We start from the raw sequence: 72089 nt of genomic DNA, 5'->3' as shown, positions 1-72089 counted from the left end.
TGCTAATTGCAAGCTCGTGGCGTCACTTAAGGGACTTTGAGTGTGGCCTGGCGTGCAGTAAAAAAGCCACATTTAAAACTGCTGTGTGTGACACCAATCTCAAGATCCATCCCCACCCCTCAACCTCCACCCCCCACCCCCCAACTCCAGCCCACTCATGGTTAACACAGTCATATTCTAGAGGTCAGCAGTTCTGTGGAACTTCGTTACAGTGGCAGTACGTCAGAGATTTGATCCTTCTAATTGGAGCTGATGAAGTTGCCAATTTAAAGTGGCCAGTATTTTTAAATATATTTTGTAGCATCAACCAGCAACCTTGCTAAAATGCAAGTGTTTTTCAATGGATGTAATAATTCAATCTTTCCTTGTAGCTCATATTCTCTAGCACAGGCTGATAAATTGGGTGGTGTTAGTCTGTCAGGTTCAAAACTCTCACTTGGAATAGGAGGAGCCTTTTTTTTCATCGTTTTTTTTGGATGTCTGCATAACTAGCAAAGCCAGCTCATCCTTAACTCCCCTTGAAAGTGTTGTATTGCATTGCATTGCTGCTGCATTCCATGTGGTGCAGGCCATAAGAATCATAGAATCCCTACAGTGTGGAAACAGGACTTTCGGCCCAACAAGTTCACAAACTGACTCTCTGAAGAGTAACCCACCCAAACCCATTCCCCTGCCCTATTATCCTATATTTACCTCTAATTAGTGTACCTAACGCACACAACCCTGAACACTGTGGGCCATTTTAGCATGGCCAGTTCACCTAACCTGCACATCTTTGGATTGTGGGAGGAAACCCACGTAGACACAGGGAGAATGTGTAAGCTTCATGCAGATAGTTATGAGGCTGGAATTGAACCCGGGTCCTTGGCGCTTGGGGCAGCAGTGCTAACCACTGAGCCGCTGTGCAGACCCTGGGGGCAACAAGAGTGGGTCATTTGGTCCATCAAACTTAGTGAATGACAAACTAAGATCATGGCTGATCTGACTGAGACCTGAACACCACCACTTTGCTTTCTGCCCCTCCATAATCCTTGACTCCCTTGTAGAAAAATAATCCCTTTTAAATCAGCCTTGAACATATTTGATGATCCAGCCTCCACTGGTCTCTAGGTAAAATAATTACAAACATTAACACCTTCTTGAGCGAAGAAGTTCCTCCTTGTTGCTGTCTTAAATCAGAGATGCTTTCCTTCAAACTCTGTGCCCCTTTGGTCCAGATTTTGCCATGGTAGTGGTGGGGGGGGGGGGCAGCATCCTCTCTCTCCATTTACCCCATCAAGCCCCCTCAATCTTTTTTTCCTTACAGGACCACCTTTCATTCTTCTAAACTCCAATGATTATAGGCTCAAACTTTTATCATGTAAGAATTACTTGATTCTAAAAATCAGCTTGCACCAATATCACTGTCAAGGTTGGAATTACAGAGATCCAGTGCTAGTGAATGATTCCACATCAGGAAGGTTTGTAATTTGGAATGTAATAGATGATAAATAGATCTGAAATCCTCCAAGCCTAAGGTGGAGAGGAAAGAAATCCATATGCAGCTTTCTTTTGACTTGCATGCACTTGTAAATCTGTTTTTCTTTTCATATATTAAGTGCAACAAGCTGGAGTGTACCAGTAAACATGTGCCATATTTCAGTCACATGACTGACTGTTACTAAATAGATTGAAAAACAAGCTACTCACATCATCATGTCAATCAGAGGAAATTAAATTGGCAGAGAACTTAGATCTGTTTCTCATTGGAAAAGAATGGTGGGGAATAGAGTCACAGCAGTAGTTATATATACATTATTTACAATGGATAGGTTAGAAAATCAAATTGACAAGATTCAGAAGATGTTACAATACTTTTACCTGAAAATTAGCATGAACTTTGAAGGAAGTGGTCTTGTGTTGACATTTGGTTGTGAAGTTTGCACGTGGTTGATGCAATCCATGAATTAGCCCAGTAAGACCTTGTGGTGTGAAGCAACTGGAACTGAACTAAAATTAAATCCTTTCTTTGAATGGAGCTTTTTTTTGTGTCTCGGTCTTCAAACAGACATGATGTTGCTTTTAATTATGCCTCTTCAGCTGAGGGCAGTATATTTAAAGCAAGAGCCACTGTATAAAAGTTTGGTCAAAAATACATTATATTAAGAGTTGCATTGCTGTTATTCAAATGCCAATAATAATGAAACAATAATAATGAAAAACAAGACTGAGGCATTTATTGATTCTGATTCAGTTCAGTGTTTACTGATGCTCACAGATGTACATGTATTAGTATACTTGCTAATCATCACTGCATTCTTCTGGGCAGTAGCATGACAAACGTTTCACTGTGTGCTCTCTCATGCAAGTGTTGCAATCAATTCAACTGTGGCTCTTTGCAGACAATCCTGCACCTACTATCAACTGCTAACCATTGATGTGGAACCTGCAGGCAGGGTAGCACGAGAGATCAAGTACATTAGCTGAACAATTGTCACTAGTGCTTCCTTGGACCAAAGTAGTGAAGCCATTAGCAGCATTTTGTCACCATCTGAAAGAAGGTGTGTACAGTGATCAACCTGTTTAAAGGAATAAATTTTTTTCTATTCACTTGCTCTTTGTATCTTTTACTGTGTTGTCTAGGTACCCAGATAAACATAGGAAAGAATCTGTCATCGTCTTAAAATCTTCCTGCTCTTGGTGATGGGTGCTATGTTGTTGAGTAACTTATTGTAGATGTTTGGTTGCATTACTGATATTGCATTAGTCACCTGACCTCTCTGTAAGAGCAGGATTTCATAACGTTGGTAGTTTAAGGTCGTATTGTTTTAAGTAGTCAGTTTATGGCATGAAGGTATTGCATTCTATCTTTTTAAAAATTCATTCATGGGAAATGGGCAATAGACAATATATACTGGCATAGCTTATCTCTTAAGAGAATGGTGCCTTTGGTGCAGTCCATTTGGTGTGGGTAGACATAAGGTACTATTACTGAGAGAGATTCAGGATTTTCACCCAGCAACATTGAAAGAACATTGATGTATTTCCATGTCAGGATGGTGTGATACTGTGTAAGGGCTCTTGCAGGTGGTGATGTTTCAGTGAATGCCCTTGTCATTTAGCTGATCATGGTTATAGGTTTGGAAGGGGCTATCTAATGAGAATAGGTGAATTTCTGCAGTGTATCTTGTAGATAGTATGTACTGTAGCTACTGACCATCAGTGAGGAGAGAATCAATGCTTGTGGATTAATTACCAGTCAAGCAGACTGCTTTATCCTGGATGGTGTCAAGCTTCTTGAGTATTGTTAGAGCTACACCCGCTCAGGTATCAGGGGAGTATACCATCACACTCCTGATTTGTGCCTTGTAGATGGTAGATAGGCTTTGTGGAGTCAGGAGGTGAGTTACTATATGAGGCTCTGGTCAGCCTGAATTTGGACTATTTTGAGCAGCTTTGGACCCAATTTCTAAGGATGGATGTGCTGGTTTTGGAGGGGAACCACAGGAGATTTACTAGAATGTTCCTGGGAATGAAGGGCTTGTTGTATGAGGAGCGGTTGAGGGCTCTGGGTCTGTCCTCATGGAGCTTAGAAGGATGAGGAGGGATCTGATTGAAAGTTACAGGGTACTGACAGGCCTTGATGGAGTGGATGTGGAGGAGATGTTTCCAGTAGTAGGAATGACTAGAGCCCGAGGGCACAGCCTCAGAGTGAGGGGACAACCCTTTAGAACTGAGATGAGGAGGAATCTTTGTCAACTAGAAGGTGGCAAATCGATGGAACTTGCTGCCACAGAGGGCTGTGGAAGCAAAGTCATTGAGAGTGTTTACAATAGGGGATCAAGGGTTACAGGGAGAAGGCAGGAGAAACCTATCAGCCATGATCAGAAGGTGCAGCCTAATTCTCCTATATCTTCTGATCTTACATGCTGCAAGATCCTTAGCCTCAGACCTGTTTTTGCAGCCACAGCATTTATGTGGCCAGTTCAGTTTCAGTACATACTACGTAGCTGGACTAAATCCTATGGAGACAAAGGTAGACAGGCAGGAGACTGGAAGGGTACTGCAAGCCAGGCAGCGTTAGGAGGTGGAGAAGTCAATGTTTCTTCAGGACTGAGACGGAGTGTAGGGGGAGCTGCAGATAAAGAGGGTGGTGGGGGGCAGGGTAGTGACGTAGGGATAGGTAAAGTAGGCAGATGGTATGACCTAGTTGGTCGATGGGAGAAATGAATCCAGTTGGTGGCTAGAAGGAAGGGTCAATGAGGGTAACGGAAAGGAGTCGGGGGGGGGGGGGGGGGGATGGGAAGGGAAGAGAGGTTATTTGAAATTGGAGAGCTCAATGTTGAGTCCTCCAGGCTGTAGGCTGCCCAGGTGGAAGATGAAGTGTCGTTCCTTCAATTTGTGGTTTTGTTTGTTGTGGTAATGGAGAAGGCCAAGGATGGTCATGTCAGAAAGGAAGCAGGAAGGGGAATTAAAATGGGCAGTGACTGGGCGGTCCAGACAGCCCCTGCAGACCCGACTGAGATGCTCAGCAAAATGTTCCCTTAGTTTACATTTGGTCTTCCGATGTAGAGAAGACTACATCAGGAGCACCAGATACAGCAAACTAGGTTGGAGAAATGGCAGGTGAACCTCTCTCTCACCTGGAAGGACTGTTTGGGGCCCTGGATGGAGGTGAGGAGGGTGGTGTGCTGGCAGGTTTTGCATCTTTTCCTGTTGCAGGGGAAGGTACCTGGGGTTCAGGAGGGTTGGTGGGGAGGGTGATGCAAACTAAGGGAACAGTCCTTGCAGAGGCAGAAAGGGATGGGGCCAGGAAGATGTTCTTGGTGGTGGATCTAGTTGGAGTTGGTGGAAGTGTTTAAGGATGATGCGTTGGATACGGAGACTGTGGGGGGTGGTAAGTGAGGACAAGGGGGACCCTATTTTTATTACATTTAGAGGAGGGGGTTAGAGCAGAGGAGAGGGATACAGAGGTGGTGCAGTGGAGGGCTGTCTGGATGACAGAGGGAGGAAGAGCGCATTCTTCAAAATTGGTGGACATCTGGGATGCTTGAGGGTGAAATGTCTCCTCATCAGAACCGATTGTGGTGGAGGCGGAGGAATTGGGAGAACAGGATGGAGTTCCTGCAGGATATTGGGTGGGAGGAGGTGTAATCCAGGTAGTTGAGTCTGTAGGTTTATAGTGAATGTCTGTCTTGAGACGGAGATGACCAAGTCGTGTACTCATTGCCTAAAAGATGGAACAATTCCAATCACTGAAGATGATACTTTGGTAACCCCAGAAATATAGATGTATTCCATCTTCTTAAGAAACCAAAGAGGGTAGTTGGCAAACTGATCTGTCATTTATATATATCTCCATCTTACAGTATTCCAGTATCCACAGTTTTCCCAACTATTTCAGTACACCAACCCACACTGAGCAGAGATACAAGAACTCTCCACAGTTTGATAATATAAAAGAAAATTACCTTTGGCTCAAGAGGTAGCTAGTGTCTCAGTTCTGTCCCCTGTATCACTCCTGTGCAATATCAAGCTAAGGCATGGTATCTTGCTTTGATCTTTCCCAGTAAACCTAACATGATGATGGTACTCCCTATTATATATTGTACTGAGCAGATTGTTTACAAAGGGACTGTTAACCTTGGAGCAGTTACCCAGTCCTCCAATTCATGTGACTATTGTAGTTGCTGTTGAGAAACCTAAAAGTTTGAGTAATCCACAGCAAATAAATTAGGTCGTGTGATTTTGTGTTTAATCATGTTCGTGTGAAACTTTGCATACAAAACACCACACAGTGCCTTCATATCAGTTTGGTATTAATCTCACAACTATATAAAGAAATTTAGGGAATTAGTAGAAGGTGCAGCAGTACAATTTATCTTGCAACGGGATTCAAAGCAAAAGGGGAGGTAATGTCCAAGATGGTTTTATGTTGGAGAAATGTTTACACTCCATTGCAACAGTTTTCTTTATTCTTTCTTGAGATGTGGGATCATTGGCAAGACTGGCATTTGTTGCACATCCCTGGATGGCCTTTAACAAAGTGGCTTTTTAAACTGATTGATTGAATCAGGTTTATTGCTACATGTACTCCCATGAGTACAGTGAAAAGTTTACAAATCACCACTTATGGCGCATTCATTGGTACAAAGGTACCTAGGCACAGAATTTTAATACAAAGCACAGCAATAAGCAAGACAAAGTTTAAAAAGTTAAACATTACAGTCCTTCTTACTAAAAAGTAGAAAAACAAAGAAACATAGTTAACAGTTCAACACCATGCTGGGCTCGAACTCCAAATCATTGGGTAGTTCAGGGTAACTCATGTTGCTATGGATCTGGAGTCTCGTAGAACAGATTAGATAAGGAGGCAATTTTTCACCACCAAAGGAAATCCATGAGCCCCGTGGGTTTTTTAGAACCATCACTATGTGGTCTCCATTAGACTGGCTGTTTAGTCCAGATTTTAGTGAATTCAAATGTCACCATCTGCCATGGTGAGAATTGAACCTGTGTCCCTGGAACATTAGCCTGGGGTTCAGGTTACTAGTCCACAATACCATTTGCATTTGGGAAACTATTGTCCTGTTCATGCATGAGATGTGCCATTGTTTTTTCACTGTTAGTAATTTGGCTTTCAGTAATATATAAGATAGTCTGCCTTCTGATCAGATTCAGACGCCAGTAATAACTACTTACACCGACATCAAACATTTTGTTACATTCAAGACGCTAAGGACCTTCACAGGAATACTCTCAAATGAAATACAACGCTAAGCTACCTGGGAATACATCCATGCAGGTAATCAAAAATGTAATCAAATTGGTAAATGTTAAGTAGCAAATTCAAGAAGGAAAGAGAGAGGTGTAGAAGTTTGGGGAAGGAAGTTTGAGTTGATAAGTTCTCAGCTGCTGAAAACCCAACCACCAGTGATAGTGCAATTATAACCAGAGTTGTGCAAAAGGCAAGAATAGGAAAACTAGCAAATATGTAGGAAGTTATTACAGAGGCTGTTGAGAAAAAGTATGAGAGCGTTGACTTGGGGTGTTGCTTAAGTAGGAATTGGTGGAGGTCAGTGTACACTAGATGATAAGACCATAAGACATAGGAGTGGAAGTAAGGCCATTCGGCCCATCGAGTCCACTCCGCCATTCAATCATAGCAAATATGTAGGAAGTTATTACAGAGGCTGTTGAGAAAAAGTATGAGAGCGTTTGACTTGGGGTGTTGCTTAAGTAGGAATTGGTGGAGGTCAGTGTACACTAGGTGATGGGGGAGGAATGTTGGCCGGATGGGATTTGGTGCCTGTGACAGCGCAGTTTGGATAAGTTCACAAAATGTAAGAGGTGTGACTGACCAGGAGTGAGTTTGAGTAGTCCAGTCCAGCAGTATCAAAGAAATGGATGAGGATTCCAACAGCATAAAAGTGGGAGTGTCACAAGTGTGGAAATAGTTGCTGCAGGTAATTCTCCTATAAACGCCCGTTTATTAAACACAACTTTGGTTGGAACGTGATTTGTGAATTGTGGAGTGTTTTTTTGTATAAAGCGAACTCCCATTTGCTGTTACGTGATTCCATCCCCAGCACTAGCTGAACAGCAAAACCCAGCCTCCGGATCCTCCGTCTGCAAAATACAAATTCGGTGTGTTCAGTTAAAACAGGATTGCAATCAGCTCTACAAGCCTTGAAACTTAGTTTGAAACTGGGAATTGTAGTCTACATTTAGAAGGAACTTTGATTGCTAAACTTAGTGATCTCGGACTAAGCCTCATTCTCTGCAACTGGATCCTCAGTTTCCTGACCCACAGGCCACAATCGGTGAAGATTGTGGACAATATCCACTTCACTAACACTCAACACTGGAGCCCCACAGGGGTGCGTACTCAGCCCCCTACTGTACTCACTGCGTTGCCAAAAACCAGACTAATGCCATTTACAAGTTTGCTGATGCCACCACTGTAGTCAATCACAGATGGCGCCGAAACAGACTATAGACGGGAGGTGGAAGACCTGGAAAAATGGTGCATTGAGAACAACCTAGCTCTCAATGCCAGCAAAACCAAAGAACTCATTATTGACTTTCGGAGGGATGTTACTACTGCCCCCCTGCACATTAACAGCAAGAGGTGGAATGAGTGGAGAGTGTCAAGCTCCTGGGAGTGGTCATCCACAACAAGCTTTCTTGGACTCTTCATGTGGATGCACTGGTTACAGAGGCCCAACAACATCTCTTTTTTCCTCAGGCAGCTGAGGAAATTTGGCATGACGGCGAATACCTTTGCCAACTTTTATAGGTGTGCCATCGAGACCAATCTGTCTGGATGTATCACTACCTGGTACGGCAACTGTACCATTCAAGATTGGAGACAGTTACAGAGAGTGGTGAACTCGGCCCGGACAATCACAAAGGCCAACCTCCCATCTATAGAATCCATCTACCGGGCCCCCTGTCAAGGAAAGGCCGCCAGCATTCTTAAAGGTCCATCCCACCCTGGTAATGTTTTTCTACAACCTCTACGATCAGGGAGAAGGTACAGAAACCTGAACACACGCACCAGATGGTTTTGAAATAATAGTTTCTACCCTACTGTTGTTAGAATACTGAATGGACTCTCAAACTCTTAGCATTCGCCTGTACCTGTGTTTGTTTTTGTTTTTGCCACTGTTTACCTATTATTTACTTATCTATGCTACTGTGCCTCGGTATACGTGACAATCATTTCAATTCAATTCAATTCAATTCAATTCAATTCAATTTAACTCAAACCCGGGGAGAATCTCTAGGAGGACTGGACTCTGCATTTGGCGTCACGTGGTCAGTCTCACCTTGTGTGCTTACTGGTGAAGAGCTTTGTGAAAATTACAGTCCTGTAGTTAGTGATCTTAGTGTTAAAGTGTTACACTTACTGTATTATTTCATTAAAATTATATGATTCAAAGATTGACTTGGACTGTGCTATCATTTGTGTTAAGCTAATTATCATTTTTGTTTCAATTTTTACTAGTATTTTTGGTGGTTTGCCCTAACCCTGTTTGTCCCATAGACCCCATTATATATATTGAGCAATTTTCTATAAGTGTTGCACGGGAACACAATTACTGCATTATAGGAGATCTACCTGTATTTGTGATGAGGTGTGTATGTGGGTTCAAAAGCTGAGGTAGAGCTAGGTATTGTCAGCGACATGAACGGTTTTTCCAGGATGTTGCCGAAAGAAAACATGTAAATGAAAAATAGGACAGGACCAAGTGGTCAGTCGAAGAAGCTTAATGTTTTCTGTTATATTCCATTCTTAACTGAACAAAATTAATTTTTTCTGGTGCTTTTTTTCTTTGGTTTAATACCAAGAAATTTAAAAGGAATTGCTGAAACCCTCAACTTCTAGCAATACATTCTGTAGGTGCTGGATGTTATTGCCTGTGTTTATGTAAATACTGAAAAGCTGCATTCAAAGACAGAATAAGTGACTAAGCAATTTGGTCAGTTGAAATGATTTATTGTGCTGTACGTTTTACTGCTGTTTCATCATGAGATGTGTGTCACCCAGCAAGGGCAGCATTTACTGCCTGTATGTAATTACTCTCAATGGTGACGTGTCTTCTTGAACCCCTGGAGTCCATGGTTTATCCTCCGTGCAGTTGGAAAGGAAGTTCCAGGATTTTCATTCCACAACACTGAAGGAACGGTAATGCAGTTCCAAGTGAGGGAGGCATTGATGAATTGCTGCACTGTGTTTGACCCACAATGGCAGCAGTGTATACCTTGATGAAGGGAACAAATGTTGAAGATAATAAGATTTCATCCTGTGAATTGCTTTGTACTGGATGGTATTGATCCTCTTGAGTGTTGTTGAAGCTGTACTCATTCAGGCAAATTCTATCGCACTCCAGACTTGTGCCTTATAGGTGGTGGGCAGCTTTGAGGAGGCAGGAGGTGAGTTACTCATAGAATTCCTTGCTTTTAACAAGGAGTTTCCAACCCTTGCTATCACAATATGCATATGGCTAGTCCAGTTCAGCTTCTAGTCCGTGGTAACCCGAAGATGTTGTAAGGGATTAGTGATGGTAATGCCTTGCAACATCAAAGGGAGATGTTTTGGATTCTTGCTTGTTAGAGATGGTCATTACTTGGCACCTGTGGTATTATTATTGTTTGCCACTTTTCAGTCTAAGCCTGAATATTGTCCAGTTTTGCTGCATACGGACACGGACTCTTTCGGTGTCTGAGGGGTTGTGAATATTGCTGAATGTTGTGCAATCATCGAACATCTCCAGTTCTGACCTTTATGAGGGAGGGAGCATCATTGCAGCAGTTGAAGATAGTTGGGCCTGGGACAGTACCCTGAGGAACTCCTGAGTAGAATGACCTCCAACAGTCACAACCACCTTTCTTTGTGCCAGCTATGGTCCTAACCAGCTTCAGTCATAATGGAGAGGAATACAGGAGGCAGATCACCTGAATAGTCTTCCCCTCCCCTCCGAGTAACCAGGAGCTTGCTCTTTCCCAATCTATAATCCACTTCTACATTACAGCAGCAGTTTGACTATTCTTTTGAGAAACATGGGGATTCCACATGAGGTTTGACCCTGTAGTGACTGTAGAAGTATTTTAGATGAACATCTTCACCTGATCTGATCTAGTACTGCTCCATATCATTTGAACTTGACATGGCAAATGTACTCTCTCTCCTCTCGGTCATGCATCAGGAAATCCACCAAATGTCAGCAAATGTGGAGCAGTCCACTAATCTACTCCTCCTAGAAAGTGTTTTACACATGGATACTGGTTGAATTTGATGTGCATTATTAAACAATTGTGTTTTACTATCCGGTTGAAGCTGCTAAATTGGTGAGAGATGTGGTATAATGTACTTTTTATCTTTAACTTGTTTTGTGTTACTGTTGATTCAGGCTCTGCCCTTTTGAGTAATTAATGTGTTAATTTGTACGATTGAGAATTCAATGTCTTCTTGGCTTCCACCCAGCTCTTGGCACATGGGTAGACTCCAAATTCCTCATATGATTCTCATGTGCTCCATGTCGATTTTTATTTGCTGACGTTGTATCCCTACATTAGATCATAGCTGGCACCGTTGCTCTGCTGTAAAGCTTTCTGATATTGCATTTAATATTAATGTATAAATATCACATCTAGCGCATATCTTTAATATTTGTCTGTGATGAGTATCATAAAGGAGAAACTGAGGACCGCAGATGTTAGAGAATCAGAGTCAAAAAGTGTGGTGCTGGAAAAGCACAGCAGGTCAGGCAGCATCCGGGGAGCAGAAGAGTCGACCTTTTATGCATTAAGCCTTCATCAGGAGTGTCATTCTGATGAAGGTCTAATGCCCCAAATATCAACTATCCTGCTTCCCGGATGCTTCCTGACCTGTGCTTTTCCAGCTTCACACTTTTTGACCGAGTATCATAAAGCGATGCAGGCACGAGTGATTTTTAAATTTATCCTTCGGACATGGCCGTCATTGATTAATGGCATGGTGGCTCAGTGGTTAACACTGCTGCCTCACAGCACCAGGGACCCAGGTTCAATCCCAGCCTTGTGTGAAGTTTACACTTTCTCACTGCCTGCATGGGTTTCCTCCTGGGTGCTTTGATTTCCTCCCACAATCCAAAGATGTGCAGGTTATCGGCCATGTTAAATTGCCCCATACTATTCAGAGATGTGTAAATTAGGTGCATTAGTCAGGGGTAATTAGAGGGTTGGGGAATGGGTCTGGGTGGGTTACTCTTCGGAGTGTTGGTGTAGACTTGTTGGGCCAAGTGGCCTGTTTCCACACTGTAGGGATTCTATGATTCTATGATTGTCCATTGCCACAACTGGCTACTTGCTTGGTGATTAAGGTCCAGCTACAGTAATGTAGGGTTGGAGTTGCATACAGACCAGATTGAGAACGATTAGCAGCTTGCCTTTCCTGAGAGGCACTAATGAAGGTTGGGTTTTACAAAGATCTGAAAGTTTTGTGATTACTTAGTGATGTGAGCTTTTAATTTCTAATTTAAAATATAATACTTACAAATGGAATTCAAATACCACAGACCAGTTTATACTGTCAGCCCTTCTGGTTTCCTTGTCACTGAATTGATGGGTCTTGACCGTAGAGAGACAGACACCGACATATACACAGGTGAATGCAGGAGCACACACGCATGCACACACACACATCCGTCCATCCCTCCCTCCCTAGAGCAGTATTTATTACCCATCCCTATTTTCCCAGATGGCAGTACAGAAGTAACCATATTGTTGTGGCTTTGGAGTCACACGTAGGCTAGACCAAGTAAGAAGGCATGGAGGGCATTAATGAACCAAATGAATTTTTACAATAATTGACAGACAGTAAGTAATTGCCATCAATCTATCTTCCAGATATTTTAAAAATTGAATTGAATTCCCCAGCTACCTTTGCGGGATTTGAAGTCATCGCCTCAGAATTTTAGCCTGGGGTTCTGGATTGCTAGTGACATTACTGCCTCCCACAGCCAGGAGCTGTGATCCTTTATTGTTTCGTGTGTATGCAGATGTGTCTGCTGATTTGATTTGTAGTTGTAATTTTGTATTTGTTTTGGAATTGACAGTTCCAGGTGACCTGGGGAACCAGCTGGAGGCGAAGCTGAACAAACCTAGTGTAGTGCACTACATGTGCACCAAGAAAACAGATGATTACTTCACCCTGTGGCTGAATCTGGAGCTGCTCCTACCCCTGGTCATTGACTGCTGGATTGACAACATCAGGTATGGTACAAGGTCATGCACCACCTGGTCAGAGAGAAACAAAATTACCTTTTATGGTCATTGACCTTTGGTCAAAATTGGAAACTGTTAGAGATGTAACCAGTTTTAAACAAGTATAGAGGCAGCCAGGGGTGAGGGTTTATGATGGGACACAAGACAGAGTCAGAGTTGGTCACCACGGAAACAGATCCTTCAGTTCAACACGTACATGCCAAACAAACATCCCAATCTGACTGAGTCCCATTCGCCAGCAGCTGGCCCATATCCCTGTCAACCCTTATTCTTCTTATATCCATCCAGGTGCCTTTTTTAAATGTTAGAATTTTACCAACCTCCACCACTTCCTCTGGCAGCTCATTCCATACACGAACCACTCTCTGCGTGAAAAAGTTGCCCCTTAGGTCCTTTTCCCCTCTCACCTTAAAACTTATGCCCTCTAGTTTTGCCTTCCACTCGAGGAAAAAGACCTTGTCTACTCACCGTAGCCACGCCCCTCATGATTTTATAAATTTCTGTAAGGTCACCCCTCAGCATCTGATGCTCCAGGGAAGGAAAGCTCTTGCCTATTCAGCGCCTCACTATAACCCCAACTCTCCAGTCCTGGCAGCATCCTTGCTAATGCCGCCTTCATCCAGAATTATACGCAGTCTTCTAAAAGTAGCCTCAATGATGTCCTGTACAGCCATAACATGACATCTCACCTCTTATGACCAATGAAGGCAAGCATGCCAAATGCTACCTTCACCATCCTGTCTGCCTGCGACTCCACTTTCAAGGAACTATGCAACTGCACCCCTAGGTCTCTTTGTTCGGCAACACTCTCCAGGGCACTGCCATTAACTGTTAAGTCCTGCCCTGGTTTGCGGGTGTGATAAAATGATGGTGTTAGGTAAAAAGAGATGGTAATGGGACAAATAATGATGGATCTCAGAAGCGTAAGTGGAAAATAGCAGAATTGTCAATAACTCCTGTGGTTCGACATTACTAGATCAGAGGTTACACTTTGAAATAGTTGAATTCTGTGTTCATTTTTGAAGGCTGTAAGATGCCCATCGAGATGATAAGGTGCTGGAGCTCCAACTTCATTGGAACAGCGTAGGAGGTGGAGCACAAGGAAGTCAGAGCAGAATCAGGCTGCCGAATTAAAATGACTGATGTGCTGAAACTCAGGCTCATTGCAACTGGACAGAGATGTTTCCTGTGTTCACAGTATATTCATTTCGTGCAAATGTGTGAAAGATCTTTTCTTGATTTGCGAGCTGAGAGAACTGGCTGACGTTTTGGTCTTTTTTTCCTGTCCAGTCGCGTTGCTGAGCATTGCTGGTGAGGTGGCCAAGCATCTGTAGGAAACCACTTTGTGAACAGGACTATTCATAATCATCTCGCTATCTCCTTCTTGGAAGACACAATCTCATGCTTCACCAGGATGTCTTCGTGTTAAAGTTATAAGCTATGCAATTGTACCAACACCACAGTTTCAGATTAAATTTAGTTATTGTTTCTATTTCAAATGGGCAGGTACTCCTACTGCTCTTTCAGCACTGCCATTCTGAGTCTAGAAAACTTAATTTATTTCAGACACCTTCAGTGTCTCCCTGAATCCAACAAAGTGAAGTTGGGCATATTTGGGTGGATTCAGCTGCAGTTTCTTAAATAAGGTCCAGGTGAAACTCTGCTCATGTCAGGTATATGAAATGGATCTCACTGCAGAGCTTTGATCACAAATCTTTGAGGAAGTATGTTAACTTGCTTGGTTCTGTGCCTCCCTTTCCTTGCAAGCTATCTATGGTTTGACCCTGTAAAGTGGTCATTTTCACAAATAGTTTCTGTTAACAGTGACTTCTGAGTTAGTCTAAACTGCAGTCTTTTACTCCAGACTCTACTCACTGTCCCAGCACTCTCTTTTTGCAAAGTTATATCTGTGTGTTTGAGATATTAACCTGAATAATGTAACAATACATTTCTGTCCTGATTTTGTTTTTTGAACATCAATTACAGCTCTGGTTTATGCTTGTTAGTGAGTTAGTTTGTGCCAATCAGATCAAATCCTGTTGGATTTGATTCTGTGTGCTTTTCTCTCGGGAAATGAGCCTTATATTGCTGTAAATTACCCTTTTTATAATCTCTTTTTGCAAAGGAAACATGGCAACCAGTTTGTGCACAGCAATTGTTCACAAGCATCAATCTGATAATTATTAGAACATCTATCTATTCCACTGATGTTGGTTCATGGAATCTCTGCAATGTGGAAGCAGCCAATGGCCCATTGAGTCCACACTGACCCTCAAGAGCATCCCACCCAGACCCCACACCCCTACAGTATCCTTGTGACCCTGCATTTCCCATGGCTAATCCAACTAGCCTGCACATCTTTGCTCTGTGGAAGGAAACCGGAGCATTCAGAGGAAACCTACGCACACATGGGACAAAAGTGCAAACTCCACACAGATAGTTGTCCAAGGGTGGAATCGAGCCCAGGTCCCTGTGAGGCAGCAGTGCTAACCACTGAGCCACTGTGCTGCCCCCAAGGTTGAGAGAGAAATTGTGTCGGACCCTGCAGCACTTGTTGTTCAGTCACCCTGCATTAGAAAGACCAAATTAGCTGAAAGTGCAAAGCTTGTAAGCAACAACTGGAGTCCCTATATCAAACAGACCTCTGCTGTTGTAAATATTTAATAGTAAATGGTGTCAAGTTACTGGGCCAGAGTTCTGGACCTACATTACAGATATGGTTGCAAAGTGTGTCCATGATTCAAATGCAACCTGAAATAAACAGCTAGAGGGACAAATCAGGAATAGTGGGAAATGAACATACCTCGGCTATTGATCTTCATTTTGAAATTTACTACTTGGGTTTGACCAGTGTCCCTCATTGATCAATTCTCGCTTTATCTTTTAGGAAACATAAAAGCAGCTCCAAAGAAAATCACCTGTATTTGTTGAAATATTTTCATTTGGAAACATGCATTGGCAATTTGCCAGTGAATGACACAACCAGCTTTCTGTTCCTCATTGAGCGAAGGTTCATTTCCTCGACGATCACCAGATATTTTGTAGAAAATAGTTCTCGTTGGTCTGTGGGAAAATTCTGCGCCTATAGAAACTAGAATGAAGGATGATTCTGCAACAGAAAAACCTAGATGTGAAAGTGCTCTCTAACGCTATATTTGTTGCTGCAACATTCACGAATGAATTAGATTGAGCAAGGAGTGACCTTAAAACATTCTCTTCTGCTGTAGCTCCTGACTATTTAATGACTAGCTAATGTCTCTAGGGTCTTTAAGCCAAAGTTAGTACTTTAATTACGCACAGGATGAATATAACAACCTTGTAGATTGTGCCAGTATAAAGATATTACAGAAGCAGGTTTATTGATCAACAGAGCTGTCTTTGTAAAACTCATGTGATTGTCATATCACTGGTCTTGTGATTCTGTAACATGCCTCTTCTGGAGAAAAAAATCAAATTTGAACATGTTCATAGAATTAGGTTTTAATGTCACGTGTACTCAATATAGGTATACAAAGTACAGTGAAATGTGTGCAAAGTCACCCTTCCTGGCGCCATCTTGCATACCAAAGTACTAAGGTACAAAATCTTTAAGAAGCCATTGTTTGTACAGTAAATCCAAAGTTCATATCATTTGAAATGATATATAAATATTAATCGAAGAACTTTCCTGTTTGATCAGTTCTGAATCATACATGTAGAAGTTCTTAGGTTGGATCATAAGTTTCTGCCTTTTTTAAAATGTGACCGTGCTAAGCAGCCTGTATGTTCCTGGATCAGTGCAGGTAGGTCAGGAGTCAACATACCCCACTGTTTTTCTAGACACAACAACTTTTAATAAAGCAAACTATGTAATTTGTTTCCCATAGTATTTTTCAGACAGTGAGCAGTTATCTGACAGTTTACTGATTTGTGTTTTATTCAATTCTATTTACAATTGGTCAGATAATGAAACAGCCGGTGTCTACGTATAGCAAGACCAAACAGCATCCAGACTTGAACTGTTAAATGACAAGTAACATGACAGGGTATAATCAACACCCCTTAATATTCACTTGCATTTCTATCATTAGGATGTAGATGCTGCGATATCTAAAGGCCAGTAACAACCAGAAATTGAATTGGACTTAGTCATAGAGTCATCCAGCATGGAAACAGACCCTTCAGTCCAACTAGCCATGCTAACCACATTCCCAAGCTAAACTAGTCTAGCTGCCTGCATTTGACCCATATCCCTCTAAATCTTTCCTATTCATTATCCAAATGTCTTTTTAAATGTAACTGTATCTTCACCTACCACCTCCTGTGCAGTCATGCCACTCACAAAACACTTTTTCTATCTTTTTAAAACAAAAACATTGACTAGGTTGGGTTGAGATACCTGGTCAGCATGGACGAGTTGGACCGAAGGGTCCGTTTCCGTGCTGGACGTCTCTATGACTCTGTCCTTTTTAAATCTTTCTCCTCTTATCTAAAAATATTCCTGTAGTTTTGAACTCCTCCACCTTAAGGAAAGAATCTTTTGCTATTCACCTTATCTATGCCCCTCATGATTTTATAAACCTCTATAAGGTCACCCCTCAACCTCCTATGGTCCAGTGAAACCAGTCCCAGCCTATTTTTATATCTCAAACCCTCCATTCCCAGCAACATCCTGATAAACCTTTTCTTAATCCTCTCCAATTTAATAACAGCCTTCCTTTAACAGGGTGACCAGAACTGCACACAATACTCCAGAAGAGTACAACCTCATCATGATGTCCCAACTTCTATACTCAAAGGTCTGAGCAATGAATGCAAGTGTGCTAAACGCTTTCTTAACCATCCTGTCTACCTGTGAAGCAAATTTCAAAAAATATGTAACTGAACCCCTAGGTATCTCTGTTCTACAACACTAGCCAGGGTTTTGCCATTACTTGTTCAAGTCCTACCCTTGTCTGTTTTACTAAAATGCATTACCTCCCGTTTACCTCCATCTACCACTCCTCAGCCCGTTGACCGAATTGATCAAGATCTCTTTGTAATCTTAAAAAAACCCTTCACTGTCCATTATACCACCAGTTTTGTTGTCATCCACAACCTTACTAACCATGTCTCCTATATTCTCATCCAAATCATTTATATAAATGACAGACGGAAGTGGACAGAGTACTGGTCCTTGTGGAACACAATTGGTCACAGGCCTCCAGTCTGGGGGAAAAAACCCTCCACCACCACCCTCTGTCTCCTACTGTAAAGCCAATTTTGTAATCAATTGGCAAGTTCACCTCGAATTCCATGTGATCTAATTTTACTAATTAGTCTACCATGCGGAACCTTGTCAAAGGCTTTACGAAAGTCCAAATAAACAGCGTCTACAGCTTTGTCCTCTTCAATCTTTTTGGTTACTTCCTCAAAAAACTCATTGAAGTTTGTAAGACATGACTTCCCATGCATAAAACGATGCTGATAATCCCTAGTCAGTCCTTACCTCTCCAAATATACGTAAATCCTATTTTACAAAATCCCCTTCAGCAACTTACTCACCACCAATGTCAGACTTGAGTCTACAGTTCCCAGTCTCCTCCTTACAGCCTTTCTTAAATAAAGGCACATCAACATTAGCCACCCTCCAGTCCTCCAACACCTCACCAGCTTATAGATGATACAAATATTTCTGCTATGGGCTCCGCAATTTCTTCCCTAGCTTCTGTCAACCTCCAGCACTTCCTCTTCTGTAATGTAGAATTGTTTTGAAAATGTCAGTATTTGTTTCCCTGAGTTCTCTAGCCTCCGTATCTGTCTTCATAGTAAAAACTGATTTGCTACACAAATGCAGTGGCTACAAGAGCAGGTCAGAGGCTAGGGATCCTGCGGTGAGTTACTCTCACCTCCTGACTTCCTGAAGCCTGTCCACCATTTAGGTCAGGAGTGTAATGGAATATTCCCCACATGCCTGTGTAGCCTGTGCACCAACACTCCAGTTCAGACCATTCGGGACAAAGGGGCCCATTTGATTCTTGATCTACCCAATCACATTAGGCATTCACTCCCTCGTGCCACTGCTGCACAGTAACAACAGTGTGTGTCATCTACAAGGTGCACAGCAGAAATTCACCAAAGATCTTTAGATAGCGCCTTCCAGCCCATAACCATGTGAAGGTAGAGGCAACAGATGCTTGGGAAGTCCAACTTGGAAATATATCATTGCTGGTCCAAAATCCTGGAACTCCCTCCCTAACAATAGTGTTCACCATTTGAAGAAGTCTGCTCCCCTTCAATACCTTGAGGGAAATTTGGGATGGGTGCTAAATGCTTGTCTTGCCAGAGACACCCATATCCTGTTAGTGAATTAATTAATAAAAATAGACTTTGGGAACGATCAAATATCTGACAGGATAGGGGGGTGCTTGAAATAGAAGTTGACAGGGAGATGGGGGGTTGGGTGAAAGCAATTCCAGAGTGTGGAACATGTGCAGCTCTCGTGAAATGCTGCGAGAGGTTTGGGTGAAATGGTTTAACTGTTTTTGTGAGTGTGTGTGAAGAATAAAGGAACATTTAAGGCAGAGCTGTGGGAAGAGAGCAGTATCAAATTTAGATGGATGCACAAAAAGCTGGGTCACATTTAGACCTAGCTGCAATCTATTATCATCCAAGATTCTGGGATAAGCACAAATTCACTGAATTATTCTGCACCATGTTGTGATGGGTTTATATTGACTTCCAGCAAAATAACAGCTACTGGGTCACGCTGCTGCTACCTTAGTTCCAATGAAGTTAAGACCACCTACAGTGCCAGACTGCACAGAATGCATCGCTGAAAAGCAGTTATATTCAGAAGAATCTAAGAGGGAACTGATGGAAATTTTAATCTACTCATCATGGGCAAGACAGTAACCGTTTCTTGTGATGGAAGAAATGGTTTCTGAGGAAGTCCGATCCTCTGTGCTTAGCACTAAAAAGACACTTTGAGACACTTGGAGGGGAATCCCTTACTTCAGTTTCCCCATTCTGAATCATTTACTGGCTGATTTGCTCCCAGTTAGTTATCTAATCAGAGCAGATGTTTGTGGTGGAGTTTTCTGAGGAAGAGACTGCTAACTCATTTTGTCAACACAGTACCACTTTCCCACTGTTAGGGTCTTTTTACTTCAACATGAGTAATCTCTTACATGATCCATGTTAACAATCGTAGGTCAGATTTTGAAAGTTGATATCCATGAGATCCAAAGACATGACCATCAGGAACTGTTCTCTGTCCACTACAGAGCTGAGAGACTCTTCAGAACCTGCAGAATGTGCCAATCACATGTACTTATATAGCCTGTTAAATTATTTTGTTAGAGGTCAATACAAACTCATCACAATGTGGTGCAGACTAATTTGTGCTCATTCTAGAATCTTTAGTGGGAATAGATTGCAGCCAGGTTTAAATATTTTGGGGGAATTCCCAAGTCTGGCATTCATCGGTATTCCCCAGATAAATCTGTTAAACCAGTGGAAAGGGCCAATGTCAAAACCAAGTGTATACGATACTGGTTCATGGCTGTGGAGAAGATGGATTTGAGTGTCCTAGAGCACAAACATCTGAACGCTCATAACAAAGCAAATGTTGAGTTCGGATGTACTGCAGCATGAACAAATATAAAACAAACCTTGTACAAGTCCCTGACTGAGCTTTAACTAGGAAACAGTGGCCACCTTCTTTGGTCCTTTTGAATTGGTGGCTGATACAGAAGTCTTGGAAACTAATTTTACTACTTTTCCTCTGTGTGGGTGTCAAGGTGGTCTGACTAATTTTTCACAAAGTCTGGAACTTATGCATTAACTTACTGTACTGTTCCAATTTTAACACCAAATCAATTGGATTACAAGTTTCTCCATTGCACAATAAATCAGGAGATCATAACTTCTGTTTCATTTTGTAACTGCATTCATTTAAACCCAACTTAATATCAATTACTTTAAATGGCTGTTTATCAATGGTCCTCTTGCCTATGTCGTCACCTCATCCTGTCTTAGCTTCGGACCTTGAGATCAACAGAGGTTTATTCATAATTAAAAAATACATTCTTTTTCTTTTTGCCCTGGTTTGGTGCACCACTCGTTTCTAGATTAGATCGCTTTTTGAACAACCGTGAAGAGTTGGAGTGTTCTGTAGAAATACAGGTATCCCCCGCTTTTTGAAAGTTCGCTTTCTGCCACTTCGCTTTAACGTACCTGTTTTTGCTTATCGAAAGAAATCTGAAGAAGATTTTCACTTTTTCGAGAGAAGTAATTGCTTCTTCGCTTTACGCCATTTTGGCTTACAAAAGGTTTCATAGGAACGCTCTACTTTCGGATAGTGGGGCAAACCTGTACTTGTATCCTTCTGTGCAAACATTCTCTCCTGTAATGTCATTTACTGAGAGGATGGGATTTTGAATATAACATATCATTACTTAATATAACAACAATTTGTTCTACATCACCAGCATTCCATAACAACCTGGCATTTCAGAGAAGTTTAAACAAGGAATCTTTTGAAGTGAGTTACAGACATAGCTGGAATTTGAACCAGGATCTCCTGTTTACTGCTTTAACCACCTAAGCCATGGTGCTGGGAAGCAGCTGCTTTCTTACTAGTACTATTCTAGAATTACGTTTTTTAAAAAATTACACAACAACAGGTTATGGTCCAACTGATTTATTTGAAAGTATAAGCTTTCGGAACACTGCTCCTCCGTCAGGGAGTTAGTGGGGCAGGATCATAGGACACAGAATTTATAGTAAAAGTTCAAAGTGTCATACAACTGATGCAAAGTATTGAACAAACCTATAAGTCTTTAATCACTTGGAATGGGGATGCAGGGTTTGAATCATTAATATGTAAATCTTAGAACTTCTTTCGAGTCACAGCCCCAAGATGACTTAAGGTTTTATTTTTTAAAAAGTGACCTCTCTGCTCAGACAATGCGTTAAAGGTGTAAAGTTAGAGTCTGTCTGTATCCCAACCTTGAGTTAGACTGTTTCTTTTTCCAAAGTAGGACTTTATAAAATGTCACATGGACTGACTGCCTACAGATTTTGTACTTTTTGAACAAAATAGAACGAATTTGCAAATACAAATCTGCAAATTCATCCCATTGATTTGTGTGTGTGCGAGTATGACGAGATATATGTGTGATGTATGTGTGTGTGTGTGAGAGAGAGGGTCTGTGTGAGTGTGATCGTGAGTATATGTGCTTGTGTGTGAGTATATAGTGTAGTGGGATCACCTGTGGTGTGACATGAACCCAAGGTCCCAGTTGAGGTCCTCCTCATGGGTACCGAACTTGGCTATCAGCCTCTGCTCGGCCATTTTGGATTTCACAAAGTCGGCCTTGGAGGACGGTCATCCAAAGATCCAAGGCCAAATGTCCTTGACTGCTGAAGTGTTCCCCGACTGGGAGGGAACATCCCTGTCTGGCATTTGTTGCACGGTGTCCGTTCATCAGTTGTAGCATCTGCCTGGTCTCACCAATGTACCCTGCCTCTGGGCATTCTTGCCTGTAGCGTATGAGATAGAAAACGTTGGACAAATGCATGAGTACCTGCTCATGTATGTGGTGCGTGGTGTCTCCACGTACATGTCGACATTCTTGACACATTTTGCAGTAGTTGCCATGACAGTGTTGGATAGTATTGTGGTCGATGTTGTCCTGAAGGCTGGGCAGTCTACTGTGAACAATGGTCTGTTTAAGATTTGGCAGTTGTTTGAAGGTGTGGAGTGGAAGCTTAGGGAAGATCTTGGTGAGATGCTCATCCTCATCGATAATGTGTTGCAGGCAGTGAAGAACATGGCATAGTTTCTCCGCTCCCAGGAAGTACTGGACAACGAAGGGTACCCTGTCGGTTGCATCCCATGCCTCTCTCCTGAGGAGGTCATTACGGTTTCTCACTGTGGCATGTTGGAACTGGCAATTGATGAGTTGAGCATCATATCCTGTTCCTCAGCACCTTCATGTGTCTGTCATGTTCCTCCTCATCTGAACAGATCCTGTGTATGTGAAGAGTTTGTCTGTAGAGAATGGCTGTTTTAATATGTTTACAGTGGCAGCTAGAGAAGTGTAGCATTGTGCAGTTATCCATGGGCTTGCTGTAAAGTAAGGTGCTGAGGTGCCATCCTTGATGGAGATGCATATGCCCAGGAATGAGACTGATTCAAAAGAGTAGTCCATGGTAAGTCTGATGGTGGGATGTGACTGTGCAGTTGTTTCAGTGACTCCTCGCCGTGGGTGCAGAGAAAGAAGATGTCATCAATATATTTGGTATATAGTGCTGTTTGGAGAACTTTGTGCATGAAACTGTTAGCATATTGGGATGCAAATTTAGTCCTCAATTCCATTTGTAACTTTTTTTAAATAAAACATTAAGTTATCTTGAGGCTGTGGCTTTGAAAGAAATTCTGGGATTTGCATATTAATCACTTGAAACCTGCATCCCCATTTTAAGTGATTAAAGACTTAACAGCAATGTAAGCTTGTTCAATATTTTGCATCTGTTGTATGACACTTTGATCTTTTATTATAAATTCTGTGTCCTATGATCCTGCCCCACTAGCTACCTGACAAAGGAGCAGCGCTCCGAAAGCCTGTTAGACTATATAACCTGGTGTTGTGTGATTTTTAACTTTATCCACTCCAGTCTCCTCCACATCATATTCTAGAATTCTAATACTGGAATTGTTGTTTTATCACCAGTTGAATAAACAGTCGTCCTCCTCAATAACATGTTATGCAAGATCTTTCTTTCCAGATGTAAGATTTTCATTCATAAAATTACATTTTTTGGATATGGAGTGATTCAGAGCTTTTGTTATAAAGGATGAGCAGGTGCTATGAATCCAGTTGAAGCAAACTCTGCATCAAGTGAGATTGAAGGTGACTTTCAGATGGGGATGACTGACAGAACAGGTGATCTGACTTGTTGTTTGCCATGCACTGTTAACCAAGTGGCTTCAAGTACAATCTTATCTGAAATAAGAGACAAGATGCTCTCATGAAACTTATCAATGTCAGCTGCAATACTGTTGACAGGCTTTCAGTTAGTGCTTTGGGAAAATAGTGAACTTTGCTTTGGCAATCTGATGTGTGCAGGCAATCTGATGTGTGCACAGGACTGAAGGCCTCTGCAAACTTTAGAATTGAGCAGGAGGCAATGGCATGGAATGAGAGAGCAATTGGGAGGACCTGCTAGGGTCTAATAACACTTTTTCTTCATTTTGTTTTTTGCAGCATTTGTTCCCCATTCCTAATTTCCCTTTAATTATCTCAGGCACTTTAGAGGGTAAGTTGAGCACCAACTATGTTGCTGAGTCTAGAGTTACATGTAGGCCAGACCAGGTAACCTTAGGTTTTGATTCGTAAAGGACATTAATGCTTTGGATGGGTTTTCTCAATTATTTACAATAACCATGAAAATAGTTTTATAATTCCAGACTTATTAATTGAGTTTAAACTCCACTGGTTGCAACATTTAAATCCATCTCCCAGCCCAATAGCCTGAGTCTCTGGCTTGTTAGTCCAGTGACCTTACCACAAAACATCCACCTCCCCATACATAGTGGTTATGTTACTGGATTTATAACCCAGAGACAAGAGTTAAAATCCCACTATGAAGGCTGGAGAATTTCAATTCAGCTAATTACATTTCAAATTTAGTGATTTAACAATTACGACTATGAAACTAGGACCTTCAATTTCATTTGATGCAGAGTTCACTTCAATTGGTTTCATGTCATCTGTATATCCTTTATTATAAAAGTAATTGACATAAAACCCCTTCTGATTGACTCGTCCTTTTTTTAAGTTGTCCTTACCTAGCCTGTATGCCCTCTGAACTGGCTTTGCAAGTCACCCAGTTGTATTTGGGAAGATAGTTCATCGCCACCTTCATAAGGACAATTGAAGATGGACAGTAAATGCTGTTTTTACCAGTAATGTTTGCATTTATAGAATGATTTGAACAAGAAATAGCAGGAACTGAATTCAATTATATTCTTGTAATTTCTTCTTTTGTTTTTAAGGTTGATTTACAACACGACAACTAAGACCACACAAACACCACCCGGAGTTGATGTGCGAATCCCTGGATTTGGTAAAACCTACCCCCTGGAATTCCTGGATCCTAGCAAAAGGACTGTTGGTCAGTTTTAACAAGATGAATGTGATATTTCGGGTGTAAATCTTTAAAGACAACCTCTAGTGGTTTAAAGTTATTTATCTGGAGTTGACCGACAAAGTACTTGGTTTGTTGAATTTGGACTGCAATGACGTAAAATACACTGTTGTGATAAGTCTCTTTTCTTGAGCTTCTAGTTTTCTTGGTAGGTCATTAGATCTGATGTCTTGATAATGCATCAGGAAATCTAAAGGACAGTGTCCATCACTGACAATAAAGGTGGCCATTTTTTGGCAGCATATTAATGAAGCTCCCCTGCATATTAAGGTCACATTTTCATTTGCAAGAAGTAAATGTTACCTTGGGTAATTAAACCAGTGTATTTGACATGAACAAAAACAGTGCAAGTGTCAACAAATTCTTAACATGGAGCAAGTCTTTTGTTTTGGAGACTAACCTATAATTTTGAAACTTTCCAATAGCTTTTCAGGTTCTCTTTAACTAGTGCTGCTTTAAAAAGACATGTGTGACACCATTCTTCAGTGTTTGTAGTGTTGGCTACGGTGGACCATGAAATGATTCTGCACAGTTTTAGTTTATTTTAGGGTTTTTTGGGTATAAAATGTAGAACTGGAAGCAAGATTCAGAGCTGGAGTGATAATGACCAGGAAAGTCAAGTGTGAAGCTGAGGGAAAAGAACCAAAGGGCAGGGGAATCCAAAGGACAAGTGTGCGGACTGCAGCTTGCCCAATAAGTAAATACCTTAACATACTGTCACAGAGCCATTGAAACAAGTTACAAATCACACAACACCAGGTTATAGTCCAACAGATTTAACTGGAAGCACTAGCTTTCGGATCACCATTCCTTCATCAAGTGGTTGTGGAGTGCACAATTGACAATTAACTGCATTTGGGATCAGATTGTTGAGGAGAAAGCAAAGTCAAGCATTGTCTTCAGGCTGAGACTTCAAAGTAACTCTATTGTACATTGATCACCATATACAAGAATATTTAATATTATAGATATTACCAGGCTCTTTCTTATAATTACATTAGGAAGGGACTAATCTGTCTTTGTGTGTTCATGTCTATGTTATAGTGTGGTCTGGTGCATAGTACCAGGTATTCCTTCTCATATAGATATTTTTAAATCAAACTGGTATTATGCATGTCTAGAACAGATGGTCTTCTAGCCCAGAAATAGGGCACTCTAACTACATCACAAGAGGTCCTTTTCTTCTAGTGTTTCCTAACTCCATCCACTACGTCTGTTTAGGATCTGTTTGCTGACACCAACATATCACACAGAGGCACACAATGTCAAACAGATTAGAGAACAATAAAAGAAAAACTGCACTTTGTTTCACCCTAAATGTATATCACCACTAAACACCATTATCCTTATTTGTTAAAATTGTACATTTAATTGGCATTTGTGACTGACACACCGCCAGTTATTACCGAGTGAGTATGTTGTTATGCCGATTTTAAAAGTTAAATAAAAGTTGTATTTTATTTTACACTCTGACTGATATACTCTTCATTGAAATAGCATTAAACATGCCAATTAATAGTGATGTGTATTTACATTTGAGACCCATTGCTGCTAATGCATGTGCTCCTTCATGTCAGCAAGTGCAGCTGCCCAGTCATACACAGTGATGTGATATCGCAACGATGCTCCACATTCCTAATGCCTTTTTACACAACACACTAAGCTTTAGTGTTTATCTTTGAAGTCGTCTATGTGGAACTTTTGTGCCCCTCTGAGAGGGCAAATAGAGCCTTTGTTTAAAGTCTTATCTGAAACAAAGCACCTCTGACAGTGTAGCAGCCCCTCAGTACTGAACCAGAGTGGCAGTGAAGATTGTTTTAATATCTAGTGTATCATTTGGACCAAGACCTACTGCCTGAGAGGTAACCGTTGAGCCAAGGCTGTCATCAGAAACAAAGTTGGTAGGATTAGAATCCAGAGCTGAAAATGTGTTGCTGGAAAAGCGCAGCAGGTCAGGCAGCATCCAAGGAGCAGGAGAATCGACGTTTCGGGCATGAGCCCTTCTTCAGGAAAGCCCTTCTGAAGAAGGGTTCATGCCCGAAACGTCGATTCTCCTGCTCCTTGGATGCTGCCTGACCTGCTGCGCTTTTCCAGCAACACATTTTCAGCTCTGATCTCCAGCATCTGTAGTCCTCACTTTCTCCAGGAATAGAATCCAATCAATCAGAACAAAGATGTAAGTATCAGCAAATCAGGATAGAAAGCAGCTGACCCAAATGGAATAGTGGTGACCGACTTGAGAAGAGAATAGCCGAGAGGGACCACATGAAATAATCCACTGAGTTAGTAAGTAGGCACCTATTGAAGGCACAAAGGCAGAAGCTTTGCTGTAATTGTAGAATGCCAGCGTCATTTATGACATTGATTGACCTAGTTATACACAGTTTAAAAAGGCATTCTTGTTTATCCACATCACATGGTCATATTTCATTCAGATTTGTTTTCTGCATATACTTCATGTTTTAAACATGTTTGTCTTAGCCAGTGATGATTATTTCCTAAACAGATTCTGTGTGATTTACTTAGGATATCTTTGCTATTATAGATTCTCCTTCCTTCAGCTGCCCTCGACTCTGGAGATCCTCCCTAAACCTTTCCAGCTCTTTTACCTTTTTGCCCCTCCTTCAAGATAGTTAAGATCCATCTACCTAACCAAGCTATTGATCACCTGTTCTAATATACCCTGTATGTCCATTTGCAAATCAGTCAAGTATTTTTCCAGATCACTCACTGCCCCATTACACAAATTCCTTCTGTGCATGCCTGGTGTGTCACAGCTGTGAAAGCAGTCATGAGGTTGTGACGAACAAAGGTTTTTGTGGCTGAGTCCCAAAGCTCTATCAAGCCACACATTAACATTGGGGAGGCAGCGGGCCCCGGGGGTAATTCCTGTCAAAATGCATTACAGGCTTGGTTTCCAGTGGAATTAGACAGAACAAGAGAAGCTTGAGAAAGTCTTTGTGTGGAATCTCTCTCAGTGCAGGAAGAGGCCAGTCAGTCCATTCTGTTTATTCCAATTGTTTTGAAATAGCTTTTTGTTTGACTAAATTTATTTTAAGTCAAGGATTTGTTTAATTTTTGGAAATGGTTGAATCTGCTTCTATTACCCTTTCAGGAAGGGTCTTCCAGATCCACATCAAGATCTTTTCCCCTCCTTTTTTTCCCTCTTCGCTTTTTTTTGACATTTATTTTAAATCTCTGTCCTCTAGGTCGTCAGTTATCCTGCCACTGAAAATATTTTTTTTGTCATCTGTCCCATCAGAACGCCTCATAGTTTTGAATACAACAAATCTTGCAGACGATGGGGTGGGGTGGGATTAGTGCCAAAATTGAGAGAGTTGTCTCAGACTAGCCAAGCAACAGGCTGACATAATCATATCTTACACTCAATGTCCAAGAATGACCATCACCATTATCATCCCTGGGTATGTCCTGTCCCACCAGAAGTGGCAGCACAGTGGTGTACACTCAGGAGGGAGTTGCTGTGAGAATCCTCAATATTGATTACAGACCACATGAAGTCTTGTGGTTTCAGGTTAAACAGGCAAGGAAACCTCCTGTTTACCACGTACCATCCTCCCTCAGCTAATGAATTGCTGCTCCTCCATGTTTAACAACACAGGGACTGAGGGTGGCAAAAGTGCAGAATGTATTCTGGGTGGTGGATCTTCAATGTCCACCACCCAAGAGTGGCTCGGACCAATACTACTGATCAAGTTGGTCGTGTCCTAAAGGACATACCTGCAGCAGACCCTGTCCAGCAGCTGGTGAGGAAACCAACAAAAGGGGAAAGATATTTGCCCTCGTCTTTACCAACCTGTTGGCTGCTGGTGCATCTGTCCATGACAATATCGCTAAGAGTGACCACCAGTCAATTCTAAAAGACCAAAAGATGTAAGAGCAGAATTAAGTCATTTGGCCCATCAAGTCTATTCCACCATTCAATAGAATCTGATACGTTTCTCAATCCCATTCTCCTGTCTTCTCCCTGTAAGCCTTTATCCCCTTTCTAATCACGAACCTATCTATCTCTGTCTTAAATACACTCAATGACTTGGCCTCCACAGCCCTCTGTGGCAATGACTTCCACAGTTTAACATCCACTATCTGAAGAAATTCCTCCTCCTCTGAGTTCTGAAAGGTCATCCCTTCATTTGAGGCTGTGCCCTCAAGTCCTAGTCTCTCCTATTACTGGAAACATCTTCTCCATGTCCACTCACTATGGGCCTCTCATATTCTGAAAGTTTCAATGAGATCCTCCTCATTTTCTGAAACTCCGAATACAGACCCTTAACCGCTATTCGTGTGACAAGACCTTCATCCCCAGGATCATTCTTTAAACCTCCTCTGAACCCCTTCTAATGCCAGCACATTCTTCTTTAGATAAGTGTCCTAAAACTATTCTCAATATTCCAAACGTGCTCTGACCCAGAGCCTTATGCAGTCTCAGCATTTCATCCCAGCTGTTGTATTCTAGCCCTCTCGAAATGAATGCTAATATTGAATTTGCCTTCCTAACTGAATCTGCATGTTAACCTTAAGAGAATCCTGAACTAGGACTTTTAAGTCCCTTTGTACTTCAGATTATTGAAGCCTTTCCCTGTTTAGAAAATAGTCTGTCTCTTTTTCTTCCTATTGAAGTTCCTAACTTCTCACTTTGCCATTGATTTCCCACTCCCCTAACCTGTCCAAGTCCTTTGGCAGCCTCCCTCTTCCTCAAAACTCCATCCCTCAATCTATCTTTGTGTCATCTGCAAATGTGGCAAAAATACCCTCCATTCCTTTATCCAGATTGTTACCATACCAAATGAATAGCTGTGGTCCCAACACTGACCACTGCAGAACTCCACTGGAGTCATAGAGACGTACAGCACAGAATCAGATCCTTCAGTCCAACTCGTCCATGCCAACCAGATATCCTAAATTAATCTAGTCCCATTTGTCGGCACTTGGTCCATATCCCTCTAAACCCTTCCTATTCATGTACCCATCCAGATACCTTTTAAATATTGTAATTGTACCAGCCTCCTCCACTTTCTGTGGCAGCTCATTCCATACACGGACCATCTTTTGCATGAAAAAGTTGCCCCTTAGGTCCCTTTTAAATCTTTCCCTTCTCAGCCAAAACTTATGACCTCTAGTTCTGGACTCTTTATCCCACCCCCACCCATCCCATAAAAATGCAAACATTTTATGATTGACCCATTAATCAAACTGCACCAAATTACCACCTGAATAACATCAAGGAATTTTTCGATGTATTTATTTATATACAATTCCACACTGTGAGGCTGCCTGCTTATATTAATTATTGGCAGATTAAGTTCAAAGAAATGGAAATTATTTTGAGCAGCAACACACTTAAAATTTGACTGCAAAATGAGTTGCATTTTGCACCCAAGGTGCCATTTTGAGGGACATAGAACCCACAGTGCAGTAACTTCTGCTGTTAAAATTGCATACCAAGCAGCTTTATTCTCCCTATAGATAAGGGAGGGGTAAAGTATAGATGTCACTGATCTCTACTGTTTCATCTTCAATTCTGTCATTAGCAGTGTGTATCTTCAGCAAGGTCTTCACAGTGAAGATACCTTCAACCCACTAACTCCCATGAAATAATCCTGGTCAATTTTCTGCATTCCACAATTGACTTCACATCTTATGTATGTACAAATTAGGAGCAGGAATATGCCCCTCGACCCTTAAACTCCCAATGACCTTTCACCCTCTTGTCAATATCTACCCCTTCCTTAAAAATATTCAAAGATTCTTAGCCCCTTGTGCCAAAATAAATTCCCTTTATCTCTCTCTCAATCTCTGTCATCTCAAGGAGTTTTTGTTTTGTTTTGGTGATGAATCCAATTAAAGGCTGCAGAAATGTACTGGAGTTACTACAGAACTGAGGACAAATGTTGCTTAACTAAACAGTAACTGGCCTCCACCTGGGTCACTGTCTCTTTCTTGTTTTACAGGGATTTACTTCTATACTCTGGTGAAGTCTATGGTGGAATGGGGTTACTTGAGAGACGAAGATGTCCGAGGTGCTCCCTATGATTGGCGCCGGGCACCCAGTAAGTGAAGAAGTGTGCATCTCAGGCTGTAGGGTTTTAGAAGGAGGAGTGCATCCTCCCTCTGGTAAATTCCTGGCTAGTTGGGTGGAGGTAACCAGGCATGTGCTTCAGAACAAAATAGTTTATTATGATTGATTTATTATTTTTTATTGGTGCAAACATTCAAGATAAATCAAACATTTAAAGGGCAGCATGTTGGCTCAGTGGTTAGCACTGCTGCCTCACAGCACCAGAGTCCCAGGTTCGATTTTAGCCTTGGGTGACTGTCTGTCTGTCTGTGGAGTTTGCACATTCTCCCCATGTCTGTGTGGGTTTCCTCTGGGTGCTCCGCTTTTCTCCCACAATCCAAAGATGTGCCAGTCAGGTGAATTGGCCATGCTAAATTGCCCATAGTGTTAGATGCATTAGTCAGAGGGAGATGGGTCTGGGTGGGTTACTGTTCGGAAGGTCGGTGTGGACTGGTTGGGCCGAAGGGCCTGTTTCCACACTGTAGGGAATCTAATCTAATCAAACTGTAAAACCTTTTCCATTGTGTCATAGGTCAAGGGAAGCATTCTGTCCAAACCACCAATGAGATCAGAGAGTTTGGCAATGTTCTTTCTATAGGTGTTTTTAGACATAGGGCAGATTTTTAATCTCTTTTTAGAAAGACCAGGAGATTAATTCTGGACTTCAAACATGGTTTACTGAATTTTCAGAGGGAAAATCAGGTGACATTGAGTACTGCTTCATTTCAGTGGTGCCTGTTTGACCTTTTTTCTGCTTTTCTTTTGCCCTGTCTCTCTCCAGCCTGTGTAGTGACAGCCCTGGCAGTGTATTCACCAGTCTCGGTATCAGGGAGGAATTCCTACGTGCATCTCGCAATTTGAGAAAAATCAAGGGAACCTCCCCAGTCAGCAACACTGTTCTGCCTTTATTTTGAAATCTGTAAAGATATGTAATTGGTACATTAGCAACTGACATATTTCTTAATTCCGCCTCCCCCTCCACCCTAGTCACTGCGACTGAAATCCATTTTGCCATCGATAGATTTTGCTTTGCTCTTGTCTTGCTTGACTCTTCTTTCTCCTTCCATAAATCAGCAATGTTCAAAATTCAGCCATTCATTAAATTCTACATATTGGCAGACAGGTAAAGTCCTCCTCTACAAGGACTTGTGTACATCTAAGCTTGCTGCCTGCACTAAGCCTGGTGTGCTTTGTGGTCTTTCAACACTGATGTTTTCTGCATACCTTCCCAACTTCCCTCCACCATTGTTGAAAGGCACTTCTAAATCTTTTCAAAATGTTTCTCTTGTTGATCAGGTTTGTGATACCTTTCTATCTCCCACATTACCTCAACATCCATTGTTGCTTCTATCAATTTGTTCACTTCTGTCCCTGCACTAAGGTACCAATTGGGTGTATTTTATTAATATTTAAATATTGTTATGCATTTGTCTTGATGTATTTTTATAGATTGGTGGAGCTAACATCGTTTTTTTTTAATGTTTACACATCATTACGATGTTAAAATGAAATAAGACAATTATTTTTGAGAGAATATTTCTGAGGTCAATTTTGTTGGAAGGCCTGAGAAAAAGGTCAGTTTGTTTTCAAACAGCGCAGTACATTCTCCCTTCTGTTTTAATCCCCAGATGAAAATGGCCCATTTTTTAAAGAGCTGCAGAAGATGATTGAATCCATGTATGAACAGTATGGTAGCCCTGTTGTCCTGATTGCACACAGCATGGGAAACCTCTACACACTTTACTTCCTCAACCATCAGCCCCAGGAGTGGAAAGACAAGTATATTAAATGTTATTTTGCACTGGGGGCTCCTTGGGGAGGTGTGTCGAAGACTTTGCGAGTGCTGGCTACAGGTAGGTCATGAGATCAGTCATCCAGAAAAATGAAAGTGTCCTGTGGCGATCCTCATTGTTAGCATTATGAATCAAGTGTGTTAGCAGGAGTCTTAATTTCATTTGTGGTCAGACTAAAATATTATATATTGGGGTGTACGATGGTTACTAAGTGGCAGTGGATGGTTGAGGCAGAGTCAACTGTATCCAGAAAGAAAAGGTAAGCATTTTATTCAGAAGATGGAAGGGTAGTGGGACTGGTTTGAATTATTCTAAGTAATGGCTAACACTCACCAGGGAGAGTGGGGGGATGAATTCTTTGTTGAAAACTTCCTTAGTTTTACTTTTATTTTTAAGGATTTCAATTTTTTTCCTCCATAAGGTGACATTATTTTCAGCACTTTTCTTCAGAGTGTTTCAAATGTGGTCCAGGCAATATTCTGGACAGGTTGAGGCAAATGTCACTAATGGATAGAAGGAGAAAGGAAATAAAGGAGATGGGAGAAGTTCTTTATGGAACCTAATGCTATCATAGGCCATTTGACCCAACTGGTCTTATTTCTGTGCTGTGCTGTGCTGCCTGTGGTGGGTGGCACGGTGGTTAGCACTGATGCCTCACAGCGCCAGAGACCCGGGTTCAATTCCTGCCTCAGGCGACTCTCTGTGTGGAGTTTGCACGTTCTCTCTGTGTCTGCGTGGGTTTCCTCCCACAGTCCAAAAATGTGCAGGTTAGGTGAATTGGCCAAGTTAAATTGCCCGTGGTTTTAGGTGAAGGGGTAAACGTAGGGGAATGGGTCTGGATGGGTTGCGCTTCGACGGGTCGGTGTGGACTTGTTGGGCCGAAGGGCCTGTTTCCACACTGTAAGTAATCTAGTCTAATCTAAATGTCCAAAACCGCTAAAGCACTTTGCTTAACTTCACAGGAGACAATGATCGAATTCCTGTCATCAGCCCACTGAAGATCCGTGAACAGCAACGGACTGCTGTCTCCACAAACTGGCTACTTCCTTACAACAATACCTGGTCGGTGGACACAATTTTTGTCACCACACCAACACACAATTATACAATGAAGGACTATCAGAAATTCTACCAGGACATCAACTTTAAAGATGGCTGGCTCATGCGGCAAAACACTGAATCACTGGTGTACAACTTGACTGCCCCAGGGGTAACAATATACTGCTTGTATGGAACTGGAATACAAACACCTGAGTCCTTTCATTACGATGTTTTCCCTGACCAGGAGCCCAAAGTGCACTACGGTGATGGTGATGGCACAGTCAACCTAGTGAGTGCTCTTCGGTGCCAAAACTGGAAAGGGAAACAGAAAGGCAAAGTCCATATGAAGGAATTGCGTTCAAATGAACATATTGATATGCTGTCCAACCTCACTACAATATCCTACATCAAAAAAATGCTATTTAATCTGCCTCTGTTTTGAATTCTGGATGAGAGAAAGCTCCCTTTTTATTTTTATAGTTGCGCCATGTTTTCCTGGTGATCTGAGGCACAGCATCGTCTATGAATACTGTCTAATGTATCTGTTTCAAACAATGTTTGATATCTGGCTTTATTAGAGCATAAGCTGTGTAAAAATAAGACTAAATTTCCTCCTGTAAGGGGCTATAGGAGTAGTGAAACTAACTCTCACGTCACTCCAGAACAGTGCATGTATAAATCAGATAGTTGCAAAGTGAGCTGTTTTCCACATTTCTGAGGTTAATGGTGTTCATTTTGGGACCTTTTCCAGTTTTGACAGTGTTAGCTGGGAAAGTAGGAGTTGAAAGTAGGCCCTTGACCTGTTCCGCCATATATGTTGGACTGTATTTTAACTGAAGTCGGGTAGTCAACATATGAAGTAATAAGGGGGCTCTTGTGGCAGACACTAATGTCTCTACCTATGGGCCTAGGTCACTCCCTAAGTCCCACCTATCATGGAGGTATGCCATACCTTGGAGGCACGTTATTAACAATAGATTGTTTTAAATGTAAAGTAACAAGTCCCAATTGACCCCTTTGAACCAAAGGTTGTGTACCACGACAGAGCCTCTGTGGATTGTCTTGTGGCAGTGTAGTTTGAGAAGTGAAACAGGAGCAGAGGCTGTTTATTCTTTCCAAACATTTAGGGATTAGATCAGACCATGCCCATTACTTCCTGGGAAATGGATTTAGCCACAGCCCTAATAGACAGGTGCTTTTGCTGAACCCTTTAACCAAATGGGATGCCTGAAGATAAACCTCACCCTTGACTGCTTCTGAAAGGACAGTGGTTCTTGAATTGTTTTCATTGTAAGTCTCATTTTCAAATGACGGACCCCCCCCCACACACACACACACACAATGTGTTGTATATAAGGAGGGTTTATAGAAAGGCTAGTTTTTGTATCTTTTATCAGCAAGATGGATGTGCATGCTTCTGACCACCAAGCCCATCTATCATAGTGCTTGGGATCTTTACACACTTCCTGAGCCATTTTAGTATCCATCTCATATGAACTAATAAGCAAAGTGTGATTAATTGAAGAATTACATTAGTGTGCTTTTCTGAAGGTAGAATTAAGGTGCATTAACAAGAAGTGTAAAGGATCTGTACTGATGAGGGTTATCATTGGAATGACCGTGGACAATATGCTGATTTAAGTACAAAAGCATGGATGTGACAGACATTCAGTCCACTAAGGTACATTCCTCGAGTATGCAAAGCTCTTCTCTTTTTAACATCCAAATGGTGTTTTAAATATCCTACCCCCATTAGCTTATTTGACACATTGTTATTGACTAGCCTGGTACTGACTGTCTTCCTAATTTTGAATCTGCTTTTTACTACTTTTGAATGCTCCTTTTCTGGACCTGTTTTTGAGTTGACACTTCAAATGGAGCGGAAAATGATGTCTTTTCCTACAGCTGAAGTCTCTCTTTTTTTGTTGTGGATAGCTGCACTAAATGATTCTGATATAATTATTTGACCTTTTTCGAGCCTCTGGTTAGAATTGTTTAACTTCTGACTTCCAGTGAAGAATATTAAGAGTACTGTTGTGCAATATTTTGATAATTTAATTGTGTCTGTCTCTGTGCCTTATCTCACTTGTGGGTTTTGTCAGAGCTGGTGAGGCCTAACACTTCAATTTACTCTTCCTCCTCCCAACAAAAGCCATTTCTCTTTGCCCCAATTTTGAATGCCCTACCTTTTATGAAGTTTTTCTCCTAAACCATTTTGTAACCTTTCCAAGCTTATTGAATTAAGAAGTTGTCCTTCTTCCCTTTTCCTTATTCCATTCCCATGAAACTGCTGATAACTTGACTCCTTCTGGTTCAGGAATCTGTTTAAAGTTGTAAATGATGTAACACAATTTTCTTATGCCAACAGTCTAAATAATTAAAGCTCCTTGGGTTTATCCTCCAGATTACAGAGACGGGACTTTAGGAAGAAAGGGACACATTTTACAATCTAACATCAGAAAAATGGTGCATAGATTTAGAAAAATAACTTGATTAACTTATCTGTAAACAGAACCTAAAATAAGACAAATGTTATATTTGTGGAACAGTGTGAAAGAATCAGTTGCTGTGTTTGTATTTGGCCAGGATGGATAGTTAGTATCAACCAAAGCTTTCTTTCCCTTGCCCCCACCATCTCGCCTAGATTTGAGAAGAGAGTTACCACCTATTGTCCAACAGGTGGGGATCTAGGCTTCAATTTTGATAGCTGCTTTGCTCCTTTTTTAAAAAGAGTAGTCATTTAGGCGCAAATAAGCTATGTGCCTGGATTGTAAGAGCTGAAGGCAGGATGGGGTTAGGGGATATGGTTGCTTTTATAATAAAATAAGCCTTTAGTGTCCTGTTTACATTTTCAAAGATTTTTGGACATTTCTGATTTTGATTGTTTGTTTTAAATGTTGGGCGTTGACAATTTCCTTGGTCTAAGTATAACATTCAAATGGTATATTTTAATATATAGTACTATTGTAAATGTGGCATATTCCAAATATTGGGTCAGTGAGTTTGACCAATTATTATTTATGGATATGAATATTTTCTTAATTGTTATATTTTTGATAAGTGGCACATTCCTCGTGGTGCCAAGTCTGGCTGCAGCCATTAATAAAGCTGCTACAGATATTTTTTTAAAAATTCCATAATTACTTGCAATTGGTCCCTTGTGATGAAATTCCTGAAGTCTTCAAGATTGCACCACAATAATCCTGCTAATCAAAGGAAAATCTCAACTGTAACCTTCAGCGACCTGTTTATCAGGGATAGTGCTTCTATGGCAGAACAGCCCCAGCAGCACTCAATTCCTCCTCCTAGCTGCTCCCAATGGAGGCTACTTGGGAAATGCCTGAGACACATCAATCAGTATAATCTTTTGAGTGCCTCATGAATGAGCAGAGACTTATGGCAAATGGCTAGCTTGCCCCACCCTCTTCCAATCCCACCTCAACAAATGGTGTATAGTTTGAGGGGGTGAGGTGGAAATATCAAATATTCATTACTTTGAGAGACAGAGGCCATGGTGAGCTTAATGTCTCAGTCTGAGTGGTTGGTAACTATTGTGTATTAAGGGTGTTGCCCACACCTCTACAGTTTGATACCCAGTTGCTGCCAATGTGCTTGTTAAACTTAATGTCTCACTGATAAATGCCAAGATTGCTTACTAAACCACTGTCTGTTTCTACTAAGAGTGTTATATTTTTCACTGGATAATAAACTTGATTTCAACACCGAGAACTGTGTCCATGTACGTGTGTCTGAGTTTCATCTTCTGACAGTCTCCAACTACATTGGGATGTTACTATCTGTCGATGACTGTGGCAGCAAGACATAGTACCTGGTTCCTGAAGGTGCCCATGTACACAATACCAAGTGGACACTGGCAATGGTAATCATGGCTAGAGCTCATCTACTGCAGAAATTTTTATCCATGCTTTTATGAACACCAATCTTAACTATTTGAACGCTGAGGCTGTCCATTTATTCTGTACCCTCCAAAAACTTGCTCATCTAAAGCTTTGCTGCTTGGTGTCTGACTCATAGCAAGGTCTGCTTCTTCTGTGCTTGCTGACCCACATAGGCATTCACTTCCAAAACACCTCTTTATTAAATGCTCATTCTCATGTTAAAATTCATCTGTGGCCTTGTCCCAATCTCTAAACTCCTTCAGCAGCTCTAAAATCCTCCAAACTACTTTCCAACTCACTATTGGTGGTTATGCAACAGCTTTTGAGATTTTAATCTTGGATATTTATTTTCTAAGCTTTACTCTCTGTTCCTTTACAAATTCTCTTTGAATGGAATTCTGTGGCCTTGTTACAGTCGTCCATTTCAATATTCAAAAATCATCTTTGATTCAATATTAACTTGTTTGATTACAGAACTGTTGTATTTTTGGATTTTATATATCTTTATCAGTTAAAAATGACAATTCATTGGAAAGGTAGAAAGGTCTATTGTACATGATGCTATTTATGAATAATCTCACTGAAATCCAGGAAATTGTGGTTTTTCATTATTCCAGTATATCATATACAGTTTTTCTTACTAATCTCCCTACAATTTCACTTCTGCTTTTTTGTTCCTCTTCATCAAAGTGCACAATGCTCAATACCATTTGTAACTGCTTCAGTATCTGAGGAGTCAATGTTCAAAGCAACATTTAGGCAGTATTCAGGCTTGGACTAACTCGTGGCAAGTAACATTTGCAACACACAAATGCCAGGCAATGACTATCTCCAAAAGAGACTGTCTAACTACTGCCATTAACGTTCAATGGTGTTATCATCACTGAATCCCCTAATATCAACAACCTTCAGGTACCAGTGACCAGAAACTCAACCGGGCTCACCAAGTAAAACAGAGAGGCTACAAGAGGTCAGAGGCTAGGAATATCATGGTGAGTAACTCAGCTTGTCCACCATCTACAGGGCACAAGTCAGGAGTGTGATTGAATACTCCCACATACCTGGATAAGTGCAGCTTCAACAATACTCAAGAAACTACACAATCCAGCACAAAGCAGCCCGCTTGCTCAGCAACACAAAACATCCACTCTCTCCATCACTAACGCTCAGTAGCAGCAGTGTTTACTATTCACAAGATACACTGCAGAAACTCAAAATACTCTTGGACAGCACCTTCCAGACAGATGACCTATCTTGAAGAACAAGGGCAGCAGATACATGGGAAACACCATGCAAGTTCCTCTCCAAGCCACTCACCATCCTGACTTGGAAATTATATTGCCATTCCTCAATTGTTGCTGGGTCAAAATCCTAGAATTCCCTCACTATCCAAATCATGGTCAACCTACAGCATGTGAACTGCAGCAGCTCAATGGCAACAAAGGAAGGATAATAAATGCTGGTCAGCCAACAACATCCATGTCCCACAAGTGAATTAAAAAATATGTAAAATTTCATCAAGATATTCCACTAATATTAACAGCGGAGATAAATTTGTTTTATGTTCATCACTATGTAACATTAATACTGTACATGTAATTACCTAGATTTGCTGTGCTCATGTTTGAAGATGACACAATGCTAACAATCTGAGCATTCACACTCACTTCCCCATAATGTCCTAACTGTTGCTTGCAAAAGCTGAAAACAACATCCTTCCTTCCCATCTGTTTTAAAGAGAGATATTAAGAATTATTTCTGCTCTTTGAATTAAGCTGGTCTAATCATCTCAGTATAAAATGCCCCAAAAGTTTCCAGAAACCTAAGAAAGTGGCATTGTAAATTGACAACACAATGAAAAATAAATAACTAAGTTTTCTTTGAGATTTTTACTTTTTTAGCCAATATTTTAATTAAAATAAAATTCTCAAACTCTGAATCTATGCATTTTGAGTTCTCCCTGCAATATTTAATTTAATGGCCTCAATCGTACTCCTCTCTCCTTCTCGATGTCCTGTTCCATTACCGACAGGAAGTCAAAAATGCACTCTGTTTTATTTGAAATCTTATCATTCTGGGTACAACAGATTGGTATTCATGGCCCAGAAATTCTAAATGACCAGATAAACATTGGAGCAGTGGACATGGAGTTATGGAATCCTAGACACAACAAACTCTGTAGGAATTCCCCAGGAATTTGAAGATTCTGATGGCCAAACTCCCACCTGGAATTCTCCAAAAACCCTAAAATGATGGAGAACTAAGAGGATTCTGCCTTTATTTAGTTAACAATCACCTAGACAATTCAAAACCTTGTCTTACTCCTGGTAAATCCCCCTACATTTGCCTCACATTGCTTGTGCACTTTAATGAGTGATCAACATCAGTCTCTTTCTTGATGCATCACCTTTAAATGTAAACCCCTACACGTTTTTGACAAGCCTGTAACTTCCTCATTCCAAGAAGATGACATGACATCTGTCCATACTAAATATCAAGCAGATTTGGCCAATCCATCGAAATACAGTGACAACCTATTGCCTTGATCTGTACCTGCAAATTTTGGAACACTGCTTCCTTTTCAACTTCAGAAATTTTGAAATGAGAAACAATTTTAGAGTCAGAGTTATACAGCACGGAAACAATCTTTTGGTTTTCTATTTAAGATCCTCCCTTTCCTATGGACTTCAGAGGGTTTATCTAATGCAATCATTATCTTGGGGTAGTTATCCTATTACAATAGATATCAGAGTTCGGACAAATGGTGAGGCCATCTACCTTGCTTTCACATAATAGGCCTTCAAACTGCTCTCGGCAATTCAGTTAAATAAAACCTTTCCTTTCCACAAGTTACCAGAAGAATTGCTTGTACTTTTACATGCAATCCAACATTGAGTGTTCAAATCAGTTGATCATAAAAACAAATTTGCTGCAAACCATGCCAGACAGTACATGTCCCACTTAACGGATTGTAAAAGTTATCAGGAAGTGAGACACATTTCTTGGAAAATCAGTTCCTTGAGCCAATTTAAAAATAAGCACTTGCATTTTGATAATGTCAAAATGCAAACACTTGGTGACTGGAGCAATGGAACAGAATTTGGCATATGAGCAGTGAGACACATTGTTTTTACTCACCATTCATCTGTAAAACTGTGCCTTGAATTGGTCATGATATGGCAAAGTCAGTAAGTTGCTTAGTGTCAGTAGTATGTCTTCAAAGAAATATGGATAGAGAAAGAGTGAACAATAAAAAAGGGCAAATTATTGAAATAATCAGTTGGAGACAAAAGAAAATTACAGGTGAGGTAGACAAATTTGAGAGAAGAAACAGAGAGATTAAGATAAAATGTTTACAAATTACTAATAGCAAAAGTGAAATCAAGAGAGAAAATAAAGTTACATTTTGAGTCTTGTAACAACCTTGTCAGAACAGAACGGTTTTGAAGGATAGACACTGCACTCAATGTTAACTATTTTCCAGCATTCGCAGATCTTTGTTTAATTATAGACTCCAATGATTTCCTGGGTGTTACAACATTGAGTAGAATTGCAAAAACAATAATCTCTTCAGTAAATGGGCCCTCAGATTGCAAAATACTAGTCCTAACTTTGCATCCCCTTCCATTAGTATTTAGAAGGCAAAATTGATCATTTCTTGAAACTCACACTGAGATTAAGGTTGAGATCTTGTATTCATGAGGGAATGGTACAAAGCATACAGCAATTTGTATCAATCATGAACTCTCAATACATCTTCCTAGTCTTAAAATAAACCAAACTTGTTGGTTGTTTGGCAGGAAATTTTAACGCTTGTGTTATGCAGTAATCAAATCCAGGTATCAAGAAAACCATCAAAATAGCTTACATGTTCTTTTAGTTATATCTACAAACAAATATACACAAAAACATGACTGCAATCCTCAAACCTTAATACTTAACAGGCTTCAATCCAAAACATTATCAGGATTGTCACATTCACAGTTTTCATGCATGTAACTACAACTTTGTCAGAAGAACATTTTTAGATGAATACTTGGTTTATTTTTGGCATTTTCACAGTTATATACAAGATGTTTATTCCAAGTCAAAATTCCCACTTTTTTTAAAGGAAAAAATGCTACACTGTATACACAAATTGCAAAAGATAAACATATTTATAAATAGTTTCAAGTTGAAGATTGTGTATGGGATAGGCATTTTAAATATGCAACAAGACTGAAAAGACTATAGCTCCAAGCCCTAAGAGTTTCAGAGTTTAGTTCAATATTAAAATGAAATAAATGAAAAATGGAAAAAATATCAACAAGTTGTAAAATCCAACTATTTTGAAGATCCATGTGATTAAGGTATTATGATGCGTTAGGCGCAGTAACTCCACTGAATTGGAGGCAGTTCTGCTGTAAAGCCATTTGTAGAACTAGGGTTTAAAAAGTAAATCTCATTGAATGGAAATTTAAAATAAAATTACTATTTACTTACTTCATATCTTCTTTCATCTGAAAAATAGCGTGTCTTTATTCTGAAAGATGAATAGCTCAGTGCAATTACAAATTAGCCGAAATACATGACCTGTTACAGGCAAGCTGTTACATTGCATCTCCGTAGCCAGAGGAGATAGATGGGAAAGAGCAGGTTTCTTCCCAAGGTTTCTTGGTGTTAATCTTAGGGCAAGTTGTTGCTTCCAGTTGAGCTCTTCAAAGTGAGTAATGGCTGCTATCGCATGGGAAAGAAGAAGATCTTGTTTCCAATTTTACATCGCACTTGATCTGCAAACATTCGGAGGACTCTGCTTTTGTTTTCAAATCTATCCACTATAGCCTGCAACAACAGCAAAACATCAAATTTAGAGAATGATGCCAGATCTAATACACTACCATCACATGCTAATGGATTTTCTTAAGCATTGAAAGTTGATCAAACATTTCAATTCTTCAATTTTGTTTGCATAATCCCTGAATATTTCAACTGAAAATATTGCATGTAAATTTCTTCAGGAACACAAGAATTAGACAATAGACAATAGGTGCAGGAGTAGGCCATTCTGCCTTCGAGCCTGCACCACTATTCAATATGATCATGGCTGATCATCCCTTAATCAGTATCCTGTTCCTGCCTTATTTCCATAACCGTTAATTCCACTATCGTTGAGAGCTCTATCCAACTCTTTCTTAAATGAATCCAGTGACTGGGCCTCCACTGTCCTCTGGGGCAAAGCATTCCACGCACCCACCACTCTCTGGGTGAAGAAGTTTCTCCTCATCTCTGTCCTAAACGGTCTACCCCGTATTTTTAAGCTGTGTCCTCCGATTCGGCACTCACCCATCAGCCTCCAGTGTCCAATCCTTTAATAATCTTATATGTCTCAATCAGATCCCCTCTCAGTCTTCTAAACTCAAGGGTATACAAGTCCAGTCGCTCCAGTCTTTCAGCGTAAGGTTGTCCCGCCATTCCAGGAATTGACCTCGTGAACCTACGCTGCACTCCCTCAATAGCCAGAATTAGGAGCAGTGTAGACTATTCAATCCACCAATCTTCTGTGATACTCGATAAGATCATACTGATTGGATTGTGGCATCGACTCCATTTTCCTGTCTGCCCCCATAACCCCTGACTCCCTTAAAGATATCTAACTCAGCCTTGAATATATTCAATAACAATGTCTCTCTAGCTGTTCAACAACAAGATTGTATTGGCCCAAAGTTCCAAAAGATTTTATATTTTATGGACACAAAAGAGCATGTGCAGTTTGTAGTAATTATAGAAACTTACAGCACAAGAAGTGCTTGTGCTAGTCTTTGACAGTGTAGTCGTACTCAGTTCCACATCTCTCCTTTTGTCCATACGCTGTCAACTTCACATCTTCGTGTACTTTTCCAGATCCATTTTAAAATTATTTAAGGAATCAGCTTTCATACTTTTTAAGTTGTAGAATCGAAATCCTGACTACACAAAGTGAAATCATCTGCTGTCAATTATTTGAAATCCATGGCCTTTAAGTATCAACAGATTGATCAAAGAGAATAGTTTTTCTCTACTTACTTTCCCAAAACTCCTATTATTTCAAAACATCTATTAGGTCACATCTTAATTTTCTCAGTCCTAGCATTTCTAACCTCTCACCAACCAATGAATGAGATCTAAACTCTGCAATCCTGTCACATCCAGTTGTAAACAGTGATAAACTAACAGGAAGCTCCATGAATACTCCTTTCTTCAATGATGGTGAGTCCAGCTTTTCAGTACAGGAGACAAGGCTGCAGTATTTGGAACAATCTTCACCAGAAATGCTAAGTGGATGATCCAACACAGCCTCCTCCTAAGGTAGCCAACATTACAGATGCCTGTCTGTAATTCTACTTTAATTCACCCCACATGATATCAAGAAATGACTGGAGGCACTGGATACTGAAAAGGCTGTCGGGCCTGACAACATTCTGACAGCAGTGCTGAAGATTTGAGGTTTAGCTCTAGTTCTCATCCCTGGCCAAGCTCTCCCACTACAATTACAATACTACCCAATAATGTAGAAATTTGTTCAGCTACATCCTGTCCACAAAAAAAAGGATAAATCCAGGCCAGCCAGTTACTGATCCATCAATCTACCTTCCCAACTCTCCGTCAAAGTGATGAAAAGGGTCACTGAAGGTGCAATCAAGTGGCACTTGCAAAAGGAATAATCTGCTCACTGGCACTCAGTTTGAGTTCTATGAGGGCTATGCAGCTCCTGACTTCATTACAGCCTTGGCACAAACAGCAACACATGTATGCCAGAGGTGAGAGGAGAGTGACTGCCCTTGACATTAAGGCAGCATTGACTGAGCTTGGCATCAAAGAACCTTATCAAAACGGAGTGAGATGAAAACCAGGGGTAAAACTGTCTGCTGGTCGATGTCATTGCTTTCATAAAGGACAATGGTTATGGTTGTTGTAGGTCAATTATATCAGTTCCAGGACATCACAGAAGAAGTTGTTTGGGATTGTATTCTAGGCCCAATCACATTTAGTTGCTTCATCAATGATTTTCTCTCCATCATAAGATCACACATGCAAATGTTTGCTGATGATTGCATCATGTTTAGGACAATTTGCAACAATTCAGACACTGAAGCAGTCATGTCTATGCTCAGCAAGACCTGGACAATATCCAGACTTTGGTTGATAAATAGCAATAACATTCATGCCACGCATGTACCTAATATTGACCATCTCCAACAAGAGATAATCTAACCATTACTTAACACCTTTGCATTGAATGGAGTTGCCAATGTTGGACTGGAGTGGATAATGTTAAAAATCACACAACACCGGGTTATAATCCAACAGGTTTATTTGAAACTGCAGGCTTTTGGAGCCGCCGCTCCTTCCTCAAGCAGCTAGAGAGACATAAATTCTGTGTCTGATATATTCTAAGTGAATGAGTAAAAGATCATACAACTTTTACAAATGTATTGAACAAATCTAGATGGCTATTAAGTCTTTAATCAGCTCGAATGGAGATGCAGGTTTTGATTGATTAGTATGTAAATCCCAGAATTATTTCACGTAATTTCCCCAAGATAGCTTCAAATTTTATCAGAATAAAAGGTGATACCTCAGGTCAGACAGTGAATTGTCGGTGAGAGCACATTTCAAGTCTGTTTGTATCTGTCAGACTGGTTTTATTTGCAAAATAGAAATGTATAAAATGCCACATTGACTGTCTACAGATAGTGTGCTTTTTGAACAAAATAAAATGTTTCTGCAAATGCAGTTCCACCCCATAGATTTAGATGTGTGAGAGAGGGAAAGAGAGAAGAGAGAGAGCACGAGAGAGACGAATCCTTACCCTGGACTGGACATGTATGCTCAAACCATCAGGAAGTGCGTGAACGCCATATTCATCTACCACACTCACTAGGTAGCACAAAACGTCATCTGAGCGTAACGCAACGCCATCCATGCTTTCAAGACTAATCACAACATTGTCATCAAACCAACAAAGGAGGAGCCATCATCATACAAAATAGAACAGACCATTGCAAAGAAGTATTCCAACAACTGACCAGCCAGGAACACGACAGGCAACTACCGACCGATCTGAACAAAGAGCACACCCATGAACTCAACAGACCGATCAAGAATTTTGTGCCAGTCCTTCAGAGTACCCTAGCACACTCATTCCCTGTACTGCTTGCAAAGGGGACTTCTACTGCCTTTGGAAGTTACACAAAGCCAACACACCTGGATGTCCCATCATATCAGGCAATGGGACCCTGTATGAGAACCTCTCTGGCTACATCAAGGGCATTCTTGAAACTCATTGTCCAGAGAACGCTCAGCTTTTGTTGTGACACTACAGATTTCCTACAGAAACTCAACACCCATCGACCAGTCGAATCAGGAAGATTCCTTGCCACAATGGACATTTCAGCACTCTACACCAGCATCCCCCATGATCACAGCATCACTGTAACAGCCTCAGCACTCAACAACTGCCAGTCTCCAGGCACCATCCTACAACTCATCTGCTTCATCCTCGACCACAATGCCTTCACCTTCGACAGCTAGCTCGTCATCCAGACACATGCAACCACCATGGGACCAAATTTGCACCCCAATATGCCAACATTTTCATGCACAAGTTTGAAAAAGACCTCTTTGCTGCACAGGACCTCTGATTAATGCTTTACATCAGATACACTGATGACATTTTCTTCCTTTGGACTCATGGCGAGGAATCACTGAAACAACTACAGAACATAGTGATATCAACAAGTTTCATCCCCCTATCAGATTTACCATGGACTACTCTTTAGAATCATTCTCATTCTTGGACACACCTATCTCCATCATGGACAGACACCTCAGTACCTCACTCTACCACAAACCCATGGATAACCTCACAATGCTGAATTTCTCGAGCTTCCACCCTAAACATGTTAAAACAACCACCCCCTATGGACAAGCCCTACACGTAGACAGGATTTGCTCAGAAGAAGAGGAACACAACGAGCACCTAAAGGTGTTGAGGAACACCCTCATAAGGTCGGGATATAATACTCAACTCATTAATTGCCAGCTTGTCCGTGCCATAGAGAGAAACCATAATGACCTCCTCAATAGATAGACATGGGATACAACCGATAGGATACCTTTTGTCATCCAGTACTTCCCGGGAGCGAAGGGACTACACCATGTTCTTCACAGCCTGCACCACATTATCAATGAGGATGAGCATCTAGCCAAGATCTTCCCTACGTCTCCACTTCTCACCTTAAAACAACTGCCAAACCTTAAACAGACCATTGTTCACAGCAAAATGCCCAGCTTCAGGACAACATTGACCATAACACTGTACAACCTTGTCATGGCAATCACTGCAAGACATGTCAAGAATGTCAATATGCATACTACCATTCCACGTGGGGACACCACCCACTACAGGCATGGCAGAGACTCATGTGACTTGGCCAACGTTATCTATCTCATACACTGCAGGCAAGGATGCCCTGAGGCATGGTACATTGGCAAAACCAAGCAGACACTACGGAACGGATAAATGGACACCGCACAACAATCGCCAGACAGGGAGGTTCCCGCCCAGTCGGGGAATACTTCAGCGGTCAGGGACATTCAGCCTCGGATCTTTAGGTGACCATCCTCCAAGGTGGACTTTGGGACACGGAACAATGCAGAATCGCCGACCAGAGGCTTACAGCCACGTATGATACCTATGAGGACAGCCTCAACTGGAATCTTGGGTTCATGATGCACTACATGTAACCCCACCACACCATACAATCTCACACACATCCTCCCTCATACACACAGACTCGCACTCACACTCTCTCACAGACATATATTGCCCCAAACTCGTGCACACACACGCATACTCCCTCAAGAGCTGTGCACATATGCACTCTCTCCCTCACACACACACGTATACAAATCTATGGGGTGAATCTACTTTGTTCAAAAAGCACACGATCTGTAGACAGTCAATTAGTGTGGCATCTTAGAAATTCCTACTTTGGAAATAAAACCAGCCTGACAGATACAAGCAGAAATATAGTCTCACATCTAAAATACATTGTCTGACCGGAGGTGTCACATTTATTCTGATAAAACCTGAAGTTATCTTGTGGGAGTGACCTGAAAGTAATTCTAGGATTTACATATTTATCAATCGAAACCTGCACCTCCATTCTAACTGACTAAAGACTTAATAGCTATCTAGGTTTGTTCAATACATTCGCATAAGTTGTATGACCCTTTGATCTTTTACTTTTAAATTCTGTGTCCGATATATTCTGTCTCACTAGCTGCCTAAGGAAGGAGTAGGGGCTCTGAAAGCTTGCAGTTTCAAATAAACCTTTTGGACTATAACCCAGTGTTGTGTTATTTTTGAACTGGAATGGAGTGGCATTACCATTGCTAACTTCAACACTGTCAACATCCTGTGGGTTACCACTGGCCAAAAACTGAACAGGACCAGCCATACAAATATGGTGGCTACAAGAGCAGGTCACAAGCTTAGAATTCTGCAGTAAATAACTCACTTTCTGACTCCATAATGCCTATCCACAAGGTGCAAGTCAGAAATGTGATTGAATTCAAAAACAGAAGTTGATGAAAAGGCTCAGCAGGTCCGGCAGCATCTGTGAAGAGAAATCAGAGTTCAGGTCTCAGGTCCGGTGACCTTCCTTCAGAACTGAGTTCTAAAGAAGGGTCACCAGACCAGAAACATTGACTCTGATTTCTCTTCATAGATGCTGCAAGATCTGCTGAGCTTTTCCAGCAACTTCTGTTTTGGTTTCTAATTTACAGCATCTGCAGTTCTTTCAATTTTTATGTGATTGCTCCACTTGCCTGGATGAATCGAACTTGAATACTCAAGAAGCTTAGCATCATACAGAACAAAGCAGCAGCTTGACTGGTATTCCAACCACTACATTCAATATTCATTCCCTTCATCACTGATACACAGAGGCAACAAAGTGTATCGTTTACAAGACGCACGACAGCAATTCATCAAGGTTCCTCCGTTCAGCACCTTCCAAACCTGGGATATCTACCACTGAGAAGGACAACGGCAGCAAATGCTTGGGGGGGGCAACACCACGACCTACAAGTTGCCCTTCAAGCCAGACACGATCCTGCGATGGAACTATATTGCCTTTCCTTCACTGTCTCTGGGTTAACATCCTGGAACTCCCTTCCAGACAGCATTGTGGGTGTCACTAACTCCAGGAATGCAGAGGCTCTAGAAGGCAGCTCACAATCACCTTACCCAAGGCAATTAGGGATTGGAAATAAAGGCGGCCTAGCCAGTTACACCCATATCTCATGAACAAATTTAACAAAAAGCTGGAACCCATCATTCCCATCAAATCTCCTCTTACTTTTACTAAAGTCTTTAACACATCCTTTTGGAGGTGTGGACTGTAGAATCATCTACAATACTGCATCTAACCAATTCTTAATAATCTTTTGAGTAACAGAATATATTTCTTTAAGTGGGTTAAATAGATGGAGTGGTTATGCATGGAAAGAGCAGATTTGGTGCAGAATATACCATATGCTTGATCTGTACTTGTCAGATACACACACACACACACATACACACACACACAATCCAAAGCAGTAATGTTATTGTGCTGTTCAATAAAATAGCATTATCACCATGCCTTGTAACAAAACATTAACTAATCTGATAAAGGTAAGATGTGATTTTTAAAAAAAACAGGTATTTTATTCAATAGAAATTTGGACTCACTATCTGATGGACATTTTGATGAGATGTTTTAAATGCTGAATCAGAAACTCTGCTTCACTTTCTACAAATGCTATCAGGTCTGCTGAGTATTTCCAGAATTCCTAATTTTATTCCAAAGAGAGCTGCTGAAACTACACAGGTCCCAGACTCAGTCTCAAGTCTATGATTAGTAAGGGTGCTATAACTGCCCTCAGAGCATTCTGGGTTAGGAAGGGGAGAACCAGCTATGAGATGAGCAACCTCAAGATGTGACACCCCCCCAGCTGTAGCTGAAACCCTTGCCAGCACACACTGTCAAAGCTAAGCTATGGAGACTGACCACTTGAGCAAAGGACCGAGAGGCAACTATTGCCAATGGAACTTTAGGCCATGCTTTTAAAGGAGGGTGAACTTCAGTGACAATGGAAAAGCAACACAACAGGAATTTTTGCTTTCTGGATCTAGGTCATTTCAAAAAAGTATAATTTTTTTTGTTCAGCTGTTTGATCCTATACCTCACATCATACAAAATAACTGACAATTAAATGAGGTGTCATTATTAATACCTAATTGTTTGTGAAAACTTTTACAAAATAACTAACTTAATATACTTTATTTTACTGCTAATCATTCATGCATTTCATCTTACTTGGAAGTGCTGACAAAGATTTGCCAGATTGAGTTTAGAGACAAAAAAATGCAGATACTGGATTCCAAAGTAGATAGACAGGAGGCTGCTTGACACTTAATGAACAGAGGCAGCTGAAGCTGAAATACTCCACCGAAATCAGTGAATTCCTTCGAGGTTTGCTACATTCTTTCACTTAATTAGAAGCAAGTCAATTATCAGCATTCATAGCCTTAAAAAATTTCTATGGATTTTCTGCATTTCAAGAAGCTTTTGGGAAAAAAATGAAGCAAGCAAATTCTCAACAAGACAAGGGGCTTGAACCCTCTTTGGAAATAAACTTTATAAACCAAATTACTAATAGCATTAAACTGGAAGTTTCTTTCAGAAGAAATATTTATTCTCGTACGTCGTGTTTGTCTCATGCAATGCAAGCTAGTCAATGCCACCACTGGAGAGGAATAAGCACTGTGATAATGTGATACATTATTGAGGCTCTCGAATAAAGTCAATATTGCAAACATTACTGGTTAGGGAACAGTTGTAAATTAAGCACTGTATTTTACTCACCAATTTTCCTAGTGAACACATTTCCAAAACGTAACATAAATTTGACCAATAACATATCCAGGCAAAATGAACAATGTAGAATTTGCATCCAAGCATCACTGCAAGCCGAAATGTTGAGTACATTCAAGGCTGAGGTAGATAAGTGTTTTAGAGTCTAAGGGAATCAAGGTATTCGGGCATTCAGCAGGAAAGTGAAACCAAGATCAAAGACCACTTATGATATTACAGAGTAACAAAGCAGATTCAAGGGGCCACGTGATGTACTCCTGCTTCTATTTGCTATGTTCTGGTATAAGACAGAACCATGTAGGGCTATTTGTTTTTACAAATATGAAGACTATCCTTCAGCAAAATTACAAAATAAACATACCCAGCACATTCATGAATAAAACCATATTGTAAAACAAATATAAACAACGTAACTCTGAAATATCAGAAACTTACCAGTTCTATCAGGAGCTTTCAATCCATGAAGGTCAAACAATGACATAAACTATAAGAGTTTATTATTTATAGCGGATCAACAAATACCACTGCTATTTCCTCAAAATCACACAAGAATAACAGCACATCCCATGTTCTCGTGGTGCAAATTTAGAATGACTTCAAAGAATCACACGAAAATGACATAGGTAATAGATATAGACAGTGACAATCTGAATCAATCAATCGCCCACCTCATGGCTATGCCAGATGTCCCTCAACATTGAGCCAACATAAATTTTTATTGGATTTGTCTAATTCTATTCCCAAGGCTAGCAAAATGACTGGACCCAGCAAGTACACAGAAATCACATGGGGTTGGATGTTGTGCTCCTAAGGTTGGCTGATATCTTGGTTGTTAATTTAAATGGACAGATCAGAGGCAAATTCTCACTTTCCACCCAATTTTCCTGCTTTTACTGCAGAAAGTGTACCTGGTGCACACTACAATGTTGTTTCATTATTTGACAAGATCGAATCACATCCAGATAGAAATGACAGCTTTAAAAATAAGTGTTAAAGCTATGAATTCAATGAAAACAAAGCATTAGTTCTATTATCGTAATTTGAAACTGTGGGCTGTTTTCCAATGGTGGCTTAAAATCACTTTGCTAAGATTTAATTTTGACATCTGATATGGTTTCATATTCTAGAACTATAGTACTTACCTGCAGCTCCTGATTGTGTTTTTCAAGTTCAGTAGTGACATCCCCTAAGCACCAGGCCACACTGATGTGATAGGAAGGTTTCTGTCAAAATTCAAGAGATATTTATTTTACAAAATGAAAGAGGGTGCACATCAATACCACATGGACATTTTAAAAGCAGAATTTTCTTTACATTTTACAAAGTCTGAATTCAAATGTTTTTGAGATGCGCAAGACTTCATGTTTTGCATTGATGCATTCTAAAAGATAATTCTTACACTATCAAGCCTGTTCCATTATTCAATTAGATTGTGATTCTTCTGTATGAGATCTGTCACGCTCTTTACTGAAGCAGTGTGAACCTGCATAACTATTTGTAACAACCATCATTCTTTCAAAATTAAAAATTACCACATGCTGAGAATTTGACACTCAGAATAATTCAGATGGGGTTACTGCATAACCAAGCCTGAATAAAAGGCACAACATTCTCTATTAAGGGGACTTAAAGAAAACAGTGTCACACAATGCATTGTCAACTAACAACTTTTCTTTTTATATCCTTAGTGAATATTTTGTGCATTTAAAAATGGCAGTATCAGCATTATGAAAAACCATTTACCACTATGAGCATCAGGCATCACAGATGTAGAAAGAATATCATTAAATTAGAAAGAGTGCAGAAAAGATTTACTGGGATGCTACCTGGACTGGAAGGTTTGAGTTATAAGTAGAGGCTGGAACTTTTCTGCTAGAGGAGACTGAGGGGTGAACTTATAGAGGTCTATAAAATCGTGAGAGGCATAGATAAGATAGATAGTCAACAACTTTTCCCCATGGTAGGAGAGTCTAAAACTACAGGACATAGGTTTAAGGTAAGATGGGAGAGATGTAAAAGAGTCCAGAGAGGCTTTTTTTTCGTAGAGGGTGGTGAGTGTCTGAAACAGATTGCCAGAGGTGGGGGTGGAGCTGTCATTTAAGAAATATTTGGGCATGTACATGGATAGGATCGATATGGACTAAAAATAGGCAAATGGTACTTGTTTAATTGTGGAAACTAGGTAACGTGGACAAGTTGGGCCCAAGGACCTATTTCCATGCTATAAACCTCTATGGCTCTATGACTATGACTCCATATTGTCAGGTGCTTTTAATGTCAGATAGACCGTACAGTTTTCCACACTGTTCAAATGTGACTGAAGTCCAACATAGAAGAAACATTAGCTACTGCATCAGTGTGAATTTTCTACCTTATGCCTCAGGAAGTATCAATCCGTAGCAAATAACTGAACTTATATTAGCTTAATCTATAGAGGGGTAGCTATTACAACAGTCATCCCATCAGCCAGGATCTCAAGATCAACAAAATTAAATACATTGTTAAAACAAAAGTTTGTGATCTAAATGTGGAGTGTCCAGGTCACCTGACAACTCAGGTATCATGACAGTTCTAGCTGCCAAGCACAGTGAAGACATCAAAAACTGCAGGATGATGTAGAAGAGAATCACAAGGCTGACCCCATGGAAAAGTACCTTAGCCTGCTTGGCACACCCGCCTGATTCCTGAAGAAGGGCTTATGCCCAAAACGTCGATTCTCCTGTTCCTTTGATACTGCCTGACCTGCTGCGCTTTTCCAGCAACACATTTTTAAGCTCTGATCTCCAGCATCTGCAGTCCTCACTTTCCCCATGGAAAAAATCTCAATTATAAGTAAAAACACAAAGAAACGGACTGTTCAGCCTGAAAAGGCAACTGTTGATCTTATTGAGTGAACATATGAAATATATTTCTTCTATCCATTAAGATCTTCTTTAAAACTGACCTCTTATCAAACCTATTACTGTCTTCTTTAGCTCAGTCATTTTTATGGGCCAGTTACATTTCTGAGAGTAGCTCAGGATATTTTCCTATGTAATAAATGCAAATTTCTTGTGGCTTTCTTCCATATAGCAAAATGCAGACAAAAACCTTTGAATGATTTAACAAACAATTAGGTGCTACAATGGGGAAATCAAAGGATCTTTCATTATGGACAAAAGAGGTTAGGCTGTATGACACTGCTCATCGGTAAGCATCACAGAATCTTGTGAATTTAGATTTCAGACGTGAAAGACACTGCTACCTTCTGCATCATCTAGCCCTCTCGATATTGTGGAACTAAGAGCTGCACATTGAATCTCGAATTTATATTGGTACTTGATTCACACCAAGATTCAGCATGTGATGACGCACTTATCTAATGTAAAACACTATTTTATTACACAATACAGTAGAATAAAGTTGTCATTATGGCATAGAAGGAGGCCATCAGCTCCCTGAATTCTTGCTGGTTAAACTTGGACAAACAGTTGAGCATATGGCTCCAAAATGCCAGGAATATTCTAAAGCAATTAGCAAGCTGTATAAGAGCTCATTAGTGATGTATTCCAAGATGCAGCATGGATTATATTGATCAAACCTTATGATAAGCTTTCAGATCAAACTCCTTCATACATTTATCCACCTCAGTGACCATTTCTTCTAAGTAGTTGTTGCCAGCTGAAACCTCTAGGCCAAGGAAAGTCCTGTATAGGAAAGAAGAGATTAGATTAGATTAGATTACAGTGTGGAAACAGGCCTTTCGGCCCAACAAGTCCACACCGACCCGCCGAAGCGAAACCCACCCATACCCCTACATTTACCCCTATTGAACCCGGGTCTCTGGCGCTGTGAGGCAGCAGTGCTAACTACTGTGCCACCGTGCCGCCCGTGATCTCTGTAGCTTGATGAAACAAACAATATTGGTGGAGCCTTTTGCAGGACCAAGATGAAAACCTTTACTGTCCCTTAATAGATGTGATCATAAAGAGATCATAACTCTCAGATCCTTGCAGTAGACTTCACAGTCTTGCAGACAAATCTCAGATTAACCTAGTTTAACTGGAACTAAAAACAAAATAGTCAGCAGGTCTAGCTGCATTTGCGGAGAGAAAAACAGAGTCAAAGTCTCAAATCAAACACGATTCTTAAGAACTGCAAGTTTAAACTGAACGTACCTCTTGTAATCTCATGTACCATTGAAATAAAAAGAATTCTTGCACTAGGAACTTGGAAGAGTGGTGAAAGCCCTATTTCAGCAAAATCAGTTAGCTAGAATAATTACAAGCTGATAATCTTCCAGAATCACTAAGTGACTGCAGACTTGGTCTTCTGTTTCATAGGATGTCTGATTAATTTTGAATGACACAGAATGATGTCATTCTTCACTTAGGTACACACATGGCTCACAAGCAAAATTCACAGTTGATTCAATTAAATATCTTAACCACAAAACCTGACGACTTCACTTTGGAATGCTGAAAAAGGAGCATGATCACCAAGAGGGCTAGTTGTTGAGAACATCCCGAACAAGTAGCTCTAAATGAATATGCAAGGAATTGAGGAACATGGACTAAAGCAGGCAGAAGGGAATAGCTTAATTTGGCATCATGTTCGACACCACATACGGGCCAAAGGGCGCATTCCTGGGTGCTGTACTGTTCTACGGTCTATACATTACAGGGCACCAAGTTAAATTAATGGCTTAATGCAAACTATTTAGTACTAAAGATGATTTTCACCAATTTACAGTCTAAAAACCAGAAATATTTTCAAACTGAGAACTATCAGGAGTAAGAACTACCTGTTTCAGAAAAATAAGGTGATGAACAAGTGTGGGAGAAATTATATGTACTGTATATAAATTATGATCACACAACAAAAGACCCTGTTTCTCAAAATAGGTCACAGTCAGTCCTTCATGATTTTATGTTAGTATTTATTAAAGGTACTATGTAAGTAGCCTGATAATGAAAACAATTGTTTTCAGAGGAAAATGGCTAGTATCATAAGTATTCCATAAATTAAGTTAATGGGCTACCACACAATTCTAGAATTCTATATCTTTCATAAATAATATTTTATCAGAAGGTCATCTCTTCAGAACATAAGAGCCCAAAATATCTTGTGTAATCACCAGGAAGGAATTTAGATTTTTTTTAAACAAATCTCAAAGAAATGTTGTGGATTTACACAATTTTAAAAGCACTCCTGCGAACACTGCTTGTGCATGGTGTAGTCAAAACCAGAGTGGTTATGGGAAACTGTACCTGGTCTTTTCTTGATTAATGTAGATCTTCACTTTATCTGAAACGCAGTAGAACCTAGAGCAAAAATTGCAATATTGTTAACAAGCTAAATTACAACAATAGCTACACAATAAGAGTACTTAATTAGCCATGAAGTGCTAGGGCATGATGTCTTGAAGAAGACTTTTAAACCGCAAGTTCTTGCAATGGTTGCCAATTTGGGCACTTTTGTTCAACTGATTCATACATTGCTGCAACAATGTGTAGCCATAGAGAGATCAGCTTTACTGCAGTTACAAAGGAAAAGATGAAGAAAGGGTAAACACAAAAACTTCATAGAACTGGGCAGCATTGGAGGCTGTATTCAATCCATCATGTCTGTGCCAGACCTTGAGTACAGCTATTAATTAGTCCATTTCCTTTGCCCTTTCTCTACAGCTTGGCAGGTCATCCTTTCTCGCAGTTAGCCAGTTTTCTTTTGAAAGTTATTATTGAACCTGCTCCCATCACTCTCATCCAGATCATAGCGAATTTGCATCAAACTTATTTTCCTCATATCACCGCTAGTATTTTTGCCAACTACTTTAACTCTCTGCCCATGTTATTACACAGCTCTGGAGCAGGGGAGACTTGAATCTGGGCCTCCTGGCTCACAGGTAGGGACAACACCACTGTGCCACAAGAGACCATTGTGCCAACTGGTTCCCGATTCTTCCGAAACTGGAAACAGCTGCTCCTTATTTACTCTTCAAAACCCTTAATTATTTCAAACAGATTGGCCAAATCTCCTCTCGGCTAATTCTTCTACTTTTTCCATGTAACTGAAGTCCCCATGCCTGTTACCATTCTTGTAAATATCTTCTATACCTGTTCGAATTGAGGTTGCCTGAAATACACATAATCGACCACTGAGGCCGAATCAGTACTTATTAATGAATGAACATAACCTGCATAATATTTACAGAGCAGAACCAGGCTACATGGCTCAACAAGACCATATTGATGTTTGGGCTCCATGAGAGCCAGCTCTCAAACACCTTTCCCTTACTCTTTCAACATATTCTCATATTGCTTTCTCCCTTGCATTTATCTAGTTTTTTCTTGAATGTATTTATGCTATTTGCTTCAGCTCTGCATTGCCATAGCAATCCCACATTCTAACGTCACACGGATAACTTTTTTACTTTAGTATGCTAAGCCTCTATTTATAAAGCCATGGATTCTGGTTTTATTTTAGAAAAGCTCTCTCAACTTGTTCCGTCACCTTCAAAAGATCACTGAATTGCGGAATTGTTCCAGTGCAGAAGGAGGCATTCAGGCCAATCGTGCTTGCACAAATTCAGTTACCAATCTTCAACCTTTTCTCCATCTCCCCACACATTATTTTTATCTAAATTATCATCCAATACCCTCTTGAATGCCTCAATTGAAATTACCTCCACCGTATAATCCAGGCAGTGCATTCCATGCTTTAACTACTCGTTCCACGAAGAAGTCTTTTCTCACATCACTTCAAATCTATGCCTTCTCGTTCTTTTTCCTTTTACAAGCAGGAACAACTTCCCTCAATCGACTCTGTGCAGATTTGTGCACATAAACCGACATTGATCTGCTTCTGCTCTTCCTCCTCCTGTACCATTTAGTGTCTCCTCATTCTTTTCATCAAAATTAATTACTTCATACTTCGGTGTTAAATTTCCATGGTTGTCCATTTCACCACTTTGTTATTCCTCCTGAACTCTGGCACTATCCTGCATATTGATGACCTGAGACTAAAGAATGATCTGCACTGCGGCTAGCTGGGTAGTGCATTTGTTAGCACTCTCATGAATGGGTAGCACCTCATTAATATTCCAGAAAAAACTATACCTCCTCAGTAAGTAGGCTGGTACCTCATGGAGGTCACATGCCTAAACCCGACGGACTATCACGTACTAAACTGCAATATACGGCACTCCAGTATGGTACTAACGTACCCGGTTCAAACTTAGTGATGTACAACTCAACACTGCGCACTGTCACAGATATTCGAATACCAAGTACCATTGCTGGCCCTGCCACCAATACCTGGAGGGTTAGTGCAACAGGCAAGCTATTGGAGATGGTCTGTTTTTATTCAATGACCTCCTTAACCCACCAGCAGTACATTTTTCCTCACCCTACCCTATATGGTCCTACCAGACTGAGGAGTAATAGCTGAGGACATATAGCAGGAGAAACATCCAGCAGAAACCACTTCCTCCTAGTCGACCCCACTGCTTGCCCATCCAGCTTTGATCTCCCATGGTGGACCCTTTCAAACCATTTCCAGATGCTTCCGTGCAGCCAATGTCAGTACAGTGGTCACGACCATCCAGACTGCAGTGTGGTTCAGTCCAAATAATGATTCACATTGTCAAGGGGTGTCTGCTGACTAAACTGGAAGGGAAATGTTTACAGAACTCCAGCTAGCCACTGACAAGGCGATTGGTTACTCTGCAACTTTGCACAGAAACGAAAAGCACAAACTGTTTACTATCTTTCCAAGTTCCATACAGTTTTGTAAAATAATTCCCTGTCCATAAACTGAAACTGGGTTGCAGTGATAGGAACAACAGACCCTAACCACTAGACTATGTATAAAAGAACTATAGAAATCATCCTAGATACCGAAATGGGACTAAAAATAACACAAACATTAACAAAAACATGTTTAAAGTACTGATCAGTCATGACGACTAAAGAAAGATCTACTTCAGTCATTGCCACAGACAGCTACGTTTTTGCACCAATAGTAAAGTAAACTTAAACCCACCTGTCAAAGGAGCTCAGCTTTTCCTTTAATGACTCCACGAAGATGTTTATCCAATGATAACGCAGCACAACAGTCTGTGACAGACTGATATGAAACTCTCGGAGGCGAACCATTGGCAGCCCGAATGTCTGCAAGTAAGTCAGCAGCACATCAATAAGTTCGATAAACTCCTCTTCGGGGTAGTCTGGAATTTAAAAGCAGGGTCTTATTTCCTTGAGAAAATATGAAAGCACCAATTTCTTGGTTGCAAAGGTGGTTCTGGAATAGTTTATCACACGTTCATTTAATTACAAGTTATTTTAAAACAGTGAAATCAAAACTGTTCACAGGCAACTGGTCCTGTTCTTAAAGTAAAGGGTAACTAAAGCAGAAATGCCCATCAGTATTGAAATGATTGCCTTCTGCCCTACGTTGCCAGGTTAACTTCCAAGCAAAGTGAGGACACATTCCCCTGTTAAAAGAAACAGAGCTTAGGAAAGTTAAATGTCAAAGAGTTGCCTTGTTACTGGAAACCCATTTAGTTATTTTCACAACACTGAATAAGGATTGACTTTGTATCAAAGGACAGTCGAAGATACATCCTAAAAGGGACAGGAAGACCCTATTAAAACCAGAGGATATTTAGGGACTTCAAACACACACTTGTGAGAATCTCAGAAAAATGACCTGGGATTTCAGTTGTAGTAAGAAATATTAGTTGCCTGTCAAGTAGTCATCACTTGATACTGATTTTAGTTTCCCGATTATGGTAGAAGACTTAAAACACTAAATCTAGTCATAGCAAACATATCTCTTTTTTTCCAAAAAAAACTACCAATCTCAATTGAGACTATAACAATAGGAAAATTATTCAGAGTCATACATCAACCAGGACAGTTTGAACGCTGATTTATCTTTTACAGATAGATGAAGTCACAGTATAATTGTTAGTATACTGATATCAGCTTCCTTACTCAACGTTACTACATTACTGCACCAACTCCAAAAGATACACACACATAGCAGTTTCAATTCATGAAGCTAAGATATTTTTCCCTTGTTGAAAACAATCAAATGTCATAATCAGTCACAGCAAATACATAACACTCTTACAAAAATCTTTGAAGGTATTGCTCAGAAATTATGTGAGATTGAAAACATATTCAGCACATTGCTGATCAGGGTGAACTGAAGAGTACAATATTTCATCCATTTGATGCAGGGGAGGGAAAGTCTAGGGGTTCTGGTTTTGGCTCAAAAATAATTGTCTACCAAAGATTTCTTCAAATTATTTAAACCTCCAGCTTGATCGCTGTGAATGAAAACCTTCAAGTAAATTTTCTTATTGTCTCCAGGCAGTTGTGAAACAAATTATAATATGGATCACCACAGAGTTGACCTCAAACTGAGGGCTGGATTTTCCAAACATTTGATGAAATGTTCATTTTTTGGTAGTTTCGCGGAGGTTTCCATCTGTGAGCAGTAGTGACCTTTCTCATTCAATTTTACCCTGGTCATTTAAGTCTGCACACCGGTTCCATGGCTCTGTTTTTTGTGTCATTTTACATTTAAAGCCCACTGCATACTATTTCCAACCTTGTCAGTTTGGTCTGAGGCATATACCTGGGTTATTCTGGAGTCCATATTCCAAAAGAACACACATAAATGCTGCAACAACATTCATTATGCAAAACTGTGCTGGTAAACTGGATGATCAGTGAGTTAAGATGTGCTACGATGTGGTAAGGCTGGTGCTTCCATGGATGGAAGGTGCAGGCAGTTCCTGTCCATAGAGTGCACTCTAAGATGTTGGGAAAGCAGGTCAAAATGGATAGCAGGAAAAGTTGATAGCAAGCTGTAACCATTAGGTTACTTTCAAGTCTGGGATTTTGTGCCATCTATTTTAGTTTTGGTATGTGGGAAATAGCAACCTACATATAAAGTGAGGCAAGATTAGTAATAGTGAGTTGTTAAATCATGCAAAAAGCTCCTCACCACTCGATGAGATTCTCATCTAGTCACTGAGACCTCAAACAGAAAACATACTTCTTCTCAACATTGAGAATCTCACATTTCATTCTTGTTGTGTTTTCCCACTCTGTTACTACAGCCAATGTTTCTCAGAGGTTGGGAAAATTCAGCCCAGTTTCCCATGGAAGCATCATGAGTCTCCCTACAGCGTATGGACTGCGGCCGTTCAAGAAGGCAGCTCACCACCACGTTCTAGAGGGCAACTATGAACAGGCAATAACCCTAACCCAGGCATCAATGCTCAGATACCACAAGTGAAGAAAAGAGAAGGGTTTTCTATAACTGAGATCATGTAAGCTGCCCAAGAGGAAGCACATTCCTTAAGGGCCTTAGCAATGGTGAACATTTTGAAAAAGAGACTGCTTTCTTTGCTGAAAAATTTCTTTCTTCCCCTTTAGCTTTGAAGATGCAGCAACAAGTTATTTTAGCATGTTTGTTACAGCCCCAATCAGTGGCTAAAATCATATACAGCATCAATTTGAAGTGGTAAAGAAAATGTCCTGCTAAAACCAAAAGCTGATCCTGTCCCAATGAACAATCAGTGAAGCCTCCCAAGTATTGTACAACACGTACCGTTTCTGTCTTTATCTGTCACCCAGACAGAAAGTCTAACATCAAATCAAATTCACAACATTCCTGGGTGTGCCACAATGTTATAAACTCAGGTATAGGACAGTTTTGGTAAATTTACAACCATACCTTATAGTTTAGATTTTCACCCCAAATGTTTAACTTATACTTAAAACAAAACGAAAAATGTCTACAAATGGAGCTATCAAAAACCTGCAGTTTTATGCTTGCTGCTATATTTTCATTTGTTGCCTTCCATACCGTGACTCTTGACACCAACTGAAAATCGGTCCTCAGATCTACCAACTGAACCGCCTGTCAAAAAATCAAGAATTAGCCTAGCCTTGACACAAGCTTCTGAGTTTTATCAACTCTTTGGATCAAAGCCTCTGTCTCTCATAGGAGTCTGGGTTCCATTCTCCATGGGCTCAAAGGGAACACACTCACCGGAGTCGGGAGGTCATAGCTTTGCACATAATCTTGGCAAATAATTCAGTGCTGCCCCGTGAATTCTGCTGCCTTAGAGGATGATGCATGGTTAAACCATAACAGGTTGAGGCCCCAGAAGAGACACCTGTGGACCTTCACTTGTCACATGCTCCCAATAAGACAAATGCCCACTTATGCAAGCTCTACCTTCTGCCAGCCAGTTAGTCTTCCATCTATGGTATTATGTTAGTCACTACTCCATGTTAGTCACTACTTGATGTGGCACCTTATGAAATGCCACTTGGAAACCTAAGTAAAATACATCTGTAGACTCCCTTTTACCCACAGCACATGCCACGTCGTCAAAGAATTCTAATAACTTGGTTAAACATGAGTTTTTCTAAGAATGCAACTATAAAGACTTTAATAGTTCACCATGACAGATGTCAAGCTACCTTTCCCATAGTTCCTGTTTCCCTCCCTTCTTGACTAGAGGGTAACATGTGCAAACTTCCAATTTTATGGAACCTTTCCTGAACCTAGCAAATTTTGAAAAATTAACATAAGTATCTACAACTTCATTAGCTACCTCCTTTAAGATTTTTGGATGAAGTCCATCTGGGTCCGGAGACTTGTCAGCCCACAGGCCTTTTTTTCTAAAGTTAATTCATGGAACACGGCCACCACTGGCAAAACAGTTACTTCTTGTCCGTCCTTAATTGCTCAGGTGGAGATTAACGGTGTGACTTTAAAAATCACAAGTAAACTAGGCCAGGTAAGAATGACAGATGTCCTTTCTTAAAGGACATCAGTGAACCAGAGGAGCTTTTACAATAATCAATGGTGGTTAAGGTTGCTGTTAGGCCAACTTTTCATTCCAGATTTTCACTAGAACCAAATTTCATCATTTGACATGGTGCAATTCAAATCCATTTCATCACCTCAAGGGATTCTGGAGTATTAGTGACATTAGCTCTCTGCCATCACTTTCCTCTTAATCAGTTTGCTCCATACTGCTTCCCAAATAACTAAAATTTCACCACATCCCTTTTCCTTTCCACCTTCTGACATAGTTAGTGCTGGAAGGTTTCTGGTATCCTCTACCGTGAAGACAGAAGTGAAATATTCATCGATTTCAGACAGCATTTTGTTATTATCTAATAACTTTCCACTCTCACTCTCCGGAAAACATTCACTTTACTTCTTACTTTCCTTTTTCAATATTTGTAGAAGCTCTTGTTATTTGTTCTTACAATTCCAACTAGATTCCTCTCATATTGATTTCTTCTGCCTGATTAACCCTTCAGTCATTTTCTATGTTTTTAAATATCTGACCAATCATTTGAGCTACCTCTCCATTTTGTACAGTTATATGCTTTTTCCTTGAAGTTTGTTGCTTTCCCTAACTTCTTTAGTTCGTGTAGATAGCGAGTCCTCCTTTTAGAACTTTTCTTTCTACTGTAAAATATATATATTGTGTATCTGAAATATCCCCTTAAAAATTTGCCACTGCATTTCTACTGATTTATCCCTTAGCCTGGTAACAGCTTTCATGTTCACATAGTTGCACTTATTTAACTTTAAAATACCAGTCTTAAAACCAATCAAATCTCCCTTTCAAACTAGATGCCAAGTTCAATCATATTATGATCGCTGCCAACCTTAGTTTTCCAGTTTGCAAGGATTCAAACCACCCATGATTATCAACATCTCTTTATCACAAGGACCCAATATTTCTTCTTGTGTACTCTGTGCTACATTATGTTGACTGTTAAGAACCAATGCAAACCACTCCCAATAGTGACTTCTTTCCCATACTGTTACTCATTTCCATCCAAACAGATTCTACATCTTGATCAACTGAATCAAAGCCATCTTCAACCATTGCCGAAATATCATCCTTGATCAACAGTGCAACCCCTTCAGCTTTACTTACCTTTCTATTCCCTCTGAATGTCTTACATGGAGAACTCAACCTGTCACCTTGAAGCAATGTTTCCATAATGGCTACCATATATATTTATTCCAGTAAGTAATATCAATTCATTTACTTTGTTATGAATGCTACATACATTCACATACAAAGACTTTGTTTTATTTTATCATCTTTATAACATTCAGTCTTGACTGTTCATGTATTACTTAATTTTTACTCTGTGTTCTTCTGTCATTGTCTAACCCCATTTACCATTTACAATTTTGTCTCTAACGTTGTTTCCACTCTTTGTAATACAACATCTTTCCATATTTGTTTGATACTTAAGAGCTCCTGCTTCCCTGATTATGTGGTTAGCAAGAACACTGACTCCAGCAGAGGTTCAATTGTAGACCATCCCAATGGTGCAAGTTCCACTTTCCCTGATACTTGGCCATGGCCCCACAACCCAGAGCTCATTTCTCCCATAACAGTCTTTCAGTCACACATTCGTCTCTCTGATTTTAAGCACCCTATACCAAGTTAGATGCAGCTCAGGCAAAACAGCTAATTTCATCACAGTCCTACTGGATCATAGGGCTCATCAGAGAGAGATGACTGGTGGTGGTTTAACCCGAGATTGACCATGCTTCAGGCAAGGGAGAGGTTGAGGAGGAAAAAAACCCAGAGATTATAACCTTTGAGGTTCTACCTTTTAATTTAATACCTAGCTCCACATGCTCTCTTTGCAGAACTTCCTTCATATTTCTACTTGAATGATTGAGTGAATGAATTAGCTTTATTGTCAAATGTACTCAAATGAATACAGTGAAAAGTTTACAGTGGCCACATAACAGCATCATCTAAGATACCTAGCTACAGATACTGAAGATCAAATTCTTAGGAAACAAAAAAAAATTAAAAAAGGTAAAAAGTAGTAAATAGTTCAACATTATAGGTCATACTTGTGTTGCTGGCACTTGCATGGACTAAGACAACTGGATCTTCATCCAATCACTGCAGGCTCCTCTCTCTCCCCGAGGAGATGTCCTAAACCTTGGCAATGGGCAGTCAACTCAGCCGGCGGGTCTCTTGCTCTTTGCTGCAGAGAACATTGCCAATCCCCCCAACGAAATCCCTTGCTACCATACATTCCTTGTGACTCCCCTCCTCACTTGCATGGCTTCCCGCACCGTGATGCCACGTTTAGTTTGCTATACCACCATGTCGTCTCTGCTCTCAACCAAACAGCTGAAAACAATGTTTTGGACAATTGCAGAAGCTGACCTTCCTGCCGTCTGAGGTTCCCTTACCTGTCTCACTCTCAGTTAACCCATCTGCTTGATCACAGAACAAATCAAAAGACCTTACCTTAAAATAGTGTGACTGCCCACTGGTGCAAAGAATCTAGGGCACCTTCCCCTGCCTGAAGTGTACTTGCACTTCAGCCTTTAAGTCATAAACGCTGAGCTGAAGCTGCTCAAATATCAAACACTGACAACAGACATTCCTGTCTGGGTCACAATGGCATACAGATGCTCCCACGGACAACAGACTTGACATATTACCTATTCTGTTGTCCTTAAATCAGTTTTACTTAATTGCTCAGTTACATTATTTAATGGAAAATAGTTTCAGGACAACTTAAAATCTTTAGGGGTTGATCAAAATGTAATATTTCATCAAAAGTCCTATTCAGTACATGAAGAATATGAAGTTAATACAGAGACAGTGATTCAATAATCATTATCTGCAACATTACTTCTGGAGCTCTCTCTATCCAATCTAATCTATTAACAAGAGTAGATTTTCTATACTGAATTGAATTGAATTTATTGTCATGTGTACCAAGGCACAGTGCGAAGCGTGGTCTTGCCAGCAATACAGGCAGATCACAGAGTTAAGTGCATAGGTAAGTAAATAATAGGTCAACAGCAGCAAAAACAAAAACACAGGTACAGGCAAATGTTAAGAGTTTGTGAGTCCATTCAATATTCTAACAACAGTAAGGTAGAAACTGTTACGAAACCAGCCAGTGCGTGTTCAGGAGAAATTTTAGTGGTTACATTTAAAATTGACCTGTAAAATGGTGCCACAATAACATTTGAATTGTTTTATCATTTGTTGGAATATATACAACTGAGACAACAAAGTGCACATTGAAGCAAAATTATCTTTAAGCGGTTTCAAGTCAATGCTCAGCTGGATTGCAATATAGAGTGACAGCTACAGTGCAGGTTCAATTCCCATACCAGCTGAGGTCACCATGAAGGTCCTGCTTTCTCAAGCAGAGGCATAGTGACCCTCAAGTTAAACTCACCACCAGGCGTCTCTCTCTAATGAGCGAGCAGCCCAAGGTTTCAACAAAATGGACACTAATATGTAGCATTTAAGAATAAGTGTCAATGAAATTAAGATAACTCACAAACAGTCTAATTGGAAAACAAAATGATTAGAGTGTAGCCAATAAAACTGATAAAAGGATATGGTTTTGTCGCAAAAGACTTGAAGATACAAAAAGAGTGAAATCAATGCTGCAGCACTGAACAACTATTACCAACTGGAGGGGAAGGGAAATCTTTAACTGCTCCTGTTTAGTTCAGTTTTGAAATAGAGGGTATGGTCATCTTTTCATTCAGATAATTACAATGGGATATGATTAAAGTTTAGCTCCAATCATATTTTTACATGATGTTTTGAACAACACAAACATTTCAGTGAGAAATGTTACACAATAAAGGAGTGGGTGTTCCAATGCATATTGTGCAAATTTGCCAATGAGAAATATATTTTTGCTGTTCTCTGTTATTAAGAGACTAAAGAATTAAATAAACCTCTTGCTTGGTTGCCTTCTTAAATTTGAATATTGATGCTCTTTGTCACATTGTTTCATGTAAGTATTGGTAAACAACAGAGTGCATTAGTATCACTTGCCCAATGATGGAACCCTCATTATGTAGCATATTTACCTTACAATTGATAACAAATAACCAGAAGATCATTTGCACTACAAATCCAATATACAGAGATCCACAGTCCACTAACAATAACAAGATGTAGCAACATTTATTCTTCTTTTGGCACAGCCAAGATTTCTTTGTCAATAAATAACAGCAATAAGAAATAAGACGCTGGTGATTCACTTAATTACTTTATTTGGGATCCTTCTCTATTCAAAGTGATTGTGGGGTTTATTTTCATAACCATAATAAGAGTTTGTTTGCTGTGAAGCATGTTGGAACGTGTAACAATACAATATGTAACTCAGAGTTCCTTCTTTCCTTTCAGACTTTGTTCTGGCATCACTATAAATTACATCAACAGTTTTCTAATTTCCATATTGAAATTTGCTGAACCCTAAGATCAATGACTCACATTCCAAGTACACAAGTGTTGCCCAGTTGCCTCGCTGGTGTGGAAAGCTGCGTATGCGACCATCATGCTTCACACTATCATCCAACTCCTCTTCAAGTTCCTTGAACATCCCCATTACACTCTCTGGGACTGGCAAGTGTTGGGATTTCACTCTGTGCATCACCAGTTAAAAACAAAACATTGACACTCAGCGTCAGCATTTAATGTTGAACTTTTGACTTATTCCTTTATTTTTCTACTTTTTACCTAAGATTTGTACCTAGATACCTTGCACCTAAGATGACGCCATGAATGGAATCAGTACATCACTGAGTTAAGCAAAATCCAGATAGAGGTTTCAAATAAAAATGTGTTGCTTGCCTTTATGCTTCTTCCTTTTTTTAAATTGCACATTTTTGTTTACCTCTCATTCTTGCAATTTGTTTTTTTTTCTCTCTTTCATCTTTCATTGAACTCATCATCTCCAGTTTGCAGCAAGAAATACAGAGATTTACAGCTGCATTTTTTAAAAACAAAATGGTTGCAACTTGGTGCAGGCCATCAAACTAAAATAATCAGGCATATTTAATGTTGCTGAAGTCTAGGAACATTAAAGAACGCCACACACACAAAATAAGAATTTTACATTACTTGGAATATAAAAACCTAAATGAGGTACTGGAACAAAGGGCACAATTCAACAAATTACTTAGTATCTGAACCTCACTAACACACATGAATCAGATCGTCACAAAATCAAACTTTATGAAGTAATGAAATTACTTTAAACTTGCATCCACTTAATTCACTTCTGCTCAGTGTTTTGAGTTATAAATAGAAAATGGAAGTGCCATGGGGGGTATAAAGGACGCTTAAAAGGAGCATGATAAATTTGCATGGTTGAGTGTTAAAGAATGAAAGGCTTCTGAGCTTTGGTGCCAAGCATGGTAAGTCACACATAATCAAATGTCATTGGTAAGTCCATATATAAGTGTATCAGATGAATTAACCCTCACTGGCACAGCCTCAAAAAGCTCAATCAAAGTAGATCAACAAGATTTGCCTCTAACAAATCCATGATGGCTTTACTTACATTAGCCCTATTTGTCCAAGTCATTGTTAACTTAGTCTTGGATGATTGCTACCCAACACTGAAGCTAAACTGGCTTGTCCAGTTTGAACAAGGGTGTAGCTTTTGCAATTATTCAATATTCTGGCACTTTCCTCTCAAGGATAACCATATCTTCATATTTTCCAGCCTACTTCCTTCAGTATCCCTTTGGTCCTAATGACTTACTAATGTTAAGTACAGCCATCCTTTTGAAAACATCGTCTTTATAAAATTTCAGCCCATCCAACATCTCAATCACTTCTTCATTCACTATACCCTAACCTCAGTCATGGATAAGATCCTGGAATCCATTGTGAAGGATGAGATTTCTAAATACTTGGAAGTGTGTGGTAAAATAGGGCAAGTCAGCATGGTTTCATCAAGGGGAGGTCATGCCTGACAAATCTGCTAGAATTCTTGAGGAAGTAATGAGCAGATTAGACCAAGGAGAACCAATGGATGTTATCTACCTGGATTTCAAGAAGGTCTTTGACAAGGTGCCACACAGGAGGCCGAGTAAGACAAGGGTCTGTGGTGTTAGAGGCAAGGTGCTAGCATGGATAGAAACTTGGCTATCGGGCAGAAAGCAGAGAGTGGGGATAAAAGGGTCCCTCTCATGATGGCAGCAAGTGGTGTTCTACAAGGATCAGTGTTGGGACCACAACTTTTCAGTTTATACAGTAACTATCTAGATGAAGGAACAGAGGGCATTCTGGTTAAGTTTACAGATGATACAAAGATGGGTAGAGGTTCAGGTAGCATTGAGGCGGCGGGGAGGCTGCTGAAGGATTTGGATAGGTTAGGAGAGTGGGCAAAGTAGTGGCAGATGGAGTACAACATGGGAAAGTATGAGGTCATGCGCTTTAGTAGGAAGAATAGAGGCATGGACTATTTTCTAAATTGGGAGAAAATTCAGAAGTCGGAAGTGCAAAGAGACGTGGGATTTCTAGTCCAGGATTCTCTCAAGATAAACTTGCAGGTTGCATCAGTAGTTAGGAAGACAAATTCAATGATGGCATTTATTTTGAGAGGACTTGAATATAAAAGCAGAGATGTACATCTGAGGCTCTATGAGGCTCTGGTCAGACCACATTTGGAGTATTGTGAGCAGTTTTGGGACCCCATATCTCAGGAAGGATGTACGGCCCTGGAGTGTTTTCAGAGGACGTTCACGAGAATGGTCCCAGGAATGAAAAGCTTAACATATGAGGAACATTTAAGGACTCTGGGTCTATATGCAATGGAGTTTAAAAGGATAAGGGGGTATCTAGTTAAAACATATAGGCTACTGAATGGCCTGGACAGAATGGATGTTGGGAAGATGCCTCCATTGGTAGGAGAGACTAGAACCCAAAGGCACAGCCTTACAGTAAAGGGAAGATCATGGAGCATAGTTAAATCTGAGATAGATAGGTTCTTGAATGTCATGGGGAAATCAAAGGTTACAAGGAGAAAGCAGAAATATGGGATTGAGAAACGTATCAGCCATGATTGAATGGTGGAGCAGACTCGATGGACTGAATGGCCTAATTCCTGCTCCTAGGTGTTATGGTCTTACATTGCAACAGCCATCATTTCACGCTTAAGCACTCACATGGTACCTTGACTTTGACCGGTGTCTCTCTCATCCTTTTCCTATTTAAGTGCAGATGGAAAACTTCTGCATTTTCTTTAATGTTAACTGCCATTGTCTTTTCATACTTTTTTCATTATACTAAATCCCTTTTCATTTTACTTCCGAAGGGACTATATTTAGCCTGATTCTCACTCACATTTTCACTCAAATAAATGCCTTTCCATTTTTTTTTTGCTGGTTCTGCCATTCTTTGTGGGTCTTTCACCATCCGGGGAGCTCCTGTTTTAGTTGACTTGAGGTCTTTCCCCCCCAAATATTCTTTCTACACCCACCTAAACCACCTCCTTTCTTTTTGTTTTGGTCGGTTACAGCTTTACCAGGCAATCTGGGGGTGTTGCTGTGAGAACGCGATGAAGTTGGAGGTGGGAACATTTACACTAGCAAGGACAGTTTGGGCTGAATGGCCTGTTATTACATTAATTCTGTTTATGTGTTACATTTATTTTGGCTCGGGGGAATCTCCTGGCGGCGCACACTGACCCTTCTTCCGCTAATTCCGGCCTCGGTTACTCACTCAACCCCGCCGGCAGCTCCTTCCTCTGCTTGGCCTCGGGATCCCTCTCCGCCCGGACCCTCCTTCTCCTCTTCCTCCTCGCTGCTGCTGCTGCTGTAATTCACCAAAAACATCCCAGGGCTTAACGCTCTCACAACCGCTCCCCTTCAGCCGCCGCCATCTTGGGCCCCGGTGCCACCCGCTGAACGTTCCGGCCTGGGCGGCGGGCCTGGGAGGAGGGTTCCGGGAACTCACACAAACAGCGACCACCCCACCCAGGAACCTCCCGAAAGTAACACAAACCTCACCCCAGCTACTCACACACCTCGCCCGTGGTCTGTTCTCGCCATGAAGTCCAATGATTTTAAATATATATTTTGTTATAGGCCTCCATCCCCTTTTTAACATTTGCAACAGGACTTTCCTTATTATTGAATTGGAGGGTTTTTTTTAAATCTCTGATTGAAATGTCACCTCTTTGCTGGAACTAATTGTGCATTTTCACAAAACAATGTAACTATTATTCGTTTTATAGTGGAAAAGTCAACATTATAGAAAATTGCATATTTGTGTCTTGCTATGAAGCCCCAGCTCAGCAATCTAATAATATTGAAGGTGATAGACAAACTTGAGAGTGCAGTTAATAAAGTACTTGGAACTCTGGACTTTATCAACAGTGTATGGAGTTTAAAAACAAAGAAGTTACGATAATTGAGTTTAAAACACTGGTTTGCAACAACAGGGATATTGTGCCTGGTTGATGGGTAATGAGGAAGAATATGAAGGCATAAAAGAGAAAGCAGTGAGATTTACAAGGATAGTTCCAGAAATGAGGAACTTCAATTGTGTAAATAGATTAGAACAGCTGCAGGGGCTGTTCTCCTCAGAGAAGAGAATGGTGAGAGGAGATTTGACAGAGGTGATCAAGAGCAATTTTGAAAGGTGCAAATACACACATGCATATCTTTCTTTCTTTAATAATGCCATTAGCTCTTCGTCCATCAGCAGACAGGACCTGTTTAACCCTTATTGCGGGGTAACACTTCTGACAATGCATATGCCCTCAGTGCTACATTGGAATTTCAATCTTGATCATGGGCTCAAGAGATTGGCAAGGTTTTTGTCCTAAGAAAAGAATTGCTGGAAAATTCCAACAGCATCTGTGGAGTGAACCTTACTTTCAGGTTGAGACAAGCTATTATCGGAGCATTTCATTTCAGCCTGAAATATTAGCTCTGTTTCTCTCCACAGTTTACTGCCTGCTTAAAATATTTTCCAGAGTTTTTTTTGTTTCAGATTTCCAACATTCACAGTATTTTGTGTTTGTTTTAGGATTGTGTCATTCTGACATAGAAATGAGAGTTACCAGCTGAAGCATTCTGGAATATTAGATAAAAATAAAATTCCTTCGTGGCCTAGGGACGGATTTCCCCTTGAACTACTGCCAGATCCTGCTGTAGTTCTTTGTAATTCGTAACACATCAATGTTTTAAACCTGAATACAAATTTTTAAGTGTGTTCCCAAATAGCATCAGGGTAGACAGGAGATGAGATGAGGATCCCTTTTGTAATCCATTTGCTGCACAACTGTGCTTCATTCCTTTGTAGAATAGAGACGGGGCAAGATTCTACTTCAGGAAACAAAGAAGCAATTTTAAAAACAAGTTGTATGTTTTAAACACCCCGTCCTCAAAGAATTAATACACACATTCATTTTGGCACCTCTCTGATTAGTGCCAACATGATCAAAAAGCAAATTGACAACTTTTGTTTTACATATGCACGATTTTGCTCTTTGTCTTGACTCTGCTGCAGACTGGCACAATTTGGCTATCTAGATTGCATGAGTGGTACTTCTGAACAGTTTAC

The 72089-nt window shown here is 40.4% G+C and overlaps 2 protein-coding genes across 2 annotated transcripts in view; one reads left to right on the top strand and one right to left on the bottom strand.

The window, feature by feature from the left end:
- Nucleotides 1-37563, top strand: part of pla2g15 (phospholipase A2, group XV) — a 44613-nt gene extending 7050 nt beyond the window's left edge. Inside the window, exons 2-6 of the mRNA XM_043707167.1 lie at nt 12582-12738; nt 24773-24891; nt 30897-30995; nt 32632-32856; nt 33759-37563. Coding sequence (XP_043563102.1) covers nt 12582-12738; nt 24773-24891; nt 30897-30995; nt 32632-32856; nt 33759-34279 — 1121 coding nt within the window. The 3' untranslated portion in view covers nt 34280-37563. The remainder of the gene's footprint in view (nt 1-12581; nt 12739-24772; nt 24892-30896; nt 30996-32631; nt 32857-33758) is intronic.
- A 3844-nt stretch (nt 37564-41407) lies between these two features.
- usb1 (U6 snRNA biogenesis 1) lies at nt 41408-70490 on the bottom strand. Its single transcript, XM_043707166.1, has 7 exons — nt 70242-70490; nt 67002-67153; nt 58703-58886; nt 55930-55983; nt 54261-54366; nt 51823-51903; nt 41408-42557 (listed from the first exon to the last, which is right to left on the bottom strand). Exons 1-7 carry the CDS (start codon nt 70352-70354, stop codon nt 42453-42455), a joined length of 795 nt encoding a protein of 264 aa, XP_043563101.1. The 5' UTR covers nt 70355-70490; the 3' UTR covers nt 41408-42452.
- Between the last annotated feature and the right edge of the window lie 1599 nt (nt 70491-72089).

Source organism: Chiloscyllium plagiosum, chromosome 17, assembly GCF_004010195.1.
Source record: "Chiloscyllium plagiosum isolate BGI_BamShark_2017 chromosome 17, ASM401019v2, whole genome shotgun sequence".
Lineage (NCBI taxonomy): Eukaryota > Metazoa > Chordata > Chondrichthyes > Orectolobiformes > Hemiscylliidae > Chiloscyllium > Chiloscyllium plagiosum.
This window is presented reverse-complemented; position numbering and strand designations above follow the sequence as displayed.

Bases quoted from the DNA above. Each gene is read 5' to 3' on its own strand.
- usb1 (XM_043707166.1), bottom strand. From the start codon at position 70,354: ATGTTTTTGGTGAATTACAGCAGCAGCAGCAGCGAGGAGGAAGAGGAG. The intron at 54,367-55,929 runs GTACAGTTTCCC...TTTCCTATACAG, and splicing joins ATTAATCAAGAAAAGACCAG to GACTTTCCTTGGCCTAGAGG. The intron at 42,558-51,822 runs GTAAGTACTATA...CTGTTGTTGCAG, and splicing joins AACACAATCAGGAGCTGCAG to GCTATAGTGGATAGATTTGA.